Source organism: Oncorhynchus masou, chromosome 5 (assembly GCF_036934945.1).
Source record: "Oncorhynchus masou masou isolate Uvic2021 chromosome 5, UVic_Omas_1.1, whole genome shotgun sequence".
NCBI classification, from domain to species: domain Eukaryota; kingdom Metazoa; phylum Chordata; class Actinopteri; order Salmoniformes; family Salmonidae; genus Oncorhynchus; species Oncorhynchus masou.
This window is the reverse complement of record NC_088216.1, coordinates 59,732,453-59,804,541: the sequence shown is the minus strand read 5'-3', so window position 1 is coordinate 59,804,541 and position 72,089 is coordinate 59,732,453. Positions and strand designations below refer to the sequence as shown.

Sequence of the window (72,089 nt, the reverse complement as noted above, 5' to 3'; positions counted from 1 at the left end):
CCGCTCCTGTTCCCCGGGATCATAATTTTAGTATGGGTCCTGCGGCTGAAGTCGCATGTCGGGGAGGGGGTACTGTCACGTGTGCTCCCTCTCCGGCCTCTAGGTCACCAGGCTGCTCGTTATGGCGCACACCTGTCACCATCATTATGCGCACCTGCGCGTTGTCAGATTCACTAGGACTCCATCACTTCCTTGATTACCTGCCCTATATGTCACTCCCTTTGGTTCCGTGTTGCCCAGCAACAACCCCAAAACATCACTGCTCTAGAGGAGATCTGCATGGAGGAATGGGCCAAAATACCAGCAACAGTGTGTGAATACCTTGTGAAGACTTACAGAAAACATTTGACCTCTGTCATTGCCAACAAAGGGTATATAACAAAGTATTGAGATAAACTTTTGTTATTGACCAAATACTTATTTTCCACCATAATTTGCAAATAAATTCATTAAAAATCCTACAATGTGATTTTCTGGATTTCTTTTCTCATTTTGTCTGTCATAGTTGAAGTGTACCTATGATGAAAATTACAGGCCTCTCTCATCTTTTTAAGTGGGAGAACTTGCACAATTGGTGGCTGACTAAATACTTTTTTGCCCCACTGTACATATCCCAAAATAAATAAATGATCTCACTCCAATACATTTTAATAAAAAGTTTGCAAAAATAGATAAGACCTTGCTACCATGGAAAGGCAAATACCTTTCTATTCATGGAAAAATCACTCTTTAGTCATATCCCAGTTTATCTATTTGCTTATGGTCTTGCCTACACCTAGCAAACTTTTTTAAATGATATGAGAAAAAAACATTACATTTTAATTGGAATGGCAAGCCAGACTTAACTAAACGGGCCTATTTCTATAATGAATATGTTTTTTTGTATATTTAAAAAAGGTATAATCTTAGTACATTATATCATAAATAGGACTGGTGGAATTATGTCATACATGCAGCTAACAAAAACATATGGAAAAGCCTTCTCTACCCAAAATTACAACCAAAATTACAACAAAAATTACAATTGCAGCACTTCCGCAAAAATGGAAGAGGAAAGTGGAAGGGGGAAAAAGTAAGGAACTTGTCTGTCGGCCCTGCATTAAAGACCATAATTGGTTAAAGAAAATTGTGATAAATACAAATGTAAACTAGTTTCATTTAAAGACCAAAAGTGTACAGCCGTGCCATATAGATTGCAAAATATTTGGGAAGAGATTTTTGACGTACCGATTCCATGCCACATGTTTTATGAACTGATACGCAAAACGACGCCAGATTCAAAACGTAGAATTTTTCAATTGAAATTCTTATACAAAATTCTAGCAGCCAAATAGAATATTATTTATGTGGGGGATACAACCTTCCCAGCTCTGCAGATTTTTCTGCAAAGAAGCAGAATTGTAAGATTTTTTTTTGGCCACAGGTCCAAGAATGGCTGAAAAATTGCAATATTTACCTGTAGCTAACCCTGCTGATAGCACTACTGGGCGATCTGAAAAGTCATAGTCAATCAATCAATAATATAATAATTATTTTTGCAAAAAAAAAACAACCAATTTACAATCTGTCGAAACAATGAGAAAAGAAAGGTTCAGAACTTTTGTGAAACATCACAGCACAGTTGAAAAATATATGGCAAATAGAAATCCAACATGGATGGTGTTAGGAGATAGATGGGAGGGCTTGAATGGAGCTGAAGGTTGGGACTAGTAACAAGATTACTAATGTAAAACATACTGTGCCCGTAAACGTACATAGGCTGAGAACGTTTTTGAAAGAGCACAGTTTGAAAAGATATGTCAAATAGAAATCAAACCGGATGGACATAGATGGGAGAGGTTGAGGGTAGAGGAAAAACTGGAGTAAAAACAAACTAAATATAACTATTGTAAAACAGACTGTGTATATAGTATGTATAAGCTGGAAATACAGGCTAAAGCATTGTTGTTCACTAGTTTGCTCCAATTGTGGGAGGGGTGGTAGGGTTGGAAGGTAAATAAAGGAAATATATAAGAAATTCTATGTATGTATTTATATGTATGTACTGTATGTATGTGAATACAGTATGTATGTATTTATGTATGCATGTGTATGTATGTGTATATATACAGTGCCTTGCGAAATTATTCGGCCCCCTTGAACTTTGCGACCTTTTGCCACATTTCAGGCTTCAAACATAAAGATATAAAACTATTTTTTTGTGAAGTATCAACAACAAGTGGGACACAATCATGAAGTAGAACGACATTTATTGGATATTTCAAACTTTTTTAACAAATCAAAAACTGAAAAATTGGGCGTGCAAAATTATTCAGCCCACTTAAGTTAATACTTTGTAGCGCCACCTTTTGCTGCGATTACAGCTGTAAGTCGCTTGGGGTATGTCTCTATCAGTTTTGCACATCGAGAGACTGAAATTTTATCCCATTCCTCCTTGCAAAACAGCTCGAGCTCAGTGAGGTTGGATGGAGAGCATTTGTGAACAGCAGTTTTCAGTTCTTTCCACAGATTCTCGATTGGATTCAGGTCTGGACTTTGACTTGGCCATTCTACCACCTGGATATGTTTATTTTTGAACCATTCTATTGTAGATTTTGCTTTATGTTTTGGATCATTGTCTTGTTGGAAGACAAATCTCCGTCCCAATCTCAGGTCTTTTGCAGACTCCATCAGGTTTTCTTCCAGAATGGTCCTGTATTTGGCTCCATCCATCTTCCCATCAATTTTAACCATCTTCCCTGTCCCTGCTGAAGAAAAGCAGGCCCAAACCATGATGCTGCCACCACCATGTTTGACAGTGGGGATGGTGTGTTCAGGGTGATGAGCTGTGTTGCTTTTACGCCAAACATAACGTTTTGCATTGTTGCCAAAAAGTTCAATTTTGGTTTCATCTGACCAGAGCACCTTCTTCCACATGTTTGGTGTGTCTCCCAGGTGGCTTGTGGCAAATTTTAAACAACACTTTTTATGGATATCTTTAAGAAATGGCTTTCTTCTTGCCACTCTTCCATAAAGGCCAGATTTGTGCAATATACGACTGATTGTTGTCCTATGGACAGAGTCTCCCACCTCAGCTGTAGATCTCTGCAGTTCATCCAGAGTGATCATGGGCCTCTTGGCTGCATCTCTGATCAGTCTTCTCCTTGTATGAGCTGAAAGTTTAGAGGGACGGCCAGATCTTGTTCGATTTGCAGTGGTCTGATACTCCTTCCATTTCATTTACATTACATTACATTTAAGTCATTTAGCATACGCTCTTATCCAGAGCGACTTACAAATTGGTGAATTCACCTTCTGACATCCAGTGGAACAGCCACTTTACAATAGTGCATCTAAATCATTTAAGGGGGGGGTGAGAAGGATTACTTATCCTATCCTAGGTATTCCTTGAAGAGGTGGGGTTTCAGGTGTCTCCGGAAGGTGGTGATTGACTCCGCTGTCCTGGCGTCGTGAGGGAGTTTGTTCCACCATTGGGGGGCCAGAGCAGCGAACAGTTTTGACTGGGCTGAGCGGGAACTGTACTTCCTCAGTGGTAGGGAGGCGAGCAGGCCAGAGGTGGATGAACGCAGTGCCCTTCAATATTATCGCTTGCACAGTGCTCTTTGGGATGTTTAAAGCTTGGGAAATCTTTTTGTATCCAAATCCGGCTTTAAACTTCTTCACAACAGTATCTTGGACCTGCCTGGTGTGTTCCTTGTTCTTCATGATGCTCTCTGCGCTTTTAACGGACCTCTGAGACTATCACAGTGCAGGTGCATTTATACGGAGACTTGATTACACACAGGTGTATTGTATTTATCATCATTAGTCATTTAGGTCAACATTGGATCATTCAGAGATCCTCACTGAACTTCTGGAGAGAGTTTGCTGCACTGAAAGTAAAGGGGCTGAATAATTTTGCACGCCCAATTTATCAGTTTTTGATTTGTTAAAAAAGTTTGAAATATCCAATAAATGTCGTTCCACTTCATGATTGTGTCCCACTTGTTGTTGATTCTTCACAAAAAAATACAGTTTTATATCTTTATGTTTGAAGCCTGAAATGTGGCAAAAGGTCGCAAAGTTCAAGGGGGCCGAATACTTTTGCAAGGCACTGTATGTATATATATATATATATATATTTGCAAACAAATATATGGGGGATTGTGATGATGCAGACAATTACATTGATGGAGGCTACAATATTAAATATTAAAGCTGATCTACCCCCTAAATTATATATATTTTTTAATACAAAACGAAAAAGACTATCTAATTAATTAAGCCATGAGGACATTCGAGACACACACACATATACTGATACTGCAGCAATATACTACACTGATGTACTGATCACACACACAACAAGCATACACAAATATGTCAGCTCTGTAGATAAATGCTCGTATTTAGAAGCCGACACGAAACAGTCTATTACTCTCCTCTACAAATTGTACTTGCTGGCTAGTGGCTAGTTAACACACTAGGGACACAGACAGACAGCTGACACAAGCACGTGGAGGCTCACCCACACAGAACCCCATCTCCTTTTCTCCCCATCTCTCTCTCCCACCCTCTTTCCTTCTCTCTCTCTCTGTTACCTTGGAGTCTGGCCGTCATGCTCCTGTGGCTCCAGTCTAAAGGTTACGCTGTGTACCCACCGTCACTGCCTGTCACTCCCCCCCCCAGCCCTGGCCCCTGTCAGCCCGTCTCATACCCCTGGCCTTAGAATCAAATAACCACTGTGTGTGCCCCTATAGTGCCCTGCCTACCTCCTTATCCTCCTCTCGACTCCTTTGCTTCCTCTTCTTCCCTTTTCTCCACTGAGCTTTGAAGGTTAGAGGAGAAGAGTGACTGGAAAGGATGTTAAGAGAGAAATAGAGTGAGAGAGAAGAATGGGTTTGAGGTGATAGCTGTGTGTTCTAGGTGGAAATGGATCGTGGTTAAAGGTCTGTGTTACAGAAGGTGGAGTGTCAGAGGAATTACAGGTCAAGTCAGGGCCTAGGTCTGTGGATCAGGTTGTCATGCTAGAATGTGGGTGTGGGTGCGTACTCACGTATGTGAGTGAGAGTGTCCATCACTGCAGAGGATTGGTTGCCTTGCTCTTACTGGCATGGACACATGTAATAAAAAGCACTCCCCCTCTCTCTCCTGCTCCTTTCCACTTCTCTCACCTCTTCCATCTTTCTCTCCATCTTCCCCGCCCCACACTTTTTGCATCAATAGTTCCTAAAAAAAAAAATCTTCATATCCACTGTATCTTCGGCCAAACAAAATGTTTATTGTAAGCCTATTTCTCTAATTCCTACGGCCTGTTCTCTCTACCCCCCCCCCCCCCCCACGTCTCTGGCTCAGTCCAATTAGGCCATGTAAAGTGTGTATAAATTGAGTGGGGGCAGAGCACTTAAAGGGCAAATATCAATGAGAGCATGGGCTCACTGTGATAATATTAACTGGGTAATGAATGAGACAAACACACTAGAGGCCCATGCCCATTTTACAGACTCTCACAACAATGTACACACACACGCACATGCGTGCACATACAATAGCGTAAATACAAACATACACGCACAGGCATGCACATAATATATATTCACTCGTACACACACACAAACACTGTCTGCACATATTAGCATTCTACCAATCACAGTCAAAACACATGCTGTAAACACACATACTGACTCCCAGTCCAACCCACCCTGGGATCTCTGTACCGATCTGATCCGATGCACTCCCAAACCCAGACAGACACCAGATCAATATTGACAGATCAACACCACACATCACTCCTAACACGTCTTCGCTAGGGATATCTTTCCTATTGTTTTTCATTAGTTTATTTTTCATTTTTTCAGTTATCCTTCTCTCTCATCTTCTCTCCCTCCTTCTGTCTCTCCCTAGTTCCTCCTCTCTCCGGGCCATCTGTGGAGCGTTCAAGCGCTCCGATTCCACGCATAGTGAGCTCTCAACATCTTGTCTCGTCACGGCAATTACACACACACACACACACACACTTTTCAAATAGATGCGATTGTACTGTATAGTCACATACATGTGGTGAGAATTCTGAAGAGATTAGAGAACTTGAATGAAAATGTAAAAACTGAGTTTTTAGGTGATGTAGTATTCAGAGCAGTGTTGTGTGTGTGTGTACAGTATACACATATATATATATATATATATATATATATATATATATATATATATATATATATATATATATATATATATACACTGAGTGCGCAAAATATTAGGAACACCTTCCTAATATTGAGTTGCACCCCCTTTTGCCCTCAGAAGAGCCTCAATTCGTCAGGGCATGGACTCTACAAGGTGTCGAAAGCATTCCACAGGGATGCTGGCCAATGTTGACTCCCATGCTTCCTACAGTTGTCATGTTGGCTGAATGTCCTTTGAATGGTGGACCATTCTTGATTCACACAGGAAACTGTTGAGAGTGAAAAACCCAGCAGCGTTGCAGTTCTTGACACACTCAAACCGATGCATCTGGCACATACTACCGTGCCCCGTTCAAAGGGACATAAATATTTTGTCTTGCCCATTCACCCTCTGAATGTCTCAATTGTTTCAAGGCTTAAAAATATTTTTTGGAGCTGTGTCCTCCCCTTCATCTACACTGATTGAACTGGATTTAACAGATGACATCAATACGGGATGACCTGGATTCACCTGGTCAGTCTATGTCATGGAAAGAGCAGGTGTTCCTAATGTTTTGTACACTCAGTGTACATGTTACACAGAACCTGCTGTTTTCCATAGATGTTTGTAACCCAGTTTGACTGAACACACATCGATGCACACACACACACACACACACACACACACACACACACACACACACACACACACACACACACACACACACACACACACACACACACACACACACACCCACACACACACACACACACACCCACACGGTGTATCAATGAGTTATCAAAGTATAATTACAGGGACAAGAATAGAGACATGAGGGTGTGATGAGATGGGGGGCAGTCAGTGACCCTCATTACTGTGAGAGGGTGAGGGTTAATTAACGGCAAACTTTAATCAGCGTCAATTAATGATTCATAGCCTCTGAGTCTAAAGCCAGTCAGGTATTTAAAACAGCCTCATATAGACATGAATATGGACAGCTACGCTAGGCATGCATTATTCATTCACTCTTTTTACACTAAACAGTAAATGAGATATTCACAGTTGAATTTGTTCCACCGATTTCACCTAATTTTAACATTCTGTCATTAAAGGCACATGTTCAACTTAATAAAAAAAAAGTTGTCCTGGGGTAAATATAGTACGTGCCTACTAAGTGCAAAATATAGTAACAGGTTTGTTCTTAACAGGGTTAACCGTAACAGGGTTGATGATTTCATTTTAAATCAGCCTTAAATCTCCTTGTGACAGGGTGAATGGAAGCTTGTTGTCTTTAACAGGGAGGGGGCCATTTACTTCTTAGGGCTGCAATCTCGTTAACGGGATTGATCTGACAACAGCCAGTGAAAGTGCAGAGCGCCAAATTCAAACAACAGAAATCTCATAATTAAAATTCCTCAAACATACATGTATCTTTTACCATTTTAAAGGTAATCTTGTTAATCCCACCAAAGTGTCCAATTTCAAATAGGCTTTACAGCGAAAGCACCACAAACAATTATGTTAGGTCACCGCCAAGTCACGGAAAAATTCAGCCATTATTCCAGTCAAAGAGAGGAGTCACAAAAAGCACAAATAGAGATAAAATGAATCACTAACCTTTATTGATGATATTCATCAGATGACACTCATAGGACTTCATGTTACCCAATACATATATGTTTTATATATATGCCACATCATTTTACAGAAATTCTCATTCTAAATGTCGATGAAAATACAATTGTTAGACATGGAAATATAGATACACTTCTCCTCAATGCAACCGCTGTGTCAGATTTCAAAACACTTTACGGAAAAAGCAAACCATGCAATAATCTGAGTACCGCTTTCAGACAACAAAGCAGCCAAAAAGATATCGGCCATATTGGGTAGTCAACAGAAGTCAGAAATAGCATTATAAATATTCACTTAACGTTGATGATCTTCATCAGAATGCACTCCCAGGAATCCCAGTTCCACATTAAATGTTTGATTTAGTTCGATAATGTCCATCATTTATGTCCAAAGAGCTACTTTTGTTTGCACGTTTGGTAAACAAATCCAAAGTCATGAAGCGCGTTCCCTAGTTGCAGATGAAATGTCAAAAAGTTTCGTTACTGTCCGTAGAAACATGTCAAACGATGTATGGAATCAATCTTTAGGATGTTTTTAACATAAAACGTCAATAATATTCCAACCAGAGAATTCCTATGTCTATGGAACGAGAGCTAACTCTCTTGTGACCGCGCCTCAGAGCCTGTGGCAATCTGCCAGATACCTGGCTCAAACAACCCTTATGAGCCCCCACTCACAGTAGAATTCTAAAGATGGTTGACATCTAGTGGAAGGCTTAGGAAGTGTAACATAACCAATATCCCACTGTGTATTCAACGGGGGCTGGGTTGAAAATCGACCAACCTCAGATTTGCCACTTCCGATTTGGATTTCTTCTCAGGTTTTTGCCTGCCATATGAGTTATGTTATACTCACAGACATCATTTAAACAGTTTTAGAGTTTTAGAAACGTCAGAGTGTTTCCTATCCAATACTAATAATATTATGCATATATTAGCAACTGGGACTGAGGAGCAGGCCGTTTACTCTGGGCACCTCTGGGAACCTTTCATCCAAGCCCCTGCAGCCATAAGAAGTTAATGCATTCTTCACAAAAATAAATGTAATTGTTAAAACTTTCTAGCCTGTCTTTCTATGGGTAAAAATGTTGACGGGTTTACTTTACTGCTCAGTTTTCCACCACAAAACACCAGAAAATGGCAAAAAATAGTAGAACCAGCTCACCTGCTTTTACACTATGATTTCACTGTTAGATGCCCAATGTTTCTTTAGAAAATAATTTTTGAAAAGGAATAGGTTCACAATATTAAAAAGAGAGTTCAGTTCACATCACAGGGTTGACCTTAAAATGAGTGGGAAACATAAATGAGTCACTAATCACATGAAATAAATAATCATCTTCCGAAATTACTGTCAAAGCAACAAAAAAGCTAGGGCTTTACATTGATGGAGATCCTTGCGGGATGTGTCAAAATGCTGAATCTTCATTCATATTGAAAATCAGATTTATTGAATTCTCCATATGGCCTATATTAAAGGGCACATAATTTAATATATAACAGGCTTTTAAAATGCAATATTTGTGCACAATTTCTACTTAAAATATCAAAGGGACTCAGAAGGAACACATTTCGTGGAATTACCCAGCTATTGGCTATGAAGTGTCAGTGTGCAGCGGTGAGGATGGAGTCAGGCGCAGGACACAGAACTGAGTAAAATAACGTACTTTACTCGAAAAGAAACAACCGTAAATTCCACGCAGGGAAAAACACACCATAACACAGCATTCTAACACTCAACAAGGTGCAAACACACACAAAACATATTGGGAACCAGAGGGTTAAATAGGGAAAATAATATTAACGTAATGGGAACCAGGTGTGTACAATCAAGACAAAACAACATAGAAAAAGAAACGATGACAACCGCCGAACGTCGCCCGAACAAGGAGAGGCACCAACTTCGGCTGAAGTCGTGATATTGGCACATGTAGAAACAGTACAGTGCATTCAGAAAGTATTCAGACCCCTTGAATTTTTCCACATTTGTTACATTACAGCCGTATTAGAAAATGTATTCAATTATTACTTTCCCCTCATCAATCTACACACAATACCTCATAATGACAAAGCGAAAACAGGTTTTTAGAAATTTTAGCAAATGTCTTAAAAATACAACATAGAAATACCATATTTACATAAGTATTCAGGCCCTTTGATATCAGACTCAAAATTGAGCTCAGGTGCATCCTGTTTCCATTGATCATCCTTGAGATGTTTCTACAACTTGATTGGAGTCCACCTGTGGTAAATTTAATTGACTGGACATAATTTGGAAAGGCACACACCTGCCTGTATAAGGTCCCACAGTTGACAGTACATGTAAGAGCATAAACCAAGCCATGAGATCGAACTAATTGTCCGTAGAGCTCCGAGACAGGATTGTGTCGAGACACAGATCTGGGGAAGGGTACCAAAACATTCTGTAACATTGAATGTCCCCAAGAACACAGTGGCCTCCATCAATCCATCAGTGGCCTCTGAATGCCAAGCGTCACATCTGGAGGAAACCTGGCACCATGCCTACAGTGAAGCATGATGGTGGTGTAACATCATAACTTTAGTCCGTCCCCTCGCGGGGTTGAACCAGAGACCCTCTGCACACAGACAACAGTCACCCACCATGCATCATTACCCATCGCTCCACAAAAGCCACGTTCCTTGCAGAGCAAGGGGAACCACTACTTCAAGGTCTCAAAGCGAGTGACATCACCGATTGAAACGCTGTTAGCGCGCACCACCGCTAACTAGCTAGCCATTTCACATCGGTTATACTGGCAGCATCATGCTGTGGGGATGTTTTTCAGTGGCAGGGACTGGGAGACTAGTCAGGGAAAGATGAACAGAGCAAAGTACAGAGAGATCCATAATGAAAACCTGCTCCAGAGCGCTCAAGACCTCAGGCTGGGGCGAAGGTTCACCTTCCAACAGGACAATGACCCTAAGCACACAGCCAAGACAACGCAGCAGTGGCTTCGGGACAAGTCTCTGAATGTCCTTGATTGGCCCAGTCAGAGCCTGGACTTGAACCTGATTGAACATCTCTGGAGAGACAATAGCTGAAAATAGCTGTGCAGCGACACTGCCCATCCAACCTGACAGAGCTGAAATGGATCTGCAGAAAAGAATGGGAGAAACTCCCCAAATACAACTGTGTCAAGCTTGTAGCTTCATACCCAGGAACACTCTGTAATCGCTGCCAAAGGTGCTTCAAAAAGGTTCTGAATACTTATGTAAATTAGATTTTTCAGTTTTTTATTTCTATTTCATTTGCAAAAAAATATAAACACCTGTTTTTGCTTTGTCATTATGGGGTATTGTGTGTAGATTTAATCAATTTTAGAATAAGGCTGTAATCTAACAAAATGTGGAAAAAGTCAAGGGGTCTGAATACTTTCCCGAATGCACTGTATCTTCAGGAAGTCCTTTATGTCCTCTCCCTGAGACCCCCCTCACCACCACCCTGTGATTCCCATTTGGAAAGCCCTCTACAACCAGTTGTTGTTTTATTAATCCATTTTAGAGTGAGGTTGTAACGTAACAAAATGTGGAAAGGGTCAAGGGGTCTGAATACTGTCCGAATGCACTTTATGCTTGTGACAATTCACGGCTCAAAACTGCGACCAAAACGTTTGCGACTCTTTGACTTGGCAATGTGGCGCCAGTAAAAAAAAACGTTTTTCTGGTTACGTTACTTTTTTGTTCACAATTTGCTTTTATTTTTTATTATCAAGATTTATTCGAACAGCAATGGGTATGCAGGTCCGAAGTCTTGGTTGAGTCTTTACGATGTGCAATCCAGTCATCATGTTTCAATGAACATTTCTAAAGGCTTTCCAAACAAAGGTTCATAATTCAATGTTGACATCATGATTATTTGTAAGCTGTGATTTGAAAACTCTGCTATGACATGTAGCCTACACTTTACATACAAACACTGCTCGTAAAACACAAAGGTAACTTGCTAGGCCCACAATTGAATTAAAGGGCAACTACACTAACCAACGTTTTGTTGTTGTTGATTGTTCACAGACCTCAAAAGGGGTTTCCTGATGTGGTTTAAGGATTGTTGTAAACTTAGAACATTACATTTGTGTAGTTTTTCTATTCAAATAAAGTATGACTTTGAGAGTGAAACCTTGAAAAAACTAGAAAAACTCATAAACCAGGGGGAAATGCTGCTATATGTTGTATGTGTGTTGTTTGACATGTTGAAAGGGGAATGCAACATCAGAAAGATCTAATATGAAGACTAGATCACATGCTTATGCAAATAGATAAATACGTCAACAGTTGATGACATCTGCTGTATCCTAAAATGAAGTTACAGACACCAAACTCATTATTCTGCTAAAAGAGTTACACTAGCAGACTAGGAGCAATGGAGAAATGGTGTCACTGGAAAGATAGATGAAGAGAAAGAAAGAGAGAGGGAGCAACTTGGGTCGTTTGCGATTTACTGTTATGCCTGTGAATGCAGGGAAGATAAGTCACCCGCTAAGCTCTTTCGATATATTTATTAAATCATGTGTCTCTTCTTTGCAGTTTCTAGCCATCATTCAAACCCTCCTTAGATACACGAAGCTTCAACTCAATGAAGGAAATAGTGCATTTAAATATTAAAACATGGCTTTACAGGAATGACATACCAGGGAGATTAGAAATAGTGAGAATCTGATGAAAAGGGGAGAAATCAGAAGATTACCATTTCAAATACACACACCATGCTGAAAAGTGCACCATGTGCACGCATGAACACACACAAACTAATAAGTGACACATAGGCCTAAATGTGTCACGGTTCAGTCAACGACACTTGCAAAATGGCACAAAATGGTCATTTGCTCTCGTTAAGTAATAATTACAAATCAGTAGCAGTTGGGGACATGAATCTTTGATCCTTGCTTCATGCAACAACTAAAAACTGTCTCAAAGTGATCAACCCACTCGATCAGGGGTCTTCAAACTTTTCTTTTCCATGGATCCCCCTGGAAAACGGGCGACCCAGGGACCCCCATCCTACATTTGTAAAAACAAATGTACATTTCATGTATTGTCTTACCATCAGGTGAATGAAAAAGTAATCAACATTTTAAAAGGAATAGATTTGGTAGATAGTTTTCATTATTTTGACCTCCCCACATTATAATTGGAAGAGGAAGTGTAAACTCTGACATAGCCAATTAGCTCGAAAGGTAACTCCAAACACATTTTGCCTAAGAGCAGCTGTTTAGCAACTGGTTAAATAAAGGTTAGCCATGTGTTGGCAAAAACGTATGTCTAAGTTAAGAAAACTAACCAGCAGCCAGTGGCACTTGCCACACTGGTAGCCTATTCGCTGGTGTGTGAGTGTAATTGGCTCCAAGGAGTGTAATTTGTTTAACTTTTTTCAAGAAATAAAGTTGACATAATTAGAAATAGGATATTCTCATATTTTCTACTGTAGGTATGTAATGCAACATTTGTTTATTCTGTTGTTGCTAGCAATATTAATAAAAACATTATTTTGAACAGACCCCCTGTTGAATACCCCTGCACTAGATCAATAACTAGTTATGAAAGCCAACATGTAAAAACACAAAATAAACATGTTGGACTAGTGCTAGACTGTGAAAGGAGTATCAGTGGTATGCCACGCCATAAGTTAAAGGGGTGTATCTGAAAGCAAAAAGCAATTACGTGACTGAAAGGAATATTAACTGGGGAAATACTGTACAATGCCTTCAGAGAGTATTCAGACCCTTTGACTTTTTCCACATGTTGTTACATTACAGCCTTATTAAAAAAAAAATCAAATTGTTTTTTCCCCCTCATCAATCTACACACAATACCCCAAAATGACAAAGCAAAAACAGGGTTTTAGAAATGTTTGCAAATTTATTAAAAACAAAACACTGAAATATCATATTTACATTAAGACCCTTACTCAGTACTTTGTTGAAGCATCTCTGGCATTGATTTCAACCTCAAGTCTAATTGGGTATGACACTACAAGCTTGGCACACCTGTATTTGGGGAGTTTCTCCCATTCATGTCTGCAGATCCTCTCAAGCTCTGTCAGGTTGGATGGGGAGTGTTGCTGCACAGCTATTTTCAGGTCTCTCCAGAGATGTTCAATCCTGTTCAAATCCGGGCTCTGACTGGAGCCACTCAAGGACATTCAGATACTTGTACCAAAGCCACTTCTGTGTTGTCTTGGCTGTGTGCTTAGGGTTGTTGTCCTGTTGGAAGGTGAATCTTCGCACCCAGTCTGAGGTCTTGAGCGCACTGGAGCAGGTTTTCATCAAGGGACGCTCTGTACTTTGCTCATTTCATCTTTCCCTCGATCCAAACTAGTCTCCCAGTCCCTGCCACTGAAAAACATCCCCACAGCATGATGCGGCCACCACCATGCTTCACCATAGGGAGGGTGTCAGGTTTCCTCCAGACTCCAATCAGGCCAAAGAGTTCAATCTTAGTTTCATTAGAACAAAGAATATTGTTTCTCATGGTCTGAGAGTCATTTAGGTAGCGGTGAGCAGCCTAGTGGGTAGAGCGATGGGCCAGTAACCGAAAGGTTGCTGGATTTAATCCCAGAGCTGACAAGGTCAAAATCTGTTGTTCTTCCCCTGAACAAGGCAGTTAACCCATTGTTCCCCAGTAGGCCGTCATTGTAAATTTGAATGTGTTCTTAACTGACTTTCCTAGTTAAATAAAAAATAGGTGCCTTTTGGCAAACTCCAAGAGGGCTATTATGTGCCTTTTACTGAGGAGTGGCTTCCATCTGGCCACTCTACCATAAAGGCCTGATTTGTGGAGTGCTGCAGACATGGTTGTCCTTCTGGAAGGTTCTCCAATCTCCACAAAGGAACTCAGGAGCTCTGTCAGAGTGACCATCGGGTTCCAAGGCCCTTCTCCCCCGATGCTAATTTTGGCCAGGCAGCCGGCTCTAGGAAGAGTCTTGGTGGTTCTAAACTTCTTCCATTTAAGAATGATGGACCTACAATGCTGCAGACATTTTTAGTACCCTTCTCCAGGTCTGTGCCTCAACACAATCCAACACAATCTTTTCTATATAGACAGGTGTGTTTGCCTTTCCAAATAATTTCTAATCAGTTGAATTTACCACAGGTGGACTCCAATCAAGTTGTAGAAATATCTCAAGGATGATCAATGGAGACAAGATGCGCCTGAGCTCAATTTCGAGTCTCATAGCAAATGATCTGAATACTTATGTAAATGTGATATTTCCCCCCAAAAATTATACATTGCTTTGTCATTATGGGGTACAGTGTGTAGATTTATGAGGGGAAAAAACAATGTAATCAGTTTCAGAATAAGGCTGTAACGTAAGAACAAAATGTGGAAAAAGTGAAGATGTCTGAACCATTAACGGGGACTGTGCTTCTCTCCCATTACCAGAAGCTTTAGGATGTGGGTGGAAGAATTTAAACAAGGTCATGAAGTAGGTGAGTGAAGGACTAGTGCTCTTTTGCATTACAATTAAACTTCAATCACTATTTATTTTCTCTCTGCCTCTCCATCTGTCAGTCTGCCAATCTCTCTCTCTCATTGTTTTCTATAGGGCAAAGGCAATCTCGTTAGGCTTCCACAATGTATGGTGTTGTAATGATGCTATTTATTTTATAGACCCTGATCTTTCTCTGCTGGTGTAAAATTGGTGATGTCTCAGTACAGCATAATACACACACACAAACACTGCTCTGGAAATTGATAGGTCTACCAAGCCATTCCTGCCCAGCAGAGGCTAAATGAGAGCTTGTTAGCTGCAAGATAAAAACAAACGAGGCCACCTCACTACTCGCTATGTGAAGAGAGAGAGAGAGAGAGAGAGAGAGAGAGAGAGAGAGAGAGAGAGAGAGAGAGAGAGAGAGAGAGAGAGGGGGAGAGAGAGAGTGAGAAAGAAAGAAAGAAAGAAAGAAAGAAAGAAAAAAAGAAAGAAAGAAAGAAAGAAAGAAAGAAAGAAAGAGCAAGCCAGAGGAAAATGAAAGACAGAGGGATGCGGGGGATAGTGTGGGAGAGGAATAAAAATAGTAGGAGAGAAAAAGATTTGTTACTGTAATTGTGCTGAGCGCTTCTTGTTTACAAAAGCTAGTTGTCTGGGAACAGACAGACAGACAGACAGACAGACAGACAGACAGACAGACAGACAGACAGACAGACAGACAGACAGCAGGGTAGAGCCAGAATGGAAGAATCACTGTGAGAAACTGACAGATACTGAGATGGATGGCTTTTCACACACTGATATTGCACATTTAAGCCTAATAAAGGAAGATGGATGGCCAGTTAGCCTCAGTACATGGAGAAGATAATATGGATATTTATCTAGAGTGGCCCACAGAGTGTGTTTGGGCACAGTGTGTGTGTGTTACAGCCTTGTTTGTGTTGACAAGACAATATAGGGCTTTTCCGAAATGGGAATCACAGGGTGGTGGTGAGGGGGTCTTAGGAAGAGGACATCCATTTCAATTAAAGGACTTCCTAAAGATACAGTGCATTTGGGAAAGTATTCAAACACCTTGACTTATTACACATTTTGTTACATTACAGCCTTATTCTAAAATGGATTAAATCTACACACAATACCCCATAATGACAAAGCAAAAACAGTTTTATAGATTTTTTGCAAATGTATTACAAATAAAAAACTGAAATATCACATTTACATAAGTATTCAAACCCTTTACCCAGTACTTTGTTGAAGCACCTTTGGCAGCGATTACAGCCCCAAGTCTTATTGGGTATAATGCAACAAGCTTGGCACACCTGTATTTGGGGAGTTTCTCAAATTTTTCTCTGCAGATCATCTCAAGCTCTGTCAGGTTGGATGGGGAGCGTCGCTGCACAGCTATTTTCAGGTCTCTCCAGAGATGTTCAATCAGGTTCAAGTCCGGGCTCTGACTGGGCCACTGAAGGACAGAAGGACATTCAGAGACTTGTCCCAAAGCCACTCCTGCGTTGTCTTGGCTGTGTGCTTAGGGCCGTTGTCCTGTTGGAAGGTGAACCTTCGCCCCAGCCTGAGGTCCTGAGCGCTCCGAAGCATATTTTCATCATGGATCTCTCTGTACTTTGCTCCGTTCATCTTTCCCTCGATCCCGACTCCCAGTCCCTGCCACTGAAAAACATCCCCACAGTAAGGCTGCCACCACCATGCTTCACCGTAGGGATGGTGCCAGGTTTTCCTCCAGATGTGACGCTTGGCTTTCAGGCCAAAGAGTTCAATCTTAGTTTAATCAGACCAGAGAATCTTGTTTCTCCTGGTCTGAGAGTCCTTTAATCCCTTTCGGCAAACTCCAAGGAGGTTGTCGTGTGCTTTTTACTGAGCAGTGGCTTCCGTCTGGCCACTCTACCATAAATGCCTGATTGGTAGAGTGCTGCAGAGAATTTAGGAAGTTAGGCTAACAAGCATTTAGGCTAGGTAGCCTATGAAAACAAAAACTAAAAGCATACAGAGCTATAGACTGTTTTGCCAACATGAAAGAGTCACAATTGTTTTTTAACTTGTGCACGCACGCACACACACACACAGAAATCAGTACCATGGACAGCCACATGATATTTAGCAACATTGATTGGACTAAATTGTTTTTGGTGTCTTTAAGTTTGTTTTCAGTGTATTAAAATAAGCATATATAGCCCTGTTGATTTTATGATGTTTAAATGTTTAAGTTGAAATGGTGCTGGAATAGCGGAGGCAGTTCTCCTGTTAACTTTGTGCTGACTAGCGGTAACTCTGTGGTTCTAAATCAGTAGTCATTTAGTAAACTGTCCAAAACATGAACATGTGTGACCATGATTCATGTCATATAAATGTTTGTTACGCGCAATATTTGCTTTGTTGCTCTCCGGTTTTGTGATGAAACAAATGCATGTGTAGTTGAATTTATTCCTACACTGTGTGACTGTTGTCTTTTTGTTGTCACAGACTTATTGTAGGCCTACAGTATATTACGGTGGTGTATGAATTAATGGGTTTTAGAGCAAATGCCACAATTATCACAACATAGGTTGTAATAGGGCTTTTTTAGTGGCTTGGCTTCCCCAGTGGCTTCCCCAGTGATTTCACTCACGCACCACTACTGTGTCACATGCCCCTTTAGTTGATGGGAACGATCCCTCTGTGTCTGTATGTGTGGCCTGCACGTTTATGTGTGTGTGTCTGTGTCTGCGTGTGTATGCGTGTGTGTGCGTGCGTGTGTGTGCGTGTCTGCGTGTGTGTCTGCGTGTGTGTGCGTGTCTGCGTGTGTGTGTGCATGCGTGTCTGCGTGTGTGTGTGCGTGTGTGTCTGCGTGTGTGTGCGTGTCTGCATATGTGTCTGTGTGTGTGTGTGTGTGTCTGCGTGTGTGTGTTGGTGAGTACTGTCCAGTATATGAGACAGGCTGTCATGTTCTTGTCGTCTGTAGTGGGATAGGAGGAGGTGTTGTCTGGCAGTGATGCATTGGCATGGACAGCATGGTTTAAGAGCTAAAAAAAAGGGTCACGGATGTCTCGCTCCACTCTCCCTCTCTCCTCTCTTCTCTCTGCTGCCCTTGTCATCCCTGGTGGATGATCCAACACTCTCTCCCCTGCTGTCTTTCTGTCCTTCGTCACGGGTTGGTGTTCCTTCTCTGCTTTCTTCTCTCTGTTTGTTATGTCCAACCTTAAGATTCTTATCTTTGAACTCTTTCAAAATGGTATTCCTCTCTCTTGGCAACAACACCAATATCAACCTGTAAAGTGTTTGTAAAGCTCATGCATGTGCATAAGGCTGGTATTTAGGGTGCAAACATAAGGGTTCCAGTTCAGGCTACTCCCAGAGTGGGTGGTATTAGTTCCAGTGAATAAGACGTACTGAGAGAGACTTGGAGGGGGTCAGGGGATACATCTCCTGTCATCGTTTTAGAAAGGTTGTAACCTGTGAACAGCGAGAGGAGTGGCTCTTTTCAATTATTCAGCACACACTTCTCCCTTCGGGCTGTACATTTGTGTGTGTGTGTGTGTGTGTGTGTGTGTGTGTGTGTGTGTGTGTGTGTGTGTGTGTGTGTGTGTGTGTGTGTGTGTGTGTGTGTGTGTGTGTGTGTGTGTGTGTGTGTGTGTGTGTGTGTGTGTGTGTGTGTGTCCGCCTCCTCCAGGAGGGTAGATCTCTGATTGCTCATGACTGACATTTGCACATGAAAATCAGTACAGTTCTTTTTGTTTAAACCCCTAACAGCAGTGCTGTTTCACACACATCCCTAAACCTCTGTGTGGGCTGAAGTGGTGTGTTGCTTTAGGAGTGTGAGTGGGGTGAGACCCAAGTTAAGTAGTAGAGCTTGGCAATATGGACTAAAATCCATAACGCGATAATTGGCCTGAGTTGAGGCGATAACAATGAATAGAATGATACGTTTATAACAATAATGTGCGCCACAGTTTTTTGTGTTCTCCTTTAAACTACTACTACAGCCATCAATTGTCCCACTAACACCCATATTATAAAACGTATTTCATTTCAAACTTCACATTTCTCCAGTATAGGCTACTTATTGTAATGAACGATATCAGTAAAATGCCTGTGATAAGTGATCGGTATGGTCGGTGTCAATAATTTTCGGTTTATCGTCCCAGTGACTCAATATACATGTCACTGACGTCAGCCTTTAAAGACGACATTGTCTCTCTCTCTCTCCCATGTTCACACAGACTAAAAAAGTCAATTTAATCAGCCATTAGTGCAGCCTCGTGGCTGTCACTAAAGGTCAAGAAAGGGTTCGAGTCGGAGGCCAGCTCAGTACTGTATATGAGGAAATCATACACACCTATAACAGCACTGTAAAACTGTGTCATAGACCGCATTCACAGGGAGGATCTGAATGGTGTTATACATCTTGTGCAGCTATATTTATGCTAAATCAATGTATTGATCATTAAATCAGCCGTTGGCTAGGGTTTGCATATAGGTGACACGTTACTTCCCTTGTTTGGTTTATTAGTTATCTGTTACTGTAGTTTAAAGGTTGAACTTGAGGAAAGGTTGAGCTGTTCTATAGACTTCGACGGAGCACTTCCGCTTCCTGACTCCTGGAGTTAGAACAATCATGGCCGCAGCATGAATAGTCTATTGGCAATAGAAACTGACCCTTTTCCCTCTCCTCAATCACCCTACTGCTTTCACATTCAAATAGGCTTTATTGGCATGAAAGGGATGATCCAGTGTTGCCAAAGCAGTACAATAACACAAAATAATGACAGAATTTAAAAGGGGAAAAATAGGGTCAAATCATGACATGATCATTTCAGGTAAGAAATAAATATTGTGATTAGAATAAAGGAATTGCATTAAGAGTTTCAGCTTTCTCTTGATTTCTTTATCCATTCCATTGTCTTTTTCTCTTCATATCCCTCTCTATGTGTCCCCTCTGCCTCGCCTCTCGCGTCTATCCATATAGCAGACATATATTTTGGGGGTATGAGTAGGGAGGGAAGGGAGGGTTGGTGAGACAAGAGTTTAAATTAATACTTCACTATGGGGGGGGGGGGGGGTTGAAAATGTCTGATACAAATTGTTTTGGAGGGATTCAGTAGATACCTTTGATCAATTGGTAATGAACTGTTCAGGGCACTCTCTCCCACTGTCTTCCACTCTCTTTCATACACACACAGTCACACACACACTGACAAATCTTATATTGTATTTTACAAGCCCTCATGCATGTATTGAAAGCTGCATACTGTATCTTGCAAATATCGTATTTTTTAAAATTGATGAGCAATGTTTGGGCATGCACGGCTTTGGTACTGATGTAAATACTGCAGGTTATACCAGCAAATTACAAGCTCTCCACCTGCCCACACTACTACACACACACACACACACACACACACACGTTTGATTTACTATCCTTGTGCGGACCAAACAATTGATTCTCATTCAAAAATCTATTTTCCCTAACTCTCACTCTAAACCTAACCCTTAACCTAACCTTAACCCTAACCTTAACTCCTAACCCTAATTGTTACTCTAACCATAATTCTAACCCTGAGCCAAAAAAGTATTTTCCTTGTGGGGACCGGCGAAATGTTCCCACTTTTTCCTTGTTGTACTATCCGAATTTTCCTGGTTTTAATCTCCTTGTAAAACCAAACACATGCACTCTGGTTTACCCAGAGCTCTGCCCCACTGTAAATTCAAATACTCTACCTTACCCTTGCATTACATTTATTGTGATATGTCCATTCAACAATAATGACTGTATGACACAGGACACTCATCAGCAACAACATAAAAGATGGCCGCAATACACCCAATACCAGTCGCCCCTTCCATACTGTTCAATATTTTCATTTTGCCAAACAACAACTACATATGACAAAATATGTAATTACAGAGTATCGATACAGGCCTGAATTGGGCCGATAAATCACTTTTTGCTGGTGTGAAACAGTTTGCTTAACCTTGAGAGTGTCAGCAGAATTAAAATGTGAAATTTCAGTGAGAAACCCTCTCAGTATGCTTGACCATATTCCCCAGCTGAGGAAGAAGTAAGAGCCAGGGATAGGCAGACAGAGAGGGAAAAGAGATGTGTGAAAGAGGAGAGAAAAATGGAGGGAGAGAAGGAAAGAATGGACAAACTGGAAGAAGAGGAGAGATGAGATGAGATGATATAGGATAGAATGGGATGAATGAACACAGAGGCTAAGATTGAGACTGAGATGAATGAACACAGAGACAAAGACTGAGACCCTAACCCTGAGCCTAAAAAAGTATTTTCCTTGTGGGGACCGGCGAAATGTCCCCACTTTTTCCTTGTTGTACTATCCGAACTGAGACGAATGAACACAGAGACTAAGACTGAGATTGAGATGAATGAACACAGAGACAAAGACTGAGACTGAGGGACAGAGAATAGATGTTGAGAAGAAAAGCAGACATATTTGGTTGGAGAGAGGAGGCAAGGTGGGGACAAGATGTGGAGAGCAAGGGATGGAGAGAGTGAGAGAGAAGGCGGCAGGGAGTGGGAGGGAGGGAGAGAGTGAGAGAGAAGGCGGGAGGGAGTGGGAGGGAGGGAGAGAGTGAGAGAGAAGGCGGGAGGGAGTGGGAGGGAGGGAGAGAGTGAGAGAGAAGGCGGGAGGGAGTGGGAGGGAGGGAGAGGGAGGGAGAGAGAAGGCGGGAGGGAGTGGGAGGGAGGGAGAAAGAAGGCGGGAGGGAGTGGGAGGGAGGGAGCATGAGGCAGATGACAAATTGTGATTAATAGATGGGGTCCGGGGCAGCAGTGTGGAGCGTTGCTCATTAATAGAGAGAATTAGAGAGGCTGTGCAACTCAATCTGCACACTGTCACTCGCAATCAGGGACCATAATCAGATATACACAAAGGCAGAGGTACATATGCCTTCACGTGTGTGTGTGTGTGTGTGTGTGTGTGTGTGTGTGTGTGTGTGTGTGTGTGTGTGTGTGTGTGTGTGTGTGTGTGTGTGTGTGTGTGTGTGTGTGTGTGTGTGTGTGTGTGTGTGTGTGTGTGTGTGTGTGTGTGTGTGTGTGAGCTTGCACGCTCTTAGGCCCACATAGATGCACACACACTAAGAGTAAGATTTATACAGAAATGCTTGGTAAATCTAAAAATATGTCTAAGCCTTGTCATAGACAACATGGCACCATGCCTGCACTGTATTTCAGTATTGCCTTCCCTCTCAATCTCTTTCTGTCTCTCGGTCCTATGAGCTTTTGGGTCAGGTCAGGCCCTTTCCAAAGCAGATAATTTGGCCTGGGTGCTGTCACACACACACACACACACACACACACACACACACACACACACACACACACACACACACACACACACACACACACACACACACACACACACACACACACACACACACACACACACACACACACACAAACATACAAACACACACACACTCTCTTCCTTTCCATCGCCTGGTTAATAAGGTGGTAACCTCCCGGATCACATGTTAGCTTCCTGCTCAAGACCTGATTGGTTTGTTGATTGTTTTTAAGAAGAGCTCCAAAGAACACACCTTAAGTGGTCTATCACCCGCTCCCCCTCTCTATCTAAGTAGCTGAACTTCCTATTCCCCTTAATGACAATTATTGAGAGTTACTCAACAAACATTTTGTAGCAATAACTTGCTTAAAACTTGTTAAACTCAAGAAGCACCCGTGGTAAGGACTGTTTAACGTTGGAATCTATGCTTTAAGATTGTTTTGATCACACGGACTGGGATATGTTCCGGGTTACCTCTGGGAATAATATTGAAGTATTGACTGGATTCAATACCTCAGGAGGATAAGTGACGATTAGAACTTATCCAAACCAGAAACTGTTGATAAAGGGCAACATTCGTGCAAAACTGAAAGCCCAAACCAACGCATTCAACCACAGCAGCTCAGCCTACAGCTCAGCCTTCAACATCATAGTGCCCTCCAAGCTCATCACTAAGCTTAGGGCCCTGGGTCTGAATCCCTCCCTGTGCAACTGGATCCTGGACTTCCTGACGGGCCGACCCAAAGTTGGTAACAACACCTCCGCCACTTTGATCCTCAACAAGGTGGCCCCACAGGGGTGCATGCTCAGCCTCCTCCTATACCCCTAATTCACCCATGACTGCGTGGCCACTTGTGTTGCACCGTATACCGAAACGGTATACTAGAATCTTTGTTACATTCGGTACCTTTGTCAAATGTGTCTCACGTGATAGAGAGGATCAAGTCTGTCTATCAGCAAAGTGCCTGCTCTACTTACTGATTCATTGCTAGAGCTGTCTGGGCTGCATTGTTAGCTCCCCACTCATGCAGCACAGAAATTAACACACTTGAATAATGCAACACTGCATGTAGAAAGGTTGAAACTGTTCATTACTGTTCGCAAAACAATGTCTATACAGGTTAGAACACTTATACAATGCAAGACGATAACAGTAGCTTCCAACTTTAATTGTAGGCTTCCTAGCTAGTTTACAGCTGAAGCACCATCACTCCACTACCCTAGTGCTTTGTTTGTGATAATATGCCAACCATAACACAAAATATGCTGATTTCAAAGCTGATTGTCACCAAAACCTTCATTAATTCACTCCGTCTCCCTCACCACCAAAAACTCATTCAATTCTTCGTCTCCCTTGCCACAGGTCTGGTTTCCACTCAATTCCATAGCCACAAAATCAGATTCCACAGACACATTCACAGCCTCAGCAAATGATGTCATTACTTTCTTCAAGAGACCGCGCACACTTTTATAAAAGAAGAGATTATATTCAAATGTTGTTGATCAGTGCAATAAAATGATATGTTCTCCTAGCAGTAGCCAATGAAATAAGTCCTAAATGGAAAGGATCGTTTGTCATCTGTAGCCCCATGAAATCATCTAAAACAAGCTCAATAACTCAATGCATGCACACACTCCTATTGAATAATATGCATTCACCTGTATTATGAATAGACCTAGGCTACATATTGACTTACACAGTTTATTAACAGAGATTTACCTTTCAAATAAATTATTACCATTGTTCTTTTATAGTTAGATTGGTAAAAACAAAGTCAAATTTATTGTATTATTGTATAATTGATTGATTAATGCATACTGTCCATGGCTGTCTCAAAATAATTGTCATAAAATGTTTAAAATGCCATGACACTGAATTCAAAAGATGCCCAACGATTGAACAGATCAGTAGCTGAGTTTATCTGTCTGGATCAATTGCCGTTCTGTGATCGCCCCATACACTGCCCTGAACCTCAGATACTGTCACAAGCCGGCTACCACCTGCTACTCTACCCTGTACCTTAGAGACCACTGCCTTATGAACATAAGAGTCACTTTATATGCATATACTCTATTCTAGTCATGGCTCATCCTATATAACTACTGCTATACCCACCATTCACATACATATACAGTACATTATTTATATTCCGGACTCAGCTAATTTCCTGCAATTCTATCCATTTTGCTATGGGGTTTTGTACTCGGCATTTACATACTGTATTCTCAAAATAGCTCATTCTAATATTTCTACTCCTGTACGTTGCATTCCTGTACAATGTTTACACACACCACATATTTATTTATATACTGGATTCTTGACATAGCTCACTGTAATACATCTACTGCTGTACATATAATTCCTAGTAGCCTATATCTTGTGTAAATTAAGCTGTTGTAGGTACATATATATTTGGATTACTGTTACAGTGCTACTTGGTTTGTTAATTGGATTCGTAATGATATTTCCTCATTTATATATTTTTACTTTTGAGATTTTGTGTGTATTGTTTTGTAGTGCCAGGTACACTGAATGACCAGAAGTATGTGGACACCTGCTCATTGCATGTCTCATTCCAAAATCCTGAGCATTAACATGGAGTTAGTCCCCCCCTTTGCTGCTATAACAGCCTCCTCCCTTCTGGGAAGGCTTTCCACTAGATGTTGCTTGCGGGCACTTACTTCCATTCAGCCACAAGAGCATTCGTGAGGTCGGGCACTGATGTTGGGGGATTAGGCCTGGCTCGCATTTGGCGTTCCATATCATCCCAAAGATGTTGGATGGGGTTGAGGTCAGGGCTCTGTGCAGGCCAGTCAAGTTCTTCCACACCGATATCAACAAACCCTTTCTGTATGGACCTCAATTTGTGCACGGGGGCATTGTCATGCTGAAACAGGAAAGGGCCTTCCTTAAACTGTTACCACAAAGTTGGAAGCACAGAATCGTCTAGAATGTCATTGTATGCTGTAGCGTTAAGATTTCCTTTCACTTGAAACAAGGGGCCTAGCCCAAACCATAAAAAACAGTCCCAAGACCATTATTCCTCCTCCACCAAACTTTACAGTTGTCACTATGCATTTGGGCAGGTAGCGTTAATTTCACCAATAACCAATATTTAATAAATAGAATGAAAAAAGGGAATCTCATGCTTATCTGAACACATTTTCATAATGTAACAAATCAACATTTAAAGCATATATCACTTGGACAATTACTCTTTTGGATAGCAATTTATGAGAATTCAACTTTTTCCTTTCCCTGCTGTAAAACAGTATATCGGCAGATATGTCGGTGACAGTAAAGTTTGTCGCCCAAAAAGCAGAATCGGTATCGGACCCAAAAAAACAAAACAGTCTGGCTCTAGTTTTTTTTCCTGCATATGCTAATGTAACCAGAGGCTTTTCTGGTGCCCAGCGGCTTAGGCAGCTGACAGTATGCATCCCGGGGAGTGATCTATTGATCCATATTCAATATGTGCTACACTTTCCCCCTCACTAAAGTTGGCCAATGAATAAATAAAGTGTAGAACTGACAGTACATCCCACACTTAGGTCACAAAAGGCTGACTTAGGCGAATCAGGGGCAGACTTAGTGATTTGGAGGCCCCAGGCAGAAGCCAGTTAGATTTTTCTGTTAAAATTAAAACTTCCTTTCTTTTTATTTTCTCTGCCCCGCTCTGAAAGTGCCTCATTATTGCAGCTTAATTTCAATGAAAGTCACGTTTGCAATCATATTGCGTGAAACAATGCATGGCAACTCTGTCAAGGTGAAATAGTTCATTATTATGAACTGGTCCAGAGGTGATTAATGACATTTGTTTCTACTATTTTGAGAAAAACTTGGATTATATTAATATTGATATGAAATATATGTATATGTATGGAAATAAATTATTGATCTATTATGAATTATTAATCAGCTGTATGGATTAATTTACTTTTTGAAGGCCTTTTTTGTCAACAATGTGGCCTCATTAAGATAAAAAAATGTTTTTAAAGGATAACTAGTATTTTGTAAAAACAAATATTATGCCTGGCTCACGAGGCCCCTTGATGATATGAGGCCTAAGGCAATTGCCTCTTCTGCCTAATGGTAAGAGGCCAATCTTGTTAGATCTCCTGCACAAACAAATTTACTCAGACTAAATTATTTTCGATCAATTTCATTGGCAAACATGTTTAATAGACTTCAGTTTAGAGAACATATACCGTTTTAAATGAATAGGCTTTTTGGTAGAGAATATAGAAATCTCAACAAAAGGTCAGATATAGTGTGGAGCAGGGTGATATGGCATAAATGACACAGAACAAAGAGGATGAGCCTGTTGACATTAACAGTGAAGGGGCTAAAGGTAGACACTGTTTAGAAACCCAGGAAGAGTGGAGGAATGAATGAAAGAAAGACAAAAAGTTGTCAGTATCAACATCTTTCACCACTAATGAGGTCTGAAAGCTGGAGAAACAGAGGCACTGACACCAGCCATGAGAATACCACTCTCCTCTCTCTCTGTCTCTCGCTCTCTCTCTCTCTCTCACACACACGTTGTCATTCTTCACACCGTGTCAGTCTCACATAATCAGTACATCTCCTATCCACGCTAGTCTCATTTTTTTTAACTGCCCCCCCCCCCCCAAAAAAAGAATACATACTTGCCTATATTATACAAATATCCTGCTAATTGTCTGCTCATATCGGTTACAAGCTTTGAGAATGTACAAGGCAGAAAACAACACTTTAACACAGACATAGATGTTGGTTTGAAAATAGACCTTGCTAAATGTAGACCTCAGTCATTATATCCTGTTGCTATCATAATCAGAATATAAAATGTTTGTATACACAGTAGGCTACACACACTATTAGGCCTACACACACACATGATTTATTTTTTCTGCATGTAAACTATGTCTAGCCCAGGGTAAGACACAATCGAAATGTCTCTATTGTGTTGATGACAATAGGCTGTACATTAGTGTGACGTATGGTAGCCTAAACAGTCATGTCACTAGAATGTGAGAGTTCTGTTCAAGCCCCCCACCACACACACACACACACACACACACACACACACACACACACACACACACACACACACACACACACACACACACACACACACACACATAGAGGTAAGAAAATACGTTATCAAGGCGCTAATAAGAGCATAGTGGCACCTACATAGCCCAAAGGTCAACAAATAATGGGACCGTGTGCGAATGGGACCGTGTGCGAATGGGACCGTGCAGAATCATTGTTCGAGGGGGCGGGGGAGAGGAGCGCAGAGCAGAGACTGTCAGAGAAAAGAGGAAATCTAACAAGTGAGAGAACTGTTGCATTTCGGTAAAGACGTTTACCAGTAGATTTCAAGATTAACATCTACAAAATGTATCGTTAGAATATTTTAGACCATAAAAAGTACGTGAAAAGTTAATTAGTTAAGTCACTGTCTTTTAGTTAAGTCACTGTCTATTTGCCTCGGGTGTTGATGGCCGGGTGATCTGTTACGCACCGACTGAAAACAAATAACGATTGGCGCACGATGGCTCATTGTAGCAGGCTAGCCTTTAATCAGAGTGAATAGTTTGTGGTTTACGACAACAATTTTGGTCAAATTAGAAAAAAACGGAAAGTGGACTTGCTGTTAGTTTTCGAGTTCGTCGGACTACTCTATAGCTTGGCATCTCACCAAGGCGAAGGTGAGGATGAGCTGTCCTCACACATTTCTCGACCACGTTGAAAGTCTGACTGCACTTGGCTGAGAAAATCACCATACCACGTCGTATCGCAGATTATCGACACTTCTATTGAGCAGCTAGGAGGAAAAGGTGAGCAACGATTTATGTATATATTTTTACAAACGTTTTACAGATTTGTTTTAAATTAGCCTCTCTATTGCTCATAGATCTTTTAATTTTGTGTAACATAATACATGTAAATGGTCACATGAAATATCGAAATGTGTTTGAATGCTTGAATAAAGTTACGTTACTGATAATTCATTGACTATCTTATGTCCAAAGAATTTACGAATACAGTTTATTATGCAAAGCACCTTTTTGGTTTAAAATTATTATTAGGCCTGGCTGTTATTATTTATTTTATTATTACTATTATTATTCCAAAGAACAAATAGTCTCACGTTTATCCACAAAGTAAATGTTCAATCTTGCACAAATGTAACCATTTAGGAATATGGTTTTAAATCATGTTACTTTACACTTCTTGCATTTTTTTTTTACATCAAATGTAGCTCAGTCCCAATAGGATAATTGAAACACTTTTGTGTTAGTAAGTTGATTTGTGATAATGGTTAGAAATTATCTACCCTTCATTGTACCTGATCATAGATAACTATGACATAACCATAGCCCATAGTGAAAAAATACTGTATTCATTTAGTCAGGTCAATCTCAAAATATATTTCCTTCCCCCCAATAGAATGCTCCTGGCACAAGATGTCTGATTCGGAAGCAAACAGTGGAACCTGAGATATTCTCTGCTACGACTCAGCGCGCCACAAAAAAACAGAGGAACAAGTTTTCATGAGGAACAGAACATTTTCTCAACACTGTGTTTTGATAAATACTGACTTAAAAAAATATATATATCTGAGAGGGGAATGTGTTAGTCTACCCATGAGGAAAACACACCCAGGATTAAGCAAATTTAAAATACATAGAGAAAGAGAAGCACAAGGAAAGAGGAAGGAAAAAATACCAGAGATTTAAACATTTTTTTTCATTCCCTTCCACTGATCCTTGGACCAGACAAGTGAGTGCCCTTCACTGAATGCCTTGGGTGAGATGGACTCCAGTGGGAATACTGGAGCAGCAGACCCCACCTGACAGCTCTCCAACGGAGAAATATAAGGACATTTCAACAGGAGATTCTGCTGACATTTTGTCTGAAAAATATTTATATTTTTAAAGAACCCTCTAGAACTAACTACAATCTACTATATTCTATCCCAGGGAAAACCCTTGTATTTATCCTTCCAAAGAACTGGATGTGTGACTTAGTCCATTTCAACCCATGTATGCAACACGGAGAAGGTGTCCACACTCAACTGGCTGGTTTCAACTCTAGTCCTCCAAAGATAATAACATACTACTTTTGATATCAGTGAGATCTTTACTGAAAATAGGGATGAAAAACGTGAATAAATATTACTTTGCAGACAAAAAGTCCAATCTTCAAAAATAGATGTGAAGGAAAAGGTGTTGAGAAATCCAAAGATAAACCTAGTCATTTTTGTTATTTTTATTTAATGGAAGGGAAAAACATGTTTCTCCTCCTGACATTTGACTTCAACAACTCCTGAGCTTTGTTATTCCTTCAGTGTCCTATAGCATCTCATTCCTTTCTTTACATTGAAATCTCCTGTATTTCCAGTCTCTCCTCATAAACCTCTTACCCTTTCACTCTCCCTCATTTACCCCTTCTTTCCCTTTATTTGACCTAACTACCTCACCACCTACTCGCGGTGTAGAACCTCTCTGCCTCCTCTCCTTTCCCCCTCAGCGCCTCTCTCTCACCATCTTTCCCCTTAGTCCCGGTTATCCCAGAGTTCATTCTGGCCGGCACCACCGTTCCGGCCAAGGGGGAGGAGGACTTCCTTACGCTGGCCGCCACCCGGCTCAGCCGCAGGAAACGTGTCATCGGGGCAGGAGTGGGCGTGGCCATGGTGCTGGTGCTGCTGGTTGCCATCCCCTTATTGGTTCACACCACCAAAGGGGGCGCGTCTGGGGGCGGGAGCACCCATTATGAGATGCTCGGCAGCTGCAAGATGGTGTGCGACTCTTTCACCCCCCCACAGGGAAGCCACGAGCTGACTGCTGTCTCCCCCCAACCCCCAGACTTCACAGGGAGAAGGGGCAAATCTGGGTTTCGTGGGAGCCCTGGACCCCCTGGCCCCCCAGGCCCCAGAGGTCCCCCTGGAGAACCAGGCAAGCCAGGCCCCCCGGGGCCTGCTGGCCCTGGCCCAGGGGGCTATGTCCCCTCCTTCTACAGCCCCAAGATTGCCTTCTATGCAGGCCTCCGTAAACAGCATGAAGGGAGTGAAGTCTTGAGGTTTGACGATGTGGTGACCAATGTGGGGAACTACTATGAACCCAGTACTGGCAAGTTCACCTGCCCCCTGCCTGGCATCTACTTCTTCACCTACCATGTCCTGATGAGGGGCGGAGATGGCACCAGCATGTGGGCCGACCTGAAGAAGAATGGACAGGTGAGTCAGAGAGGAGTGTATTGTTGTGTGTGCGTGTGTATTTGGGGGAATTGGCTGCTCGTACCCGTGTCAGTTTCTCAATAAATGTCACTAAAGTTTCCATTAAAAATGGAAGAAAAAAATAATTCTAGACAGATGAGCACTCAATTGTTCTTACACTAAAACAGTTCAAAAGTTCTATAATAGTATGAGAACCCCCAATCTGCCTATGCCTTCTTGAATCACTTCTTCTTCCATTATTCTCTAATGTGTTTCTCCTTGTCATAGGCCTCTCAGAAAAATAGAAAGGGTTATAATGGGTATATTGTTAGAGTTGTATGCATATGTGTCATCAGTCTCTGTCAGTAAAGCATGGTGCTTGTAACGAATGCCAAGAGTCGTGGGTTCGATTCCCACTGGGTCTACCCATATGTCAAATGTGTTCGCTCATGACTGTCAGTCACTTTGGATAAAAGTGGCATTATTATTATATTATTAAAGGAAATGTCTGATTATAGGCAAGATTTAGAGATGTATCAACTTGTTTTCCTATCTAAATATCCAAATACCTTGAAAAAAAACTATTCTGGTAGGAAATTTAACCAGAGGACCTGCATTTTACACAGGTACACTCAGAGAGTATTATTGTTCAAACATGAAGGCACAGGTAAGAACAGTGGAACTCTTACATATCCCAATCAACTTCAAAGTATGCGAGGCCTAAACGTCCTAAACCCTCAACAGTAACTATTTAGCTATTGCTAGTCCAAATGAGGTGGGCCGAGTATTCTATTGTTGGTAAGATGTTTGAAGGATGACTTAAGCAAAGCAATCAAGATTAAACATAAAAATGTGAAAGAAGGAATGTTGAAGTAGAGATTATTATGAGAATAAAATAACTAATTCAGCATTTGAATAAGAACAAGTAAGCCCTCACTTAATAGAAGATAAACAAGTTTTACGCTTTGTCAGGTTCCACCTCCTGATTTGGGCAGCAGGAGAGAAAGAGAGAGAATGCCGTGACAGCTAAGCGATCAAGAGGATAACGATCCTCCACATCTCTGTGGAGTGCCGCCAAAACGCAACAGCTGGCTACTGTCCTCTGAGGATCTTCGGCTTTAACATCAATAAATAAACAAGCAAAAAAAAAAGCCCCCAAAAAAGACTTGAAAGTTGCCCATCTGGAGATGCATGACAAGCTTGAGGGATTAAACCCTGACTCGATGAGGTTCCATTTTGACGTGTGGTGTGGAACAGAAGAACGACACAGAGGGCTTTACCAGAGAGGAATAGAATTAGACTCATTGTTACCAGCCAAGCCAAATCAGCCTGAGTGTTTGGATGAAACACTGGTGTTTGGTTTCTTTACACATCATTTACAGGCTGTATAGTCAGGCAGCGGTGTGTTACTGAGTCGACCGCGACCCTGATAGCTACTGCTTTTCCATGAAAGATTGGTAGGCATGGACAACTTGAACTATCCGTCAAAAAATCTCTGTAAAACTGTCTTCCATGGAAATGCTAGAGTTGAAGATTTCTTACACCTTGTCAACTAGTACAAACAACCAGATCTAAGTGTAAGGGATCTAACCTGTCTTCATCAGACAGTTTTCACTGGGTTGAATGTATACAAGTTCTAGAGAATTTGGCAGTACGTCCAACCTGACTGACAACCGCAGACCACATGTGACCACGCCAGCCCAGGACCTCCACATCCGGCTTCTTCACATGCAGGATTGTCTGAGGGGGAGCTGAGGAGTATTTATGTCTGTAATAAAGCCCTTTTGTGGGGAAAAACTGATTCTTATTGGCTGGGTCTGACTCCCCAGTGGGTTGACCTGGCTCCCAAGTGGGTGGGCCTATGCCCCTCCCAGGCCCTCCCATGGCTGCGCCCTTGCCCAGTTATGTAAAATCCATAGATTAGGGCCTAATTTATTTATTTTAATTGACTGATTTCCTCATATGAACTGTATCTCAGTAAAATCTTTGAAATTGTTGCATGTTGCATTTATATTTGTGTTCAGTATTAATGTTACCTACCCAATTGGTGGTGGAATGGATGAGTTCAGGTCAGGCACATACAGTATTTAAACATTTTATTAGTTACCATTAATTTCACAAGTTTTGTAAATAAAAATGTCTATAATGTTTTCTCCTCGGATCCTGTACCACCTTGGCACTTCTCCCAGCTTCCCCAATACACCCGTAACACGGGGTATTTATTTGAGCAGGTCTATTAAGAGGTAGATTCCGCACTGCCTCCTCAGTCATCAATTTGACAGTGGGTGTATAAAGTACACAGTAAAGAAGACAGGAAAATGCCAGGCATAATTGGCAGACCTGGTTTGTCGTGTGCCGTCACTGAAATTGTCATTCCTGTCCTGTCCCGCTGTTAAATCATTCATGGCCTTTAGATTAGAACCTCTCCCATCCACCTGTGCGTCCCTTCTCACACACACACACCTCACACACACACACCTCACACACACACACACACAAGTTCCCCCCCCCCCTCCCTCTGGTCTCTTCTGGCTTGTCTATTGGCCTGCCCATTAATTATTTTTTCCATCAACTGAATTATTGAATCTAATTCAGTGCCCATCCCCCATTCAGAGGCCCACTCCACTTTGTGGTCCCACTTTGCAGTGAATAGACAAGTGCTCTCATAGGGGAGCTAACCGATGGGGTCAATTAGAAAACACAACCCTGGGAGAACATCGTATAGCCAAAGCTAGAGACAAACGGATGAACATCAAAGTTACAGCAAGGAGTACCAATATCAATGTCAATGTTTGGTAGTTGCATTGTGTAGGCATACTGTTTGGATTGTGTCAGAAATTGAAAATTGTGATTTGTCCATTGTGATGTTCCATTTAAGTTGTTGTACCTGTCATTCTGAGTTTCCTAGTCAAACTGTAGTTGTATGTAATAATTATGTAATAATAATAATGATAACTTTATTTGTATAGCGCTTTTCAATACACATAAAAGTTCTTCATATCATAAAATAATTTTAAAAAAGTAATAACAAAGTAACAGACCAGGTGATAGAGAATGAAAAAAGATAGCTATTTAAAATCATACATTTAAAGCATCTCTGACAGACCATTCCAAAGTCTAGGGGCCCTAACGGAAAATGCCTGGTCTTTTGTTTTCAAACTAGACTTTGGAATGATCAAAAGTGCCCTGCCAGAGGATCTCAGGCTGCGTCCTTTTGCTCATAGGGAGATAAAATATCTGAGATAGACGATGGGGCTAAACCAAGCCAAGACTTGAACGTTTTAAATCTATTCTAACAGTGACTGGTAGCCAGTGTAGAGAAGCTACAATAGGTATGATATGGTTAAATATCCTGGTGCCTGGTAAAAGCTCAGCTGCAGAGTTTTAAACTACCTGTAGACGATGGAGTGATTTCTGACTGAGACGTATACACAGAGTGACAGTAATTTAGGCGTGAGGAAATAAAAGCATATATAACTTTCTCCAGATCAGTGACTAAAATAAAATACTTGACTTTAGCTTTATTTCTTGGATGATTAAAGCAGGACTGGACAACATTCTTTACATGCAGTTCGAGGTTTAGTCAGGGTCAAAGAAGGTTTCTGGCCGTAGACTTTACTTTGGTGGACAAATGACCAAGGTTATTTACAATCTAGGTTCTAGCGAGATGGGGGCCAAATAAAACAACCTCCGATTTCTTATCATTGAGCTGGAGAAAATTGTCAGACATCCAACATTTGATGCCAGCAAGACACTTGTGGAGGTTAGCCACGCTAGCTTGGCCACTTGGTCTGATTGGTATATAAAGCTGTGTGTCATCTGCAGAGCAGTGAAACTGAATGTTATGATGTCACTAAGGGGAAGCATGTGCAGGGCAAAAAGGATGTACGTGTGATTTACATTGACTATAACTCAAAGGGCAGATCGAGGTGTCAACCCCACCCCCAGCTGTGGCATTGACACAGAGATAAGGTTTATCCACGGTAAATCAAAGGGAGGTGGGATTACGACACAACTGGAGGTAGGTAAACGGGAGGCAGACTGCAGACAAGTGGGGAGACAGAGAGATCAAGGGAGGAGAGAACGATGGATGGATAAACAAAGGAGATCGGACATACGGGATGAGAGACACTGCTACAGCAAGGCCAACATGAGAGCACTGGATCAGATCAACATAAAGAAGACAGATGAGGAGGGATGAGATGAAAAGAGGAGGAGCGGAGTGATGGCGTGAAAGAGAGGGCCAGTGTAAAGTCAGAAAGGTGGAAGAAATTCAAATGATTAAAGACCTTGACAGTCGTAAATCTCTGAATGTCTGATATTGCTAGATGGATGATGAATCTTTCACGTGTGCTTCTTGACATATTGTCCAGTGTGTCCAGTGTGTCCAGTGTACCTATTAGACATCTATGGAAGGAAGTTATATTATGTCTGATCACAGCTCACAACTGACAAGCCTGCATACCCTAGTGAGCTGTCAGATCTCCTCTCTCCATGTTTCGTGAGCCACCAACAGATTTTTTGTTAAAGTTAGTGACCTTTCCCATGGATCTATAATTTACAACCAATATAGATTTTGCCCTTTGCGATGATGAGCTGGGAGTGGGATTATCATTAATATTTATTGCCGGTATGGAATGCATGGATTGGTCATTTTGGGAGTGTCTAGGCCTTGCCTGTCCCATGTTGGCCCATATTTCTTCTATATAATAGTTTATGATGAGTCCAGTACAATTTTTATTTTTTTCTGCTCTGCAGATGATACACACAATGTTTAAAGAGCTGCTGCTAAACCATTTAAACCCAACATGACTGCCCAGTAGCATTGTGCCTCCTGTGAGACTGTGTCCCCATTACAGGACTTTGGCATTTGGTTTGATTTGACCTATTGGAGAAAGAGACCTGGAGACAGACTGAGCACTAATTAAGCCCAACACAACATTGGAACCGCGGCCCGCTTCCCACTTCGCACGGCTCAGCCCTTTGCACACCTCACATTTTTCCATTCAGTTAAACTTTAGGCTATACATATCAATGTAGGTATACCATTCTGATCCTAAACATAGTCATGTTCACTTCAGAAGGGATCCGGTCCAACATCAACTTAATTAGCTCATTAATTAATGATGCTAGTAGCTAATTTTTGGACAACTGTGTGAAGCGCTAGATCCCATTTAGTGGGCCTGACGTATCCGCTGTCAGGATTAGCGGCTACTAATTACCATCGGTTTCAGTGGAGGTGTTAGTTTAGTACAGCCTTCCAGATACTGTCTGCTACACAGGACTTAATGACTATATTTGTTTTGATGTTCCCTTACTTGTCATCCGGAGTTTGTAGAACATACACGTGGTTTGAAACTGCAACAGCAAAGCTTTGGTATAAGTGTATATTCATAACACTTCCTTGGAAATGACATCGCTGCGTTTTATGTTAGGGCACATTTTCCATGCAATGGTTCTTGTCATTCATTTGACTTGAAAAAAGTTATGTGTTTTTGCACTTGTCCCTCTTGGGGTTTGAACCAACAATCCACCATGCGCTACCAACTGAGCCGCACAGGAGGACATTCATGAGTCCGTACACCACAAATGCAGTTTTGCTGTGTGTTTCTTTCTCACTCACTCACTCACTCACTCACTCACTCACTCACTCACTCACTCACTCACTCACACACACACACACACACACACACACACACACACACACACACACACACACACACACACACACACACACACACACACACACACACACACACACACACACACACACACACACACACACACACACACACACACACACACACACACACACACACACACTATATGTCCATGCATTTCTCTAATCATCACTGGCCTTTATACAGTGCAGACTAATAGGCCTCCCTTCTCTTCCTTTTCCGGTCTTTTGTCTTGTCTTTGTTTTCCTTCTCATTTTGCCTCACACTTCAATAGTTCATCCCAAAGGTTGGGTTTTCTCATTGAGGAGTGTTCAAATGTCAGGATGGGTTTGATAAAGACCATTTTCTTGGTATGGGAGGATATAGAGCATTTAGCCCATAGAGATCATGGACGTGTATATGACGTTGGAAGCATAACATTTGCCAGAATAGAGAGTGAAGGCTAAAAGTATGGCATTAACCCATGACTCATGGTATTATATAATGAGGGAACTAAAGGTAGCCAATGAAGAATATCTCCCCACCATGACAGCTTGATCCCTTTATGAAAATGTCAGTGGTGTGAGATGTCTTTGGATTGGCTGAACATGTGAAGTAAATGTTTAATCAGTCACGTGATGTTTGCAAGACTCAACCACACTTTTATTTATTTTATTTTATTTCACCTTTATTTAACCAGGTAGGCTAGTTGAGAACTAGTTCTTAGTTACAACTGCGACCTGGCCAAGATAAAGCAAAGCAGTGCGACCCAAACAACAACACAGAGTTACACATGGAATAAACAAACATACAGTCAATAATACAATAGAAAAGGTCTATATACAGTGTGTGCAAATGAGGTAAGATAAGGGAGGTAAGGCAATAAATAGGCCATAGTGGCAAAATAACTACAATAAAGCAATTAAACACGGGAGTGATAGATGTGCAGAAGATGAGTGTGCAAGTAGAGATACTGGGGTGCAAAGAGCAAAAAAAATAACAGTATGGGGGATGAGGTAGTTGGATGGGCTATTTACAGATGGGCTATGTACACACACATAGATAGCATTATAATCAGATGATATGTAGGAGAAAACACTGGTTAGCAAGGTCCAAGAAAATGTATGTGCGTGTGCCTGTGTGTGCACATGCCTATTTGTGTGCATGCATGCTTGTGTCTGCCTTCCTGTGTGCATACTTGTGCATCTACCTGCCAGGCATACGTGTTTGTATTGGTAAATATCGCAAGGATCCCAATATTCATCATGTCCAAATTGTCAATAGAGGGTAGCAAATTACCTGTGACTGACTGTCACTTTACTTAATGTCATTGCTCAATCTATTGCTGCTTTATAGTTGATGCTCTGCAGGTAGAGTCGTCTGTAGCTGAAACCTCTTTATATCCAATTGAACAGTCTCCACCATTAGTACGTCCCAGCCCAGAGCCAATTAGGGACTTTCTAATCAACGTCTTCACCTTAGGTCCAGAGTGTCATGGCAATATATTATCATTTAGCATGCCAATTAGGGGTCAGACCCACATGGTTGCTAAAGGGCTTCCACAACCACCACCCTAATGGAAACAGACCACACCTTAACGCTGACCAGAGAGAGAGAGAGAGAGAGAGAGAGAGAGAGAGAGAGAGAGAGAGAGAGAGAGAGAGAGAGAGAGAGAGAGAGACAGACAGACAGACAGACAGACAGACAGACAGACAGACAGCCAGACAGACAGACAGACAGACAGACAGACAGACAGACAGAGCGCTATAGCTTGCATAAACTGGATATTTCCATCAGTTCTCCCCCCTCCTCGACCCCTGCCTCTCTGCCCATAGTGGTCCCACAGGTGAGTTTAAGAGACCCCTCTCAATCTTCTCGCTCCGCTCTGAGAGGTCTGTACATCACGGTGAATGAATCCTGTCAGTTTTATTACCAGAGGAGCAGGGCACCACTGAAAAACACCAAAATAACAGAGACTACGCAGACCCCCACCTCCCCAGTCTCATTCTTGCCCCCCTGAAATCGGCTCGCTTGATCAGTTTGTTACCCAATGGACTCCCTCCCTCCACATACTCCAGCCCCCCTCCAGTTTGGCTCCCCTCACCCGTCTTGTGCTTGGACTGTTAAAGTGGCACGCAGCTGCTCCCTCCTGTGGTCTCGTTCTAAATCTCTCTCACTTACCCTCGTTTTCACCATCCCTCTCCTCTCTTTTCTCTTTACCCCATTCCCTTTTCCCCTGTACTCTCCCGGCTCTCCTTCTCTGCCTTTTGCTCTCCACGGACTCTCTGTCTCCACCTCCCTCTCTCCTCTCTGTGTCTTTAGCTCCTTCCCTTTGTCCATCTCTCTCTATCTCTCTCCCTCTCCTATTTAATGGTGCTCCAATAATGAAAAGTGGAGGCAGTGTTATCCTCCCTGTCGTCCCGCGGGCCCTCGCTCTCCCCAGCAGCAGCTCAAGTCGGCACGGCATTTGGCCAACAGACAGGAATTCACTCCCTTGTCGATATCAATCTCCACTGCAGTTGACAATAATCCCGATTTGCCTTTCTCTCTTTCACACTCCCACTGCTGCCCCTCCTCCCTCTTAGAGAAAACAAGGTTTCATTTTGATAGTTACTGGGTGAGAGCCCAAACTGAGATTCACTGCTCTGGTTCTCTAATCAGACTGCTCCGCCTGTTCCCTTTGTGTAAATTCTGGTACGGTAACATTTATGGTGGTAGTATTTACAATATGCTCTGTAATTGGTATGCTGTATTTATTTATACAAATTATTATTTTCTCGTTGCTGTTTGACCATGCACTTACTTTAGAGTTGAGGGTAACATCATAAATAAGACCCTACACACAAATGCACCTTTGCATGATTCACTATTTCTTCTAAAATAAGTTGAAATTGAAAAGAGTATTTGTTTGATTTAGAACTGCACAGGACCAAGAAATAAAATATAAACTGAAATTTATATTTTTTTACTTCAAAGAAATGGCCAGGACTAAATTATTCAAAATTCTAAATTGGTTGGAGGGAATAATTCTAATTGAATGTGTTGTGTATCTCACCTGTGGTAAGTCGCAGGTGCCTCCAGGTTAAAAGTAGTCATTTTAACCAGTTTTGAAAGGAAAAAACAGAACATTCCGCTCCATTGCAGTGAAAAGTTGAAATATATTTGATTTCATCAGTACATGTTTTCTCATTTTCATACATTGGTTTCACCAACATGGTTTTTAAATGTTACACCATGACGCTTCATTGTTGGGCAGAATTGCTGTTGAGCCACTAGGTTATATTAGGAAGTACAATGCAATTATACATTAATCATAAACATTACACATTAAATGTCAGCGACTGAATATATTTTCTGCTGTCTGAGCCTGAAGTAATGTGAAGTAATGTCCCCTATGGCTCTGTGCCAGAAGTCATAAATAACCAGGCCTCCTTATCGCTAGCAAATATAATTAGCTGAATGCCATGTTTAAAGGGTCATTGTAGGGAGGAGGGGTACACACCTGCACTGTCACAACCCTTGTTATGACCCTTTAAAGCACATATGTCAGAGTCAAGGCCCGCGGGCCACATCCGGCCCGCGAGAAGGTTTTTTACGGCCCCTGGGATGATCTTGATTTATTATTAGAACAGGCCCGCAGACCGCAGCAAGCCGGCAGCCCGCAGATCTTTTACACGCACCAATACTGCATTTCCCACAATGCAACGGTGACGCACCGAGCAGTAGGCTGCTTCATTTCAATATTTATTGGCACAGCAGTCGTCAGCATCACAGTAAAATTAACTTTCAGATACCCATCAAAAATGGCAAAACGGAAGGTGGACACTGAGAACCGGGGGTTTCAAACAAGGTGGGAGTCGGAGTATATGTTCACGGAGGTAGCTGGAAAACCTGTGTGTCTTCTGTGTGGAGAAAGTGTGGCGGTACTGAAAGAGTATAATCTGAGACGACATTATGAAACGAAACACGCGGACAAAAACAAGAATATGGACATGGAACAAAGGCTACAAAAGGCAGAGGAATTAAAACGAGGCCTCAAATCTTCGCCCGTTTCCTCCCCGACACAATGCCCCAGCTGCGCATCCAGGCTGCTCAAACGTTGTCTATGTTTGGCAGCACATACCTGTGTGAACAACTTTTTTCTTTGATGAACCTGAACAAAACATCACACAGAAGTCGACTTACTGCTGAACACCTCCACTCAATTCTGAGGATTTCCTCAGCTCAGAGCCTTACCCCGAACATTGATGAACTTGTGGAAAAGATGGGACACCACCAAGTATCACCCTCAACCTCAAACAAGTGAACATTACTGTGCAATCACATATTTAGAGTTTTTACTCAGTTCAAGTTTAAAAGTTAAAGTTTAATATTTGTTTTCACTGCATGTTACTTCTCCTTAAACAAAGTGTTGTTTTTGATTAATAGATTTTTGCACTTTATTTTATTGTATTTCAATCCAATTATATTTTAAAAATATTTCAGTTGAGTGGATGATAGAAAATTGCTATTATTGTTTTTTTCTTTGAAGTAAATTTAGCCCACTTTTGCTAAAATAGAAAATATAGGCTACTGATGGTGCCTTGAATACCGGTTTCTTTCATTTAATGTTCATGTTATGGGGATTTTTATATAAAGGAAATTTGTCTTTTGTGTCTGTTGAAAATTAAAGATTACTGACAGAGCCATAAGAAAATATTGCTTTATTTATCTGATCATATTGGAATATATTTGTTAGGTTTTCAGTAGGTTCAATTAGGTTCACTAGACTATATGCGTCATTTAAAAAATTTTCAATGAACATTCGAACAGTCCGGCCCTCGGCTTGTAGCTAAATTTTTTATTTGGCCCTCCGTCCATTTGACTTTGACACCCCTGCTTTAAAGGGATACTTTGGTATGTTGGACTTGGGAGTCAGACCAACTCATGTATACCATTTTGATGTCTCTGCATGCAGTTTGAAGGAGGTTGAAGGTAGCATATTGGTAGCTTTGGGATATTCAAATAGACAGAACTATCATGCCATTTGACCTTGAATTCAAAACTGGGCGGTGTCATACGTTAAGTAAAAGCTGGCCAATTACTCGATAAGAAGTTTTACTATTTCATATTTCTTATGAAAAAGATTCTCAGAAACCCTTTATATGTTGTTATTTTTTGTTGCTGCCATTATCGTCCGATACTGATATGGCGATATATTGTCTGATACTATTAATGATATCGCCTGATACTTATTAGACTATATGTCGTCTGATACTATTAATGATATCGCCTGATACTTATTAGACTATATATCGTCTGATACTATTAATGATATCGCCTGATACTTATTAGACTATATGTCGTCTGATACTATTAATGATATCGCTTGATACTTATTAGACTATATGTTGTCTGATACTATTAATGATATCGCCTGATACTTATTAGACTATATATCGTCTGATACTATTAATGATATCGCCTGATACTTATTAGACTATATGTCGTCTGATACTATTAATGATATCACCTGATACTTATTAGACTATATGTCATCTGATACTACTAATGATATCGCCTGATACTTATTAGACTATATGTCGTCTGATACTATTAATGATATCGCCTGATACTTATTAGACTATATGTCGTCTGATACTATTAATGATATCGCCTGATACTTATTAGACTATATGTCGTCTGATACTATTAATGATATCGCCTGATACTTATTAGACTATATGCCGTCTGATACTATTAATGATATCGCCTGATACTTATTAGACTATATGTCATCTGATACTATTAATGATATCGCCTGATACTTATTAGACTATATGTCGTCTGATACTATTAATGATATCGCCTGATACTTATTAGACTATATGTCGTCTGATACTATTAATGATATCGCCTGATACTTATTAGACTATATGTCGTCTGATACTATTAATGATATCGCCTGATACTTATTAGACTATATGTGGTCTGATACTATTAATGATATCGCCTGATACTTATTAGACTATATGTCGTCTGATACTATTAATGATATCGCCTGATACTCATTAGACTATATGTCGTCTGATACTATTAATGATATCGCCTGATACTTATTAGACTATATGTCGTCTGATACTATTAATGATATCGCCTGATACTTATTAGACTATATATCGTCTGATACTATTAATGATATCGCCTGATACTTATTAGACTATATGTCGTCTGATACTATTAATGATATCGCCTGATACTTATTAGACTATATGTCGTCTGATACTATTAATGATATCGCCTGATACTTATTAGACTATATATCGTCTGATACTATTAATGATATCGCCTGATACTTATTAGACTATATGTCGTCTGATACTATTAATGATATCGCCTGATACTTATTAGACTATATATCGTCTGATACCAATATGACCAACAATCATGACATCCCTACTGACTAGCTTTGGTTCGTAGTTGTATTGCTACCACAGTTCTACACAAATGTCCCACCTGTGAACCAGGAATGACCAAGTGCTACCAAGAGAGAATGACAGAAGGATGTGGCAAGGCCCATACCAAACTATAATCCTAACCTTAACCCTAAACCACAACAACCCAGTGTAGATTAACATAAGCCGCCTATACATCTATGGAAAAAGGTTCTCCTGGAAAGGTTCTCCTCCTTGCCCGCCCCTTAAAACACAACTCAGAGAATGTCAGGGGATTAATGCCACTCAACCATGTAGACAGATGTTGGGATTGACAGCAAGTCAGCCTCTCCGTTCTCAATTTTGTTTTACACAAAACCACATCACAGATCCTCCTCACGGGAGTCATTCATTTCTCTCAGAGAACAGGAAGTCTATAGAAGATGGCAAACGATCTTTAAAAGATGCAATTCCTTTATGTGTCTCCAGACTACCTGAGATACATAAAAAAAATAGACTACTAAAGAAAATACTACTAGTCCAGCAGCTTTTATAGACAACAGTGTGTGTAGCCAAGCATGGATTTTTATTCTGACCTCCCGCCACTGTTTCAGGAGACCATCTGACCGCAGTAGCCTATTCTGTGGCCCCATTTATTGTGATTGTGTGGAGTTATTGAGGAGTGGGAGCCATTAAGGAGGGAGCTGCCATGGCTGTTCGACTACCAATTACCGAGCCCTGTAGCCTCTGGAGTTGGGGGGGGGGGTCCCGGGAGACCTGGCACAGCAGCGCGCCGTTAATCAATCCAATTTAGACCGGACAGGGACACGCTTAGCCGCCGCTCCCGCCAACGCTGCCATGGGAAGAATCCGCAAGCGTGACCTGCATCTCATTCTGGGAAAAGGACAAAAAAAGATGGATAGATGGGTCCAGAATGAAGAGATAGTGAGGGGGTGCGGACAGAGGGAGGATGATGGAGGGGGTGTTAGGCGGAGAGGGAGAGACAGAACAATTAATAGAGTGATGTGAGTTGAATTAAAAACAACAAAGGGAACGGATCGATTCATGTGAGTCTTTGGGAAGAAGAAAAAAGGCCCATGCAACAAGCTGTACATGGAAAGACATATTCTGACCTTTAAGAATATGGGAAAATTCTGTGAGTAGCCTAATCAGTTAAATTGATGATATGTGCAAAAAAAAAACGTTATTGCCAACCAGGTTGTGGAGAAATGGTTAGTTTCATTTGATATGTCTAACCGATCACAGGGGACAGGGAGTAGGTGACAGGTTGAGATGATGGAACATATCCTCAGCCAGGCCTAGGTCCTGGGAGAGAGACAAGGATGGAGTGAGGGTATCAGATTTGCATTAATTAATATAGATGCACTAGTGTATTTAATTTTTCCACGATTAAATGGATCCCATGCTTGAGCAGTTGGCTATTTATCTGGTGATGTTACTATTCATTATATGCAGCTTTAGTAATTAGGGCTACAAACAGACAATTAAGAAATGGCACAACTTAAGATGGAGTGCAACTCTTTATAGGCCATTTGTGTACATAAAATGTGTATACCATGAGCAGTGTCTTTTCCTATGTTTTACCATGTATAATGAATATAAATGGAATATACTTGTATAATTGTTTGAGGCATACATATAAATGCATGACTGGTGAGGTGAGAGTTTGTAAAATACTTCATTATTAAATAGGAAAGCAAAGATCAGTTAAAACCATGTTCTAATCACGTTAAGCTGAATTCTATATTATGACTATGAGGAACATTGAGATTGATGCTCTGTTGAAGCATGTCTACCCTGACCCCAACTAAACCATCTAGGAGGCGCTCTCTATCATTCTTCCACTGCAATAGGTGCAGGACATACCGATAAATCGATAGTGTGAGGTTGTGTTCTTAATGAAGGCTCTGGGTCAAAGGTCAATACACAGCTCTTCTATTTAGAGCAATACATTGGACAGGAAGGCCTCTCTACCGATGACATTATACAAAGACCCCAGAGTGAAGGAGGAAAAAACATTACACGGCTCAGAGAGAGAAAAGAGAATGGGATGAGAAATGGGAGTAGAGAGAGAGAGGGATGGAGAGATAAAAGATGGATAGAGGGAGGAGGAGGGAAGCTGAGAAGAAGAGAGAGGTAAAAATAAGAAATAAAGACAGTGGGGAAATACCCATATTCCTTCTTTTGGGCCATTAGTAGTGAATATTTATGATTTACAGTATGTGTATGTGTGTTGGGGAGATAATCTTGGAGGGGTAGTTGTAAATTAACACATAGGGATGAGCCATAATCCTCCCATATTCCCCCGTCTCCTTCTCATCCCAGTAATGAACATTTAGATGACCATGACGACCAAGGCTCAACCTCATGCCATGATTACATTACAGACATGAGGCTAATGTACCACAGAGAGGATAATTAGAGTGGTTGCTCAGTGGGAGAGATGGGTCCGGGCCAGTGGGCAAGGTTGTCTGTGGTGGTGTGGTGTATGAGGAAGCAGGGACAACAGGAAGGGTTACAAGGGGGCGTGGGAGTGCAAGAGTCTCCATGTTTACATTTGAGTCATTTAGCAGACACTCTTATCCAGAGTGACTTACAGTTTGTGCATTCATCGCTCTAGGTGAGACAACCACACATCACAGTCATAGTAAGTACATTTTTCCTCAATAAGGAAATTATGAGCAAAGTCAGTGCTCGTAGGAGAAGATGAGTGCAAGGAAATGGGTGTGGGATGGGATAAGGCTGAGATGTCTTATTTAAGATACTCTTTGAAGATGTAGGGTTTCAGATGGTTTTGGAAGAGAGGCAGGTACTCAGCTGTCCTAGCATCACGAGGAAGCTGGTTCCAAACATAGAATAAGGAATTAGAATACTAGAATGGACATGAACCTTCTTGTAATGGGATAAAGTTCAGCCCTTTTGATAGGTGAGTTGGTCAAACATGGTTTGCCAGTACTGTATTAATGAATTTGAAGTATTTATCTGCACTGTGTATTTGTTAGCTAACTAGCCAGACAGTTTAATGCCAGCATTCCATTCAAACAATGCAGTGAATCCACAGCCATACACTGACTGAATTCAGTTGATGATAGGACTTAGACAAGTTGTAAATGCAACAAGTACTGACATTTTCCAAGAAAAACAATTTATACATTCTGTTTATATATATTTTAGAGGCTATTTACACAGAAACGTATATAAACTGTATTTATAATTATATGACAATATAATAATTCCATCACACCGTCTCTGATATATCGCATGCCTTACCTTTATTTTATTACATAAGTAAAATGCCCCGTTCTGGAACTTTGAAGGTTCATTCCACATAACAAATACCACAGTGCCCCTGCACACAGACTCTGTACCGGTACCCCCTGTATATAGCCTCGCTATTGTTATTTTACTGCTGCTCTTTCATTATTTCTTACTTTTATTTCTTACTTTTTTAGCTATTTTCTAGTGGTGTAACGGACCTTAGTTGATCTGTGAGGATCACCCCCCACGGGTTCGGCACGCATGTGAACCGCAGATCATTTGCAAAGTTTAACCATCATAGTGTGAAATACAGTTTTACTGTCGCTGTTACTTTTTAAAGTAATAATTCCCTAAATATCGATGAAGAGTTGCAGTGAGAAGATAAAGACAAGACAGATGTATGCTGTGTTTTACTCTGAAGACTGAAGGTTGATTTGATTGTTTTTTTAAAGCAGTTGTGTGTACTGTTCACGTGAACGAGGCATGTTGAATCCCAACGAATCAGTCCCGGATGCTCACGTTGCAAAAAGCAAAGAAGAAATAAGAGCAGTGACAGCCATGGCTAGTGGGAGGAGCTGAAGAACTGGAAAAGCCTCCCGCTTCATTTAAGTCTCATGTATGGGAGCATGTTGGCTTCCCTGTCAAATATGATGATGGAAGAAGGGTGGTGGACAACACCATTACGGTGTGTAGGCATTGTGCCACAAGAAAGCCGTATGATCATGGAAATACATCGAGCACAGCCACATATTTATAGCATCATCACCCTGGTGTGGTCATCACCCTGGTGTGTCAGTGATGGGAGCCAACTCAGCCAAGAGACAACTTCTCACCGCGCCATTTAAAAAATCTATTGGGATGTTTATCACTGCAGATATGAGGCCATACTCTGTTGTGGAAAACAAAGGGTTTAAAAATATGGTGAAAGTACTTGAGCCACGCTAGTATGAAGATCATGCCAGATCTTAATGGACAGGAAAATATCAAAATTGTCACCGAATTATCCAAGGCATCCTCTGTTTCCCTCACCACATATGGGTGAACCTCCAGGGCAACGGAAAGCTACGTGACTGTGACTGCTCAATACACCACAGAGGAGTGGACCTCCAGGGTAACAGAAAGCTACGTGACTGTGACTGCTCACTACACCACAGAGGAGTGGACCTCCAGGGTAACAGAAAACTATGTGACTGTGACTGCTCACTACACCACAGAGGAGTGGGAGATACGAAGTCCGATGCTACAGACACGCCCCCTCAATGCGAGTCACACAGGCACAAATCTGGCGCAGGTACTGCTCGGAGCAGTAGCAGAGTGGAAGCTAGAAAGGCCCGATAGCAATATCCCAATCACCACAGATAATGCCAGATAAATGCCGTGTTAGAAGCTGGACTGGGGCCACAGATAGCTTGCTTTGAACATGTGATCAATTTAGCATCCCAAAGGGGAATCTCAGTGAACCAGATGGACGATTAGGAAGGTGGTTTCCTTTTTCCACTGAAGCACAACAGCCGCTCATATGCTTAAAACCTCTCTGGGATAGCGTTGCAGGGCGCCAAATTCAAACAACAGAAATCTCATAATTAAAATTCCTCAAACATACAAGTATTACACACCATTTTAAAGATAAACTTCTTGTTAATCCAGCCACAGTATCTGATTTCAAAAAGGCTTTACGGCGAAAGCATACCATGCGATTATGTTAGGTCAGTGCCTAGTCGCAAAAAAACCTACAGCCATTTTCCAGCCAAAGAGAGGAGTCACAAAAAGCAGAAATAGAGATAAAATGAATCACTAACCTTTGATGATTTTCATCAGATGGCATTCAGAGGACTTCATGTTACACAATACATGTATGTTTTGTTCGATGAAGTTCATATTTATATCCAAAAATCTCAGTTTACATTGGCGCTTTATGTTCAGTAATGTTTTGCCTCCAAAACATCCGGTGAATTTGCAGAGAGCCACATCAATTTACAGAAATACTCATCATAAACATTGATGAAAGATACAAGTTTTATACATAGGATTAAAGATAAACTTCTCCTTAATGCAACCGCTGTATCAGATTTTTAAAAAGCTTTACGGCGAAAGCACACCATGCGATAGTCTGAGTACAGCGCTCAGCCACCAAAACAAGCCATACAGATACCCGCCAAGATGTGGAGTCAACAAAAGTCAGAAATAGCTTTATAAACATTCACTTACCTTTGATGATCTTCATCGGAATGCACTCCCAGGAATCCCAGTTCCACAATTTGTTTTTAGTTTTGTTCGATAAAGTCCATCTCTGTGTTCAAATACCTCCTTTTTATTTTTGCGCTTTTAGTTCACTAATCCCAATGCACAAAGAGCGGGCACTAAGTCCAGACGAAAAGTCAAAAAAGTTCCATTAAAGTTCGTAGAAACATGTCAAACATTGTATATAATCAATCTTTAGGATTTTTTTATCATAAATCTTCAATAATATTCCAACCGGACAATTCCGTTGTCAATAGAAAGGAAAGAGAACGACCACTCGCTCAAAGCCTCCAGTGATGATCCATGGCACGGAGCCTCCAGTGATGATCCATGGCACGAAGCCTCCAGTGATGATCCGTGGCACGAAGCCTTCAGTGATGATCCGTGGCACGAAGCCTCCAGTGATGATCCATGGCACGGAGCCTCTGGTGATGATCCATGGCCCGGAGCCTGCAGTGAGGATCCATGGCACGAAGCCTCCAGCGCTGATCCGCAATCTGGAGCCTCCAGCGACGGTCCCCAGTCCGGCGCTTCCAGTGACGGTCTCCAGTCCGGAGCCTGCTGCGACGGTCCCCAGTCCGGAGCCTCCGGCGATGATCGGTGGTCAGGTTCCTCCGGCGATGATCTGCGGCCCGGTTTCTCCAGGGAAGGTCCATGCACTAGGGCCGCCACCAAAGCGAAGGGATCTGCGGGCGGAGGGGGGTCTACATCCCGCACCGGCGCTGCCGCCGTGAAGAGATGCCCACCCGGACCCTCCCCTGTAGGGTCAGGTTTTGCGGCCGGAGTCCGCACCTTTGGGGGGCATAGAGAGGTTTTTATTCTCTATTTTGGTTAGGCCAGGGTATGACTAGGGTGGACATTCTTTATTTAGTTTATTTCTATTTCCTAGTTTTTGGTTGAGTGTGGTTCCCAATCAGAGGCAGCTGTCTATCGTACTTAGGCAGCCTTTTTCCCACCTGTGTTTTGTGGGTAGTTGTTTTCTGTATAGTTTATTTGCCTTACAGAAGTGTTCGTCTTTCACGTTGTAATTTTGTTAGAGTGTTTTGATAAATAAAAATCATGAACACTTACCCCGCTGCGCTTTGGTCCATGCCTTCCGACGACAGGCGTAACAACTAAAGATGTCAAGGCTGCCTTTAGACAGGACCTGAACCCCAGATACCCCCTAGTGTACAGGACTACCTTCATAGATCTACTGCACTGGATCCAAGGTTCAAGTCCCTGTCTCACCTAGACCCTGCCCTACACCGGAGGACATACAGTGATCTCACCACTGACATTGAGGCCACTGAAGAGGCAAACAAATACATGAAAGTGAATTACTTAAATAATAAATATACTACAGTCTAATCTAAGTCTATGCTATTGCTATTAAAATCATAATGTTTGATTAGACGTTTGCAACACCATCAAAGAGGAGGTGGCATCCTACAAGGCAGCAAGCGACATTCCAGTGGATGGTGATCCACTAACATGGGGGAACGCAATGAGTGTAAATACCCTCACATTGCCATGATGGCAAGCTACCTGGCTGTGCCTGGCACTTCAGCTCCTAGTGAGAGGGTGTCCCCCACGGTGACTGTAAAGAGGTCTTCCCTCTCCCCAGATAATGTAGACATCATCTTTTTGAAAAATAAGTTAAGCTCAGGTCTGCTTTGATTCTTTCTTTAAAAAAAACTGTGTATTGATGAAGACACAATCTATTTTTACATTCACTATTGTTCAAAGGAAGATACCTCATGCCTCATATTGCACATTAATGTCAGGACGCGGTTATGAACCCGGGTCTCCGGAGTGAGAAACAGTCACTTAACCAACTGAGCCACGAATAGTCAGCAGAACCCAGAAGATGAGGCAGACACAGCAGTACTTAAGACAGTGTATTTAATAAAGTAAAAAGGGAAGTCCTTCAGGAAAACATGTAACTCCACAACCTCAAAAGGAAATCCACAAGAACAAAGGTAATCCTCCAAGACAAAAAGGTAAATCCACAAGGTGGCAGGTATAGCATAAAAAGCCTCAAAAGATACTCAAAAATAAATAAACAAGAACAAAAAACAGAATTCCACAAGAGAGTCCACCGGGATCAACAAGAGTTCACAGAATAGTAGGGCTGGGTGCTAACATACAAACACAGAGCAAAGAACTGATGAAAACTAAGGGTTTAAATACAATCAGGGGAAACGAGGCACAGGTGCAAATAATAATGGGGATCAAGGGAAAACAAAAGGTCAAAAAGCACAATGGGGGCATCTAGTGACCAAAAACCGGAACAACCCTGGCCAAATCCTGACATTTAATTTAACAATTGCGTATTGAATATTTTATTTAAAAATGTTATTTTAACATTGAAAAGTGACTTGCTTTAAGTGTTCTTTAAGTAAAATTGGAAAGCAAAGATTAATTTGTCTCCCTTCTTTTTTTTTTGCTGATCCGAAAAACTGTTTTGTGATCCGTTGCACCACTAGTGTTTTCTTAAAACTACATTGTTGGTTAAGGGCTTGTAAGTAAGCATTTCACTGTAAGGTCTACACCTGCTGTATTCAGCGCATGTGACAAATAAAATGTGATTTGATTTGATTTGAGTTTACTATAGAATATTACAGTACTTACTATATAATTATGTAGTAAACTGTAGTATACTGTAGGATACTATATGACACACTGTAGCAAACCTCAATCATGTGTAGTACTTTGTATAGAATTTTGTAGTATACTATACTAAACACTACAGTATTAGCAACACAAAAAAACACTGTAGTAAATACTAAGAATTGTCCACAAGAACCCAAAAACATTTAAACTATAGTAAATACTACAGTATTTAATTTGCATATACACTGTGTGTTTCCCTCCCGCATATTCCAATTTGTGCCACCCGTAAGTGAGAGACCTAAACCCAAGTATAGACAATATATTTTGTTCCCTACAGGTTACCTACCTACAGGTTATGGAAAATGTGATATTTTAGTATTTCTCCAGTAGGTATCCTCAAGGAGAAAGCCCCCCAACTCATTGTCAAAGATAATAATACACAAACACTTTAGTAAATACTACAGTAGTGTCCCCCAGAAAATACTACAGTAAATACTACAGTATACTACAGTTTGTACAAACTCAACAGTAATTTCTACAGTATACCATACTACAGTCCGCAAACCACTTCAGTAAATACTAGTCTGCAAAAACACTACAGTAATTACTATAGTATGTACTACTCTTTTTTTACTACAGTATTTATACTATAGTAAACTGTAAATACTACAGTAAAGTATTCCTACCATAGTATACACAATAGTATTTTTTCATGTGGGATGACATAGCCCCTCTAGTTATTTAATAGGATCTCTATGGTTCCACCATTGGGGTGCCAGGACAGAGAAGAGCTTTGACTGGACTGAGCAGGAGCTGACCTCCTGTAGGGATGGGACAGCCAAAAGACCAGAAATAGCACAACGGGGTGCATGGGTTGGGATGTAGGGTTTGAGCATAGCCTGAAGTTGGGGATGGGCAGTTCCCCTTGCTGCTCAGTAGACAAGCACCATGGTCTGGTAGTGGATGCGAGCTTCAACTGGAAGCCAGTGGAGTGTACGGAGGAGCGGGGTGACATGAGAGAACTTGGGAAGGTTGAACACCAGACGGGCTGCTACATTATGTATAAGTTGCAGGTGTTTGATGGCACAAGTGGGGAGCCCAGACAACAAAGAGTTGCAATAGTCCAGACAGGAGATGACAAATGTCTGGATTAGGACCTGCGCTGCTTCCTATGTGAAGAATGTACTCAACGGATATTGTAGAGCATAAACCTGCAGGAGTGAGTCACTGCTTTGAAGTTTGCAGAGAATGACATGGTGTTGTCCACGATCATGCCAAGGTTCTTTGTACTCTGGGAGGGTGACACCGTGGAGCTGTCGACAGTGATGGAAAGGTCTTTGAGCGGGCAGGACTTCCCCGAGAGGAAGAGCAGCTCTGTCTTGTCGAGGTTGAACTTGGAGTGGTGGGCTGACATTTAAGCTAAGATATCTGCCAGACACACAGAGATGCATGTCGCCACCTGTGTGTCAGAAGGGAGAATGAGAAAAGTAGTTGAGTGTCATCTACATAGGAATGATAGGAAAGACCATCAGAGTATAAGCCGGACCTGAGTGACTTGGTGCATAGAGAAAAGAAAAAAGGGCCTAGAACCGAGCCCTGGGGGACACCAGCAGAGCACCCTGCCAGGTAGGATGCCATCCAGGAGTGTACAGAGCCTGAGACGCCCAGCCCTGACAGGGTGGAGAAGAGGATCTGATTGTTCACGGTGTCAAAGGCAGTGGATAGATCTAGGAGGATGAGAAGAGAGGAGAGCGAGTCAGCCTTGGCAGAGCAGGGAGCCTTCGTGACACAGAAGAGAGCAGTCTCAGTTGAGTGACCCGTCTTGAAGCCTGACTGGTTAGGGTCAGGAAGATCATTCTGAGAGAGATAACGAGAGAGTTGGTCAGAGACGCACGCTCAAGTGTTTGGAGAAAAAAAAGAAGGGATACCGGTCTGTAGTTTTGACATCAGAGTGGTTGAATGGTGGTTTCTTGTTGAGGAGAGCGACTCTGGCCATCTTGAAGTCAGAGGGGACGGAACCAGTGGTCAGGGATGAGTTGATGAGGAAAGTGAGGAATGGGAAGTCTCCATAGTCTAGAGAAGGGAAGAGAGGATGGGGTTGAGTGGGCAGGTTGTCGGGTGACTGGACATCAATAGTCACAGGATTTAAACTGGAGAATGAGTGGAGAAAGAGGTCAAGGCATATGGTAGTTCTGTGTGAGGAGTGGACTTTTTTTCAAAGTGGTTGACAAAGTCGTCAGAGAGGGAGTAGGGAAGGGGAGGAGGTGGAGGATTAAGGAAGGAGGAGAAGGTGGAAAGGAGTTTCCCAGGGTTGGAAGCAGAGGCTTGAAATTTAGAGTGATAGAAAGTGGCTTTAGCAGTGGATACAGAAGAAAAGAAGGTAGAGAGGAGGAAGTGGAAGGATGATAGGTCCGCCAGTGTTTAGTTTTCCTCCATTTTTGTCCAACAGCCACAGCCTTGTTCTGTGGGCATGCAGTGAGTCACTCATTCACAGAGCAGGATGGGAGGGTCAAGCAGACTGGCAGAAAAGGGAACTCTCCCTCAAAGGAGGGAGAGTAGGCTCGATGAGGCAAAGGAGAGAATAGTGGGAGAGAGAGAGAATATTGTGATGGCACATGACCATCTGGGTAGGAGCTGAGCGGGTAAGGTTGGTGGAGAGAAGGAGAGAAAAAGAAACAAAGCAGTGATCAGAGATCTGAAGGGGGGGTTGCAGTGAGATCAGTAGGCGAACAGCCTCTACTAAAGATGAGGTCAAGCGTATTGCCTGCCTTGCGAGTGGGAGGGGACTGAGAAAGTGTGATGTCAAAAGAGGCAAGGAGGGGAAAGAAAGAGGTGGAAAGAAATTAGATGAAGTCAGGAGTCAGGAGGTTGAAGTTTCCCAGTACGATGAGTGGTGAGCCATCATCGGAAAATTAGCTTATCAAAGTGTCACGCTCATTGAATAACTCTCTAAGGGCACCTGGTGTGCGATAGATGACAACAATGCTAAGCTTGAGTGGACAAGTGACAGTGACAGCATGGAATTCAAGTGAAGAGATGGACAGATGAGAGAGGGGGAAAAGATCAAATCTAAATTTAGGAAAAATGAGTAGCCCTGTGCCAACACAACGAGGACCAGATGCTCTAGGACTATGAGAGAACACATAGTGAGATGAGGAGAGAGCAGCTGGAGAAGCAGTGTTCTCTGGGGAAATCCATTTGGGGACTGAAGGGCGACATAGGCTGAGATATTACATTATATAGTACTGTATATGTATAAACACATCTCAGCCAAATTAATTAGGTCTTGTCTTTGGATTAAATACATGCAATTAGATTATGTGCTTTCCATGTCTGTATTATTTATCCACTTGTCTACTTCGTCACTTTCTCCAACCTATCACCCCACCCCACCATCTCTCTCTCTCTCTCTCTCTTTCTCTCTTTGTTCCTCTCTCTCCCAGGTGAGGGCCAGTGCCATAGCCCAGGATGCTGATCTGAACTATGACTATGCCTCCAACAGTGTCATCCTGCACCTGGACGTGGGGGACGAAGTGTGTGTGCAGCTCGATGGGGGCAAAGTCCACGGAGGAAACACCAACAAATACAGCACCTTCTCTGGCTTCCTCATCTACCCTGACTGATGGCATTCATGCGTTACACATACACACACACAAACATACAACCACACAAACAAACAATCTCCCAGGCAAACATATACAGCACCTTCTTCAGGATTCTCATCCAACCTGATTCTCTAACCCCCCCCCTCTCTCTCTCTCTCTCTCTCTCTCTCTGTTGCTAAACACACACATTATTTAAAGAAACAGATGCAGTTGGAAAAGGAAAATGTATATTTTCTCTGTGTTTTTTATGTCTATAAAAGTTTGGATAGTGGCCAAAACATAACATTCCAAACCAAGTGCAGTTAGAAAGCATCTAATGTGCAAGTGTGTATATAGAAATGTTAATTTAATATAAACATCCATTCGTTTGTCGTGCTGCAGCACCCTTACTTCCCACGGCTATGGGTCCGCGGAGGTACTGCAGGGGGTCCGGTTCGCCTGCAGGTCTAAAGAAAGTATATATTTTACATTTCATTTTTTATTTTTTATTAATATTACTGTGTTGTGTAATTCTCATGATATCCCTGAATCACAGATATTTAAATTAAACTAGCATGTAAGTATGTGGTGATAAACAAGAATTATGTCAAGACAAAAAAATATATAATCTTGATATTGTGTATATTCTTAAAGTTACATACACTCCCCTCCAAATGTATGTGGACAGTGAAGGATTTTTTGGTAAATCCAGCATTTTAGATTTGAGATAGAATGTTGAGATAGAATGTTTCATGTAAGGCGACAGTGCAGAACATCACCTTTTATTTTAGGCTTATTTTCATACATATCCGTTTTACCGTTTAGAAATCAAAGCACTTTATGTATCAAAGCACTTTATTTATCCATTTGAATAAGTCATAAGTATTTGTACAAATTCACTTATTCTGTATTAAAGTAGTCAAACGCTATAAGTATTTGGTCCCATAATCCTTGCACACAATGACTACATCAAGCTTGTGACTCTAAAAACTTGTTGTATGCATTTGCGTTTTTGTGTGTGTGTGTGTTTTGGAGAGAGAAAATTGCCCAATAGGGACTAGATACAAAAAGTGTTTTCATTTCTTAGCGGTAAAAGAGATAGCCTATGCATGAAAATACCCTCAAATAAAAGATGACATTCTGTACTGTTGCCTCATATGAAACATGTGTTCTCAAATCCAAAATGCTGGAGTATAGAGTCAAATAAAAAAATGCAGCTTCACTGTCCAAATACATAGGTATGGAGTGGAGTGTGTATATTCACTTCCGATGTACACACAATTGTGTATATGATCAGGTATGTGGAAGCATACATGACTCGCATGCATTACACACACACACACACACACACACACACACACACACACACACACACACACACACACACACACACACACACACACACACACACACACACACACACACACACACACACACACACACAGAAATGCACACACACACACACACACAGTGATTAATTGACTTCCCCTATCTAGTGTTGCATTGACAGGGGCTGACCATTTCGACCACCAGTGTGGAATTGAGTAAAATGGTCTCAGAATGCAGTCTGTAAATCGAACACTTCGAGCTTGGCTGCGGGGCCTCCCGCCTCCCTTCTTCGCTCCGAGATGGATTTCCAATACGGCTGAAGACACAAAACGAGAAAAGTCATGAATATATTGATTGGAGCTGATAATACACGCAACATCACGAACATCATCCAGTATGGTGTGTGTGTTGCGTGTGTGTGTAAAGATAAGTATCATGTTGTTAGTTTTACCCACATGGCCCCTGGCTACAGGTATGGGGGGGGGGGGGTCCCCAACACACAGGATATCAATGATGAGGCTTATGGCAGACAGATACACTATTTTTCCAGACCTTATGGCGGATGATAGAGCATCATCATGTTCCACTAATGAGCCCAGACATCCTGTGTATAAACCCTCAACTGTTGGCGGGACTACTATAGGATTACTATTCGTATATTCACTTTACATTCAATTGATAACATAGCAATTTAAAATGGGTGTCAAATGCATACACAGAGATGGAGCTTTAGACCATACTGGTTATTTGTATATAGATGAGTCTTCTTTTCTTCAAAGGTAAAGCAGACGGTTTGTTTACAGGGTGGATATGGACATTGAGGATTCATCTTGTACAGAACTAGTTTCACATTTTCAAATATATGCTACCGTAGAGTGTCTTCAATGGAAATGTGCATCTTTGTGTGTTTTATTGAATGTACCATACATTACTAATTGTAAATGCAATCCAAATATGCAGGTTCAGGTTGATGCTGTCGGTCAAAGATGTTATGCAAACACTTGACACAGTGGCAACGAGAATCTATAATGTTTCACTTGTGTTATCGATCAGAATGGATTTCATGGCGATTTCATTGTGGCGACATTATTATCTTGTCATACCATAACAAAATACAACCATCTTTACATCAATGTAAATGCCCTGCCTAGACAATACCATGAAAAACAGATCCCCGCGACACGCATCTGTAGGTATAGCATCATACATGTATCTAATGTAAGTAGGTTTATATGTTACAGGACTTCAGAGGACGGCTCTATTGTAACAAGTAGTTGTATTAGGAAAAACCACAGAATAAACCATTGCTGCAGCAGGGATGATACTGCTACTCCATGTGTGTGCATTAATGTTACAACACAGTGTACCGGTGTGTGTCGAGTCTCAGGTCCAACTACAGGACAGAGCTTTGGGCTTGATCTAGAGACAGAACACTGGTTATTATCAAACTGCATCAGTCAGATGAAAACATTATTCCTGTATTATACCTTTAATGGACAGTATTGCAACAACCATCTACCATCTCATTTACACCAAAGTAATGTACAGATGAGTTTGTGTGTGAGTGTACATGATCTCTCTCTGTGTTATGCTGCATTATGCTGTGTTCCCTGGCACTAAACAATGTTAAATAACTTACTGTTGAAAAAGAAACCTGATTCTTGTTTTTGAACAGTATGAATTGATTGTTGTCACTGTACCTTGCAAGCTGAGCTGTGTGTGTATATTTTATGTATAATACTAAAAACTCAGCCCTAAGACTATATATAAGACCTACAATAAACCAATGTGAAGACGCCTCTGAGTCACTATTTACAATCCAAAAACGTTGTCAATTTGTTACTGCAGTAATTTATTTTCCTTTGTTTATGTGGTGAGTTAAAAACCAATGAATGTTACAGACTTAAGGATGAATATTGCATTTATGGATGTACATTGCATTCAGTGTACTACAACTTAAACTCTCAGCTGCCACGGAAATAGCTACTGTTAGCTCACATTTCACTATTATTTTAGTAACATAGCATGAGCTGATGCTCACCTAAAAATGTTTGTAGAGGTTCTGGCTAACCAAGAGTATACTGTATAAAAATAAGCAAAGATAGTCGCTCACTCTATATATGCTCCCAACAATTTAATGGAAAAACTTAATAACCATAATGTTGGCTTTATTTATTTATTTATTAATCTCACTATTACAACAGTTAGGTGATTCCTTACTCATATAAAATGACAGCATCCTGTCACTTAACCACTGAACCTACAAGCAAAACTCTACAATTACAAAATAGACCATTGTTCTGCTCCCTCCCCCAGTGAACCAGTCTGAGGTATTGAAGTATTGGCTGAATGGAGGTCTCATCTTGTCAAAGTGAAAACAAGCAGACAGATCTTTAATTAAAGGTGAGAGGTAATAGTATTCTGGATTTAAATGCTTTAGCTGAATTTGGTGGCTATGGGAGACTGGGGGGATGGATAGTGGTGTAGAAAAGAAGGGTTGGGGTGTACATTGGAAGTCTCCCCTCCTCCTCACACTCTCTCCTGGCTGATTCCAGTGTAAAGTTAATTGGACAGGGAGAAAGGGCTGAGGAGGGAAGCATTCGGGCCCATTAGCAATCCCCCCTTGGAAGTTTGAGCCGAGAGGATCACAGACTCACAAATAGGCGGATTAAAATAATCAATAGGCTTCACTCTCTTTTCTCCAGCACCACACACACACACACACACACACACGGTCTAGGGAAGGCCCACACACAAACCAGCAACACAAACAGAAATAAATACATTATGTCTGGTCACATGCACACACCTATACACTCAAGACAGACAGAAATGTAAACTTTAAATTACTCAGGCCACATATAAACACTATATTGTATGAATACACACAACAGTAATGATTCCCCACACACACAAGCACCCACACACTGAACACACATGCAAGCACGCACACACTCATACACCTATCCCAGTGCTAATGAGGGGTATGCCTTTGACTGACAGAGATGGAGAATAGGAGCAAAAAGGTCAGAGAGATGATAGTCTTTGGCAAGGCCCGGTTCACCAAACAGCTGTGTGTCTATCTTTGGCACACCGTGAAATTGATGTTTCTAGTATATTTTATTGATCTTTTATATATTTTCTGTTTATTTATGCATCCTGTCAACAGGACTTGAAAAACTGCAATATTCTATGTTTCTATGTATCATCAAGATCAGATGGCAGACTCGGGTAAGATGAAAGGAGGAGGGGTGTGTCTCTTTGTTAACATCAGCTGGTGCGCAATGTCTAATGTTAAGTAAGTCTAGAGGCTATGCTCGCCTGAGTTAGTATACCTCGTCATAAGCTGCAGACCACACTATTTACCAAGAGAGCTTTCATCACAAAAATGTCATAGCTGTCTATTTACCACCACAAACCGATTCTGGGACTAAGAACACACTCAAAGAGAAGTAAAGGGCTATAAGCAAACAAGAAATGTACATCCAGAGATGTATTTTCTCATGGCCTGTGATTTTAATAGAGGGAAACTGAAATCCATTTTACCTAATTTTTACCAGCATGTCACCTGTACAACTTGAGGCGACAAAACTCTACATTACTTTACTCCACACACAGAAACGCATACAAGGCCCTCCCTCGCCCTCCCTTAAACTCAAACAGGAAGTACCAGTGACGTGACCAATATGGAGGTGGTCCAATGTACTGTACCGGATGCTAAGCTACAGGACTGTTTTGCTAGCACAGATTGGAATATGTTCCCGGGATTCATCCAATAACATTGAGAAGTTTACCACATCAGTCACCGGCTTCATTAATAAGTGCATTAACAACATCGTCCCCACAGTGACCGTACATACCCCAACAAGAAGCCATGGATTACAGGAAACATCCGCACTGAGCTAAAGGCTAAAGCTGCTCCTTTCAAGAAGCGGGACACTAATCCAGATGCTTATAAGAAATCCCGCTACGACTAGCCATCAAGCAGGCAAAGCATCGATGCAAGATTAAGATAGAATCCTACAATGCCGACTCTGACGCTCAACGAATGTGGCAGGGCTTGCAAACTATCACGGAGTACAAAGGAAAATCCAGCCGTGAGCTTGCCAGTGACATGAGCCTATCAGACGAGCTAAATGCCTTTTATGCTTGATTCAAGGAAATAAACATTAAACCATGCATGAGAGACCAGCTGTTCCGGGTGACTGTGTGATCTTGCTCGTCGTAGCCGATGTGATTAATACCTTTAAACAGGTTTAACATTCGTAAGGCCGCAGGGCCAGAAGGAATATCAGGACGCGTACTCAGAGTATGCACTGACCAGCTGGCAAGTGTCTCACTGACAACTTCAACCTATCCCGGAACGCCCAAGAACGCCAAGGTAACCTGCCTAAATGACTATCGCCACATAGCACTCACATCCATAGCCATGAAAGGCTTGGAAAGACTGGCCATTTCTCACATCAACACCATCATTCCAGGCACACTGGACCCACTCCAATTCGCATATCGCTCCAACAGATCCACAGACGCACCCTCTACGGCACTCCACACTGTCCTCACCCACCTGGACAAAAGGAATGCCTATGTAAGAATGCTGTTCATTGACTACAGCTCAACATTCAACACTATTGTCCCCTCCAATCTCATCACCAAGCTCAGGACCCTGGGTCTGAAAACCTCTTTCTACAACTGGATCCTGGACTTCTTGATGGGCCGCCCCCAGGCAGTGAGGTAGCTAACAACACATCCGCCACATTGACCATCAACACGGGGCCCTCTCAGGGGTGTGTGCTTAGTCACCTCCTATACTCCCTGCTCACCCATGACTGCGTGGCCATGCACGACTCCAACACCATCAAGTTTGCTGATGACACGATGATGGTAGGACTGATCACCGATGATGAGACAGCTGACAGGGAGGAGATCAGAGACCTGGCAGTGTGGTGCCAGGACAACAACCTCTCCCCCAGGGTCAGCAAGATGAAGGAGCTGATCGTGGACTACAGGAAATGGAGGGGTGAGCACGCACTCATCCACATTGACAGGGTTATAGTGGAGCGGAACGAGAGCGTCAAGTTCCTCGGTGTCCACATCACTAAGGTCCACACCCACCCACACAGTTGTGAAGAGGACACGACAGCACCTCTTCCCCCTCCAGAGGCGGAAAAGATTTGGCATAGGCCCTCAGATCTACACATACAGCTGCACCATTAAGAGCATCTTGAATGGCTGCATCACCGCTTGGTACGGCAACTGCAAGGCACCTGACCGCAAGGTGCTACAGAGGGTGGTGATCATGGCCCAGTACATCACTGGGACCGAGCTCCCTGCCATCCTGGACCTCTATACCAGGCGGTGTCAGAAGAAGGCTCAAAATTGTTCAAAGTCTCCAGCAACCCTAGACATAGACTATTCTCTCTGCTACCGCACAGCAAGTGGTACCAGTGCACCGAGTCTGGAACCACTCACACACACACACACTACAAATGCCACACACACATAACACACACACACATGCATACTGACACCACACACACACACACACACACACACACACACACACACACACACACACACACACACACACACACACACACACACACACACACACACACACACACACACACACACACACACACACACACACACACAAACACACACTTTCACATTCCCCACATATCGTCACGCCTTGGTCTTAGTATTTTGTGTTTTCGTTAATTAGTTGGTCAGGCCAGGGTGTGACATGGGTTTATGTTGTTGTATTTCATAGTGGGGTTTTTTAGTTATTGGGATTGCGGCTGAGTAGGGGTGTTGCATAGGTTTGGCTGCCTGAGGCGGTTCTCAATCAGAGTCAGGTGATTCTCGTTGTCTCTGATTGGGAACCGTATTTAGGTAGCCTGGGTTTCACTTTGTATTTCGTGGGTGATTGTTCCTGTCTCTGTGTTAGTGTTCACCAGACAGACTCGGTCACTTTTGGATTTTCTTTTTTTTTCTTGTATTGGAAGAGAAGAGAACGAGCGCCATTCTCCTTGCGGAGATCGTGCTAAATACATCATCACGGTCGGTCCCTGGGATTGGGCTGGCCAACACGATTCGTTTTGCTTGGAAGGAAAAGGAGTTGGACCCTTTAGGACGAGAATCTTTTGGAAGGATTATATTGTTGGGGATTCTAAAGCTGACGGTGAAGGACGTGTATTGTTTCCAAGGCAACTCGTTGGAGGGAGCATACGACGTCGCGCTATATACAGAAGAAAAACATGATGATAGGGCCCTCGGAGTGTGGTGTCAGGAAAATAACCTCACACTCAACGTCAACAAAACTAAGGAGATGATTGTGGACTTCAGGAAACAGCAGAGGGAACACCCCCCTATCCACATCGATGGAACAGTAGTGGAGAGAGTAGCAAGTTTTAAGTTCCTCGGCATACACATCACAGACAAACTGAATTGGTCCACTCACACAGACAGCATCGTGAAGAAGGCGCAGCAGCGCCTCTTCAACCTCTTCAACCTCAAAACCTCTTCAACCTCAGGAGGCTGAAGAAATTCGGCTTGTCACCAAAAGCACTCACAAACTTCTACAGATGCACAATCGAGAGCATCCTGGCGGGCTGTATCACCGCCTGGTACGGCAACTGCTCCGCCCTCAACCGTAAGGCTCTCCAGAGGGTAGTCTGCACAACGCATCACCGGGGGCAAACTACCTGCCCTCCAGGACACCTACACCACCCGATGTTACAGGAAGGCCATAAAGATCATCAAGGACATCAACCACCCGAGCCACTGCCTGTTCACCCCGCTATCATCCAGAAGGCGAGGTCAGTACAGGTGCATCAAAGCTGAGACCGAGAGACTGAAAAACAGCTTCTATCTCAAGGCCATCAGACTTTTAAACAGCCACCACTAACATTGAGTGGCTGCTGCCAACACACTGACACTGACTCAACTCCAGCCACTTTAATAATGGGAATTGATGGGAAATGATGTAAATATATCACTAGCCACTTTAAACAATGCTACCTTATATAATGTTACTTACCCTACATTATTCATCTCATATGCATACGTATATACTGTACTCTATATCATCGACTGCATCCTTATGTAATACATGTATCACTAGCCACTTTAACTATGCCACTTTGTTTACATACTCATCTCATATGTATATACTGTACTCGATACCATCTACTGTATCTTGCCTATGCTGCTCTGTACCATCACTCATTCATATATCCTTATGTACATATTCTTTATCCCCTTACACTGTGTATAAGACAGTAGTTTAGGAATTGTTAGTTAGATTACTTGTTGGTTATTACTGCATTGTCGGAACTAGAAGCACAAGCATTTCGCTACACTCGCATTAACATCTGCTAACCATGTGTATGTGACAAATAAGATTCGATTTGATTTGATTTGATTCGATATCCTGAGAAGGGCAAGAGCAGTGGGAGGTGAGAGGCCGATGTGCCACTACGAAATATCAAGACTGGCGAAGAATAACTTTAGGGTTGTAACTGTCAACATTTACAACCCTTATGTTAAAGACGAAGAGGTGAGGGCTTTTCTGGGGAGATACATGGATAACGTTTCCTCAGCAAGGCACCTCAAAGACTCCCTTGGGTTTTGGAATGGGAGGAGAGGTTTCCAGGCCCTCCTCAGGGAGGACCCAAAGGGACATGGTGGCTACCTCCATCCTCCTGCTATGTTCTCCCTTGGGGCTGACAGGGGGACATTGTTTTATGCACGTCAGCCCCCAATTTGCAGGCGCTGTATGGCCTACGGACACATTTTCGCCTCGTACAGCATGAGAAAATGCAGATTTTGTGGATCTGAGGATCACGAGGCGAGGGATTGTGACAAGCCTAAGACATGCCATGGGTGTGGCTCGTCAGCACACCTGTGGCGGGGGTGTCCAGCCCTTCAGAGGTCATATGCGTCTGTGGCTGGGGGGGGGAGCAGGAGCGGGGGATGGGGGAAGAAGAGGAGGGGAAGGAAGCACGCCTCATGACAAGAGTACAAGTCCAGAGGGGAAGGCCACAAGGAAGGAAGAGGAGCAAGAAGCGGCGGATGGAAGAGAGAAGGAAACGGAAGGCACGGGAGTAGGAGAACCAGGAAAAGTGGCGGAAGAAGGCAACCGGGTGGAGGAGCATGAGAGAGAAGAAAGCGAGGGAGGAGTGCTGGAGAAGAAGACGGTGGAAGAGCAAGTAGACTGGGGGGAAAGTGACATGGTGGAAGAGATGAGGGGTATGGTGGAGGAGCTGGCGGGGGGGGGGGGAGGGTGGTATCTCTCCACTGCCACCATCACCAAAGAAGAGAATGATGAGAAGGGTGCGATTGGCCAACAGTGAGGGGGAGGGGATGGCCAAGAGAGTGATGGGGGTGTGAGAAACCTCTGGGTCGCTGATGGTTTCCCCAGGCTCTCAACTTCATTTGGGTGGGGACACACCTAACAAGACTCAGGACTGGGTACAGGAGGAGGTGGGGAGTTTTTTGTTTGGGGACTCAGCCTCCCCAATTTTTTTCCAAACCAGCTGCAACACTGGGGAGGGGGAGGATTGTGGGGGTAGACCCAGGGTGCAGGGCACCCTGGAGCCAAACACTATTCCTGCATCCTGGGATGGTGTGATGGAGGAAGAGGGGGGGATGTCGGGATTACGGATGGTGTTCTCACCGGTAGATATGGAGCAGGGAGCATCGGGTGAGTCTCCTGTTTTTGTTTTTTTTCTGTCTGGGTTTAGAATTTGAGTGTATTACATGTTTTATTTTTTCATGGAGTCTAATTTTACTTTTGTTAGTTTAAATGTAAGGGGTTTAAGAAATATTGTTAAGAGGAGGGCGGTTTTTAGTTATTTGGAGGGTGTGGGGTTTGATTTTTGTTTTTTACAGGAGGTTCACCTGAGGGATGGAGGGGATGTTAGTAGATTTAAGAGGGAGTGGGACAAGGGGGAGTCGGTTTGGGGTGTAGGGTGGGTGCACTCATTGGGGGTAGGGATTTTGTGTGGGCACAGGGAGGTAAAAGTGGAGGATTCTTTTGTGGTAATGCAGGGGAGGGTTATAGGGGTGGATGTCACGATAAGGGATTGTAAATTTAGATTAGTGGTGGTGTATGGGCCACAGGTGGTGGCAGACAGGAGGGAGATGGTGGACTGTCTGTCACAAATAGGAAATTAGTGATAGGGGGGATTTTAATACAGATTTAGGAAGAGGGGGGGATAGCAGTGCAGGCGCCATTGCTAGGCTAATGGCTTGTCATGGTCTGGTAGATGGTGGTATGCACACTACTCCGAAAATGGACGGTCCTACATGGCGTAACTCCAGGGGGGTTGAGCGGAGGCTCGATTATATTTTTGTACCCAGGTCTTTGGGAAAGTTGTCTGGGCGGCTGTTGCCTGTTTTCTTTTCGGATCACGACGGGGTGCTCCTGCAGGTGGGGTCGCCAGTCTGCCTCTTTGGTAAGGGGTACTGGAAGCTAGATCGGGATGTGCTGGAGGAGCAGGCTTTTGTTGACGGGTTTTATGTTTTCTTTAGGAGGCTTGAGGGTCTCCGGTCCATGTGCGAGGGGTGTTAGAGTGGTGGGAATTAGTTAAGGTGAGGATTAGGGCTTTTATAATAGGGTATTGCAAGAGGGAAAAAAGGGAGGAGAGGAGGGAGGTGGATCGTATCCAAAGGTTAATTGAACTCGAATACGAGGCAGGCAACCTCGGCGGGTCGTTTGACTGGGAGAGATCCTCAACCCTAAAGGCGCAGCTCAGGGAGTTGCAGGAGCGGAAGGCTCGAGCTTTCCTGGAGCGTGCGCATAGCGGCTTTCTAGAACATAATGAGACTTGTTCTGCTATGTTCTTTAAGTTGGTTAGGGCAAGACAGAGTAGGAAGGTAATGCATGGTGTTAGGGAAGAAAATGGTAGTATAGTTAGAGAACCAGAAGACATGGTCAGGGTGACAACTGATCATTTCCAAGGTTTATTTAAGGAAAGGGAAATAGATGTAGAGCAGGGAAATGTGTTTTTAGAACACTTGTCCAGGCGGTTGCCGGAGGACATTAGAGAAGTGATGGAGGCCCAGATTTCACTAGAAGAGGTTGAGAGCGCTCTTAGGAGGATGGGAAAAGGGAAGATGCCTGGGATGGATGGGCTGCCGGCTGAGTTTTATCTCAAGTTTTGGGGTATACTTGAACCAGTGGTCCTCGAAGTCTTGAAGGCCATCCTTGAGACGGGGGTCCCGGGGGGATCAATGGCTGTTGGTGTGCTGTCACTTTTATATAAGAAGGGGGAAGTAACTGACCTTGGCAACTGGCGGCTGTTGACCATGCTTTGTGTAGATTACAAGCTACTTGCAAAGGTTTTAGCAGACCGGTTGCGCACAGCCCTTCCCTACGTCGTTCATGAGGATCAGACATGCGGGGTAGAGGGTCGCTCTATTAGATGGAACCTACAGTTAATCAGGGACTCCATCACTTGGGTTGAAGATAGAGGACTGCCTTTTATGGTAGCAGCGCTAGATCAGGCGAAAGCCTTCGATCGCGTGAATAGATCCTTTTTATTCAGAGTGTTAAGTCGATTAGGATTTGGGGAGAAGTTTATAGGATGGATTCGTACATTATATGTCGGAGCGGGGTGCCGAGTTAGTGTAAATAGTCACTTGGGTGACGTTTTTGACCTCTCGTCTGGGGTCAGGCAGGGGTGCCCACTCTCGGCTCTCCTCTTCGTTCTGTACATGGAGCCTCTGGGGCTGCCATTAGGGCAGACACAGGGGTGGAAGGTTTGCTGATCCCTGGAAGTGGTGGACTGCGTGTCAAGATGACGCAGTATGCCGACGACACTTCCTTGCTGTTGTGCAAGGACTCGTGCCTGAAAAGGTCCCTTGCCATCTTTGGGGATTTCACTCGAGCGTTGGTGAGCAGTTCTGAACCATGCAAAGTCTTCCGTCAAGTTTTTCGGAAGATGGCGCGGTAGAACGGATGTGCCTGGGGGGTTATCTCTCTGTGAGGGGGCCCTGAGGATTCTCGGGGTCCATTTTGAGACCTCCGGCTCAGCGACGCTAAACTGGAACATGCGTATCGCAGTGGTACAGAGGAAGCTAGCAATGTGGAAAGCTAGGTATTTGTCTTTTATGGGCAAAGTCCTGGTCCTAAAGGTGGATGTGTTGCCGTCGCTTTTGTATTTGGCATACATCTACCCATTGCCGGTTTGTCTGAGAAGGCCTCTAGTGAGACTTGTGTTTCAGTTTATGTGGAGTGGCAGGTATGAGTGGGACGCCAGGGCACGCATGATCTGTCCCATCGGGGAGGGAGGTAGGGGGGTACCACATTTCCCCTCAAGCTGGACACAATTTTTGTTTCTTTCTTGTTAACGGAGCTTGCTCAGCCAGTGATACACCCGTCCGGTTACCTCCTGCGGGTATTTTTCTCGTATCAGGCGAGAAGCATAATGGTGTGGTCTAACACGGGTCCTCGGGCGGAACAGCTGCCGTGGCACTTTGGTCATGCGGCCAAGTGGCTGCGTGCGCACCCAGAGGTTGAAGTTGCCCGAGTAGGTTTAGATCATAGGCACCTGTACGAGGAGGTCAGAAAGGCAGAGAGTCCGGCGCCTGTAGTAGGCATCTCGGAAGTGGTCTGGGAGGGAGTGCAGGTGAGGGGTCTGGACAACAGGCTCAAGGACCTGAATTGGTTGAGCCTTCATAAGTGTTTGCCGGTACGTTCCATCTTGTACCGGTATAGTTTAGTGCAATCCCCCACCTGTCCAAGATCCTCTTGTGGCAGGGAGGAGACTGTGCGCCATGTCTTTTGGGACTGTGCCTTTGCTGGAGTAGTATGGGCTAGGGCACGGGTGTTGTTAGGTTTGGTAAAGGGGGATTTTGTATTGACGTGGGCCAGGTTAGAGAGGGGTGTAGGGAGAGCGAGAGGGACGGATAGGGACAGGTTTCTCTTCTGGCTTCTCATTAGTCTCTTTAAACGGGGGCTGTGGGAAGCAAGGCTGAACATGGAGAAGACAGGGAGAGATTGGGGGGTGGAAGGGATAGTGAGGAGAGTGGAAGGAGATTTGAGGGGGAGGATGAAGAGGGAGGAGAGGAAGTGGGGGCAGCATGCTGCTCGGGAGAGGTGGAAGGGGGGTTTAGGGTTGGGTGTCATTTAGATTTGTAAGAGGATAGATTAGGGACAGGGAGATAGGGGAAGGTATTTTGTTGGGTGACGGGGAGGGAAGATGCTCCCCTGAGGTTTTGTTTGGGGTTTATGTTTAGTTTAATTTAATTAGTTTAATTAAAAATACCATTATTTGAGTATGTATGTAAATTATGAGTTGTAAAGAATGAATGGTATTGATGATAATAAATTATTTTTTTATAAAAAATAAAAAAATAAAACAGGCTGTATAGGTTTTTCACGATCCGTTTGTTGTTTTTGTATTTATAAGTTATTTCATGTATCGTCATTTGTTTCATTAAAGACATGAGTAACCAACACGCTGCATTTCGGTCCGACTTTCTTGCGACAAACGAAGAATGTACAGAATCACCCACCACACACAGACCGAGCAGCGTGTTAACAGGCAGGAGCCACACTAGAGGCAACAGAAGCAGCTTCAGTGGGAGAGGCTACACCACTTGGAGAATTGGACATGGGAGGAAGAACTGGACGGAAAAGGACCCTGGGCTCAGCCTGGTGAATATCGCCGCCCCAAGGAGGAACTAGAGGCGGCTAAAGCGGAGAGGCGCTGGTATGAGGAGGCAGCACGGCGACGTGGATGGAAGCCCGGGAATCAGCCCCAAAAATGTCTTGGGGGGGGCTATCAGGGAGTATGGCTACGCCAGGTAGGAGACCTGCGCAAACTCCCTGTGCTTACTGGGGGGCTAGAGAGACCGGGCAGGCACCGTGTTATGCAGTGGTGCGCACGGTGTCCCCAGTGCGGGTGCATAGCCCGGTGCGGTATATTTCAGCTCCGCGTATCGGCCGGGCTAGATTGAGCGTCGAGCCAAATGCCATGAAGCCGGCTCTACACATCTGGTCCCCAGTGCGTCTCCTTGGGCCGGCTTACATGGCACCAGCCTTGCGCTCGGTGTCTCCGGTTCGCCTACATAGCCCAGTGCGGGCTATTCCACCTCGCCGCACTGGCAGGGCGACTGAGAGTATTCAACCGGGTAAGATTGGGCAGGCTCGGTGCTCAAGAGCTCCAGTGCGCCTGCACGGTCCGGTCTATCCAGTACCACCTCCACACCCCAGCCCTCCGGTAGCAGCTCCCCGCACCAGGCTTCCTGTGCGTGTCTTCGGCCCAATACCACCAGTGCCAGCACCACGCATCAGGCCTACAGTGCGCCTCGCCTCTCCTGCCCTGTCGGAGCCTTTCTCCTCTCCAGCGTTGCCGGAGCCTCCTGCCTGTTCGGAGCAGCCTGAGCTGCTAGTCTGCATGGAGCAGCTAGAGCTGCCAGTCTGCATGGAGCTGCCAGTCTGCAAGGAGCTGCCAGAGCCGCCAGTCAGCCAGACTCTTCCAGATCTGCCAGTCAGCCAGACTCTTCCAGATCTGCCAGTCAGCCAGACTCTTCCAGATCTGCCAGTCAGCCAGACTCTTCCAGATCTGCCAGTCAGCCAGACTCTTCCAGATCTGCTATTCAGCCAGACTCTTCCAGATCTGCCAGTCAACCAGACTCTTCCAGATCTGCCAGTCAGCCAGGATCTGCCGGATTCAACTTCCTCCCAGTACTGGGCTTCCTCTCAGTACTGGGCTTCCTCTCAGTACTGGGCTTCCTCTCAGTCCCGGGCTGCCCCTCAGTCCAGAGCTGCCCCTCAGTCCCGAGCTGCCCCTCAGTCCCGAGCTGCCCCTCAGTCCCGAGCTGCCTCAGTCCCGAGCTGCCCCTCAGTCACGAGCTGCTCCTCAGTTCAGTGGGGTTCTGGGTGAGGACTATTCGGCCATGGTCGGCGGCGAGGGTGGATCAACCCAGGACGCGAAGGGGAGGAACTATGACATTTATGGAGTGGGGTCCACGTCCCGAGCCGGAACCGCCACCATGGACAGACGCCCACCCGGACCCTCCCTATGGTTTTGAGGTGCGTCCGGGAGTCCGCACCTTAGGGGGGGGTTCTGTCACGCCTTGGTCTTAGTATTTTGTGTTTTCGTTAATTAGTTGGTCAGGCCAGGGTGTGACATGGGTTTACGTTGTTGTATTTCATAGTGGGGTTTTTTAGTTATTGGGATTGCGGCTGAGTAGGGGTGTTGCATAGGTTTGGCTGCCTGAGGCGGTTCTCAATCAGAGTCAGGTGAAATCTCGTTGTCTCTGATTGGGAACCGTATTTAGGTAGCCTGGGTTTCACTTTGTATTTCGTGGGTGATTGTTCCTGTCTCTGTGTTAGTGTTCACCAGACAGGCTGTATAGGTTTTTCACGTTCCGTTTGTTGTTTTTGTATTTATAAGTTATTTCATGTATCGTCATTTGTTTCATTAAAGACATGAATAACCAACACGCTGCATTTCGGTCCGACTTTCTTGCGACAAACGAAGAACGCCGTTACACATATGCTGCTGCTACTGTCTGTTATCTATTCTATTGCCTAGTCAGTTTACCCCTAATATATATACATACAGTGTCTTCAGAAAGTATTCACACCCCTTGACTTTTTCCACATTTTGAACTGTACAGCTTAATTGTAGAGCGTTCACTAACGCGTTACTTCTAGTAGCCATGTTGACTATATTGTTAGCTAATATAGTGACAATAATGTAGGCTGTGTGTAGCGGTTAGCAGTTATGATATGAAGGTTTGGCTTTGGATTTTTTTGCCGAAGACTTGTTCAGGCGACGCTCGGCATTCAGCATCGCCAGTCTTCTAGCCATCATCGATCCACTTTTAATTTTCCATGTGTTTTGTCTTGTTTTTCCTCACACCTGGTTTCAATTCCCCTAATCAGTTGTTGTGTATTTAACCCTCTGTTACCCCATGTCTTTGTGTGGAATTTTTTATTGTAAGTGCTTGTGCACGTGTTGATTGGTGCACGACGGGTTTTTGTACCCAAATATCTTATTTTTATGCAGTTGGTTTTGCTATTAAACTGCTCCGGCTATTATCAAGTTCTGCTCTCCTGTGTCTGACTTCCCTGCCACCGGTTACGTACCCCTTACAGCCTGGTCACAGTCAGCTGATGTGTTTTGCACTGAAGTCCACAAGCGAAGGGAAAGGGTAAGAGGAGAGCGCATAAATGCGAGACATAATTGTATGCCACGTTCAAGTGCTAGTCGGAACAAGGAAACTCTGAAATATCCGACTTGCTAACTCGTTGAATGCATCACATGTATAACTACAACCAGTTAGCAAGTCAAACATGTTTGAGTTTCCTACTTCCGACTAGCACGAGAATGCGACAATACAACGAGCAAAGTGATCATTCTGTTTGTATCTGGCTGCTATGAAAATGAATTGTGTTTGCATGTGATCAGAGGTGTATTCAATTCTGTTGAAAAACATTTCTTAATTCTCTAGAGTTTAAGACATTGATGGGTGGTGTTGGGTTATAATCTGGCACTTGGAATTGTTTTAAGATGGTCATACCATAGATCATTTAGCTATTTGATTTTTAATTTTATGACCCCTTTTGCTATCATAAAATATATGTACAAAAAATATTTTAGAATATTTAGAATTTTGCATTTATTACCAAATCCCATAGAAACCCATTGAATAACACATGCCTAAAAAGACAGTCAAAAATGAAATCATAAGGAATACATTTTTTAAGTGTCTGTCCAATATCTAGGAGATATAATAAAGCTCAGGAAATATATACTGTATATTTGTACACATATTTAACCCCTAACTTTTGTTAGCGCAGAACTCCCTCCATACTTCCATTCATTTGTATGCGTTAAGTTTAGACGAGTCCCGTCTTGTTAATGAGAGTCTCATCTTTCCATAGAGTGATCACATTAGTTTGTAGGCTAAACCGTACAGCAGTTTTCATGAGAAAACAGATTTTCGGGATGTCTCCTGGTCTGACAACCACCGCTGTAGCTCGGCCACCTTCCACTACAGATGCGGAAAGCATCGCCCAATTTTTCAGTTTTTGATTTGTTAAAAAAGTTTGAAATATCCAATAAATGTCGTTCCACTTCATGATTGTGTCCCACTTGTTGTTGATTCTTCACAAAAAAATACAGTTTTATATCTTTATGTTTGAAGCCTGAAATGTGGCAAAAGGTCTTAAAGTTCAAGGGGGCCGAATACTTTCGCAAGGCACTGTAAGAAGAGACTTGCTTGGTCCAAGAAA

At 42.8% G+C, this 72,089-nt stretch overlaps 1 protein-coding gene across 1 annotated transcript; it reads left to right on the top strand.

Annotated features, from left to right (window-relative positions):
* Positions 1 to 30,022: 30,022 nt before the first annotated feature.
* On the top strand, positions 30,023 to 56,285 carry c1ql4b (complement component 1, q subcomponent-like 4b). Its single transcript, XM_064966281.1, has 2 exons — positions 30,023 to 30,751; positions 54,362 to 56,285. The coding sequence occupies exons 1-2, from the start codon at positions 30,206 to 30,208 to the stop codon at positions 54,539 to 54,541; spliced, it is 726 nt and encodes a 241-aa protein (XP_064822353.1). The 5' UTR covers positions 30,023 to 30,205; the 3' UTR covers positions 54,542 to 56,285.
* Positions 56,286 to 72,089: the final 15,804 nt, after the last annotated feature.

Excerpts from the sequence above, each read along its gene's own strand:
- c1ql4b (XM_064966281.1), top strand. The coding sequence starts at position 30,206 with ATGGTGCTGGTGCTGCTGGTTGCCATCCCCTTATTGGTTCACACCACC. Across the intron at positions 30,752-54,361 it reads ACCTGAAGAAGAATGGACAG|GTGAGGGCCAGTGCCATAGC; the intron begins GTGAGTCAGAGA and ends TCTCTCTCCCAG.